Source organism: Protopterus annectens, chromosome 12.part0, assembly GCF_019279795.1.
Source record: "Protopterus annectens isolate FY-2018-M chromosome 12.part0, PAN1.0, whole genome shotgun sequence".
NCBI lineage: Eukaryota > Metazoa > Chordata > Ceratodontiformes > Protopteridae > Protopterus > Protopterus annectens.
This window is the reverse complement of record NC_056746.1, coordinates 442963334-443035422: the sequence shown is the minus strand read 5'-3', so window position 1 is coordinate 443035422 and position 72089 is coordinate 442963334.

Sequence of the window (72089 nt, the reverse complement as noted above, 5' to 3'; positions counted from 1 at the left end):
ACCAGTTTGTTTATTAAGAGTCACAGTGTAACTAATTTATTCTGTTTGTATAAAGAATTTTCCAGCAGCAAACTCTGGAAAAGAATTTCATTACATCTACAGACATTAACAAATTATTGACCTCTGTGAGATGACATTTTAGGGTATGATATGTTGGGCTGATGACGACTAACAATGAAAACTTCAGAAAGAGAGTGGTCATCTCTGTGTGATGCAGGCTAAAACAAATTCCTTTCAGAAATAGTACGAGATCTGCATATGTAAAAAATTGTAGAACCTTCCCTCTTAGCTAGGGTTAAACTATTCCCAGCACCATAAAGTCTGCTCTTCAAATTTTCCCTTAGAACTAGCCAGCTTTTCAGTTTTAGCACTCAAATCTGTTTATTTGAGCTCAGCACTTGTTCAGAACTCATTGTAAGCACTAAATAAGCTACAAATTACTACATCTCTCAACTTTCCTGACTTGTCTAGAGGAAAACAGTTTTTAGTACTTAATAAATAGCACCTATCCAGGCATGTCTAAGGGTCAGCTCCCGGTGATTTCTCCTGTCTACCTGATGAATCTGGGCATCTTGGGGCAATGCAGGAATTGTCTCATGTACACAGACAACCCTCTCCTACTACAACCCAACACTACAACCTGTGAGAGATGCACTTATATAGCCAAACTGGAAGCAAAGTTCTCTTCACTCAAGACAGGACTAGACAGTCAAGAGGAGAGGGTAAACACTTGCACCACACCACACTCATCACATAGTCCCTCAAAACCTACACCACCAAAACACACACATAGAAACACAAAACACAAAACACACACCTACATTCATGGATGCTCTCAATAAAAATCTGCCCAAGCAACGGGGACCTTCAAAGCAGGAACGCAAGCAACCTCAAACCCCCCCCAACACAATCCAAATGACACATAGCCCACAAACTCGGTGTGCCACTCAACCACAGCCTATAAGGCATAACAATGTACCCAACACTGTAGTCATAGGTGACTCTATAGTCAGGCACACTGGTGTTCCACTCACCAGGCTAAACAAGGAGAAAGTTACTGTTAGCTGCCTGTCGGGTGCCAGGATCTGCCACATAGCGCACACACTCAGGTCACTCCACAACAAGTACAAATATGACTCTGTCATTATCCATGTTAGTGTGAATGACCTGAGACTTACCTCCCTGGACTACATGAAATGAGACATGAAGGAGCTGTCCGATCTTGTAGCCCAGTCAGGTATGACCCTAGCCCTGAATAGCATTCTGCCATCACCCAGAATGATACCACAGTAGAAGGACAACATGATTGACTTCAACAATTGGCTAAGCTACTGGTGTCATTCTAAGGGGATCCACTATCTGTTTGCCTGGGATGACATGTTCGACAGACCACGATACTTTGCCAGAGATGGCCTGCATCTGTCGCCCTTGGGATTCTGGATACTGGCTAAGGCTCTTGCCACCCCATATAGTGCCTTTTTTTAGGTAAGGTTCAAATGACAAATTCACCACTGTAACAGGTACAAGCAAGCAAAATCTGAGGGTAATGCTACTCAGTGCTAGAAGTCTAAACCTCAAAATGCACTCACTTGAGGCACTCCTTAAAATGGAGAACATCAACATCTGTGCAGTGACAGAGACTTGGTTCAAGGCTCCAGAGAGCACCCCTGCATTACCAGGCTATAATTCATTCTACACCTTTCGGCCACCTCACCTAGACCGAAACATTAAGGATATCCTCACCTCCAGGCAAGTTGCTCAGCATAATGCATCCGAGACTATCCAAGTGCAACTAACTCAGGGCAAGACCACAATCCAAAATGTAGCTTGCTACAGATCCCCCACCATGCCCCAGGATTCCCACTCCTCATTTCTTGACACACTGGAAAATATTAGGATACAACCTGACATCCTAATAATGGGAAATTTGAACTACCCCACCATTAACTGGGAAAACTACTCATGTACCAACTCTTTTGCTCAACAGTTTCTGGAATTCATAAATTCCAACACCGTGGATCAACTTATCAGCATCCCCACCAGGGGCAGCAATATCCTAGACCTGGTCATTACCAGCATGGGCGACCGGTGTCCCACACCAGTGGTCAAGTCCTCGTTGGTCAGATCCGACCACAAGCTAATCACCCTAAACATCCACATCCCTCCCACCCCCCATTAGGGAAACCACCATAAAAAATTTCTCCAAAGCCAACCACGCGTCTTAAGACAGAAGTGGCAAACTTCACGACACCCATGCAGATGGACAATAGAGGTATAACTGCTGAATCCTACACAAATGCACTTTATAATCACTTACACAAGTGCATGGATCATGCAATCCCTAACAGAACCAAGATGCTATCCTCCAAAAAAAGGAAGCCAATCTGGTGGCCCCCTACCATAAACAAACTCTACAACAGAAGAAAGAAACTGTTGCAAAAAAGAGTAAAATCCCATGATTGGAGGAACTCCCTGGTCAGCCTCAGTAAAAAGCTGAGATCCCTCATAAAATCCTCCAAAGCTAGTTATGAAAACAAAATCGCTACTGATTCTAAAGACAACCACAAAGCATTCTATAGCTATGTCAAGAATCTCAATGGCAACACTCATATTTGCTCTGAGTTACAGCACAATGGCAGTAAATATACAGAAACAACTAATATTGCCAACATCCTGGGAGATAGGTTCACTGCTAACTTTACCCTCTTCTCACCCCCAATAGGGCCCATCTCTATACCAGAAGAATGGAAAGTCCCTCTAATCACAGCTGCACAGGTAAAAACCACACTCTCCAAAGCCAAGAACACAGCATCCATGGGACCTGATAACATCCCAGGCTGCATTCTACATGAAGTACAGAATGAAATGGCACCCCACCTAAGTACCATGTTCAGTTATAGCCTTACCTCAGGCTTTGTGCCCACTGAATGGCGCACAATGATGGTTATCCCACTCCACAAAGGGGGAGCCACCACGGATGCTGGAAGCTACTGCCCCATTAGCCTGACGAGCCTGGTCTGCAAGGCTATGGAACGTATCATCATGGAACTTATAAACAATGACATTGGTAATCTCCAAACACTGGACCCCACCAGTTCAGGTTTCTAAAAGGCAGATCATGTCTCCTAAACCTGATAGACTTTTTTTTAAGCCGTCACCAAAGCTGTAAATGAGGGTAAGGTGGTTCACACAGACTATCTAGATCTCATCAAGGCTTTCAACACCATCACCCACTCTAGAGTTATAGATAAACTCACTAAACTAGGTATAAATCCCTATGTCACAAGATGGGTTGCCAACTGGCTCACTGACAGAACCCACACTGTGAAAGTAGCAGACTCCAAATCTGACTTCAGACCAGTGACAAGTGGAGTACCACAGGGTTTAGTCCTGGGTCCTCTCCTGTTTGGTATCTACTTCTCAGAAGTACAGGCAAACAGAGAAGGTCTTTGGCTAATGAAGTTCACAGATGACTGCAAACTTTGAGCCATAATCCAAACTCCTAATGATCTGGACATCCTACAAAAGGGCCTCACTGAGACAGATGCCAAAGCCACGGCCTCAAGCTCAATGCCAAAAAGTGCATTGTCATCCCTTTTGGTAAAAACTCTGTACCCATGAACTACCACACAGGTGGTAGTCTACTTAACACTGAAAGTGTGATAAGAGACCTTGGGACACAGGTGGACAGTAGTGTCTCCTTTGATAATCACATTGTCACAGTAGTCAGGAAATCCTTTTATGTGTCATACCTCATCACAAAAGATTTCTCATCCAGGAAAAAAGAGGTCATTGTTCCCCTCTACTCATCACTCATTAGACTCATTATAGAGTACAATGCCCCTTTTGGTATGTACCTCACAAGACATCTACAACAATTAGAAAGGCCACAGAAATACCTCACAAAGAGGATTACTGGCCTCAAACAGATGGCTTACACTGACCGTCTCAAAAAACTCCAGCTTTACTCCATTGCATATCACCTACTCAGAGGTGATCTCTACCTAGCATACAAAGCTATGTCAAACCCAGAGCTGTTGGACATGCTCCACTTAAAGAAATCCCAGTCCCTCCAAGCTACATGCTTTAGGGTCCTAAACCTAGTCACAACAATAAACAGAACATGCTGGAGGGATAGATTACTGTCCCAGAGACTTCCCATACTCTGGAACAAATTACCTATCTATATCAAACAAAGCTCCTCATTAGCACTCTTCAAGAAAAATCTTGATGATTAGATGGGAGATAGGAAATTCACCCCAGGTATCACTTCTGTGGCTCTGCTTGACAGGGGCACAGGAAAATAATTTTCTTGGGTGGTGAAAGCCAGGGTACCTTTTTGGCAGGGCTTATATAGACCACAGGGGCAATAGCCTAGTACCTACCTATGAACCTATGAACCTATGAATCTGTGGCAGAAAAAATAGAAATTAATAAACTGAAATGCAATCAAGGATTTATGGGCATTAAACTACACTTAGGTGATACTACAGGAGAAAATAATACAAGATGAGGTTAGCCTCATTGGATGGAGGTAGCATTCTTTAAGGCGTAACTTTTATAGCCTATAGTGCTGATGTTTTTATTCTTTTATCCATTAGTTTTATGTGCTATGATAACTACTAAAGACCTGTTACTTAGTCTGACTTATGTACTTGCTACTTCTCTTTCCATGTGGAGGTTACAATTTCTTTAAACAATAGAGGCTATGCAATTTCCATATGTTCTCAAAGCAATATCAGTATGCTTCAGAGTTTCTTTTGTAAACTTGGTTACATAGCAATATGGAAGAGAAAGGAGGTCAGACATCTGTGTATACAGCCTATAAAAATAAGAAAAGTTTGAAAGTTTTCAAGCTGCTATTAAGCAATTATAATATCTTACAAACTGTAAAACAGTTTCTTGCATTCAGAAAAAAAAGCAAAAATGGGCTCAGGAACAAATGTGTATTGCATATGAATTCCTGGGTTTATTTATTTATTTATTTTCTTGGACGTGTTTTATGTATTCATGCACTGCTGTCACTAGTTTTATTTTTTATTTATTTTTTTATGATCTTTGTGCTGATAAGTGATAAAAATCATTTAATGGCAGTAAGTAATTTGTCACACATTGTTTTCAAGGCAAAAATGAACTATTAGCATGCCACATTAACATACCTTTTATAAACTCACTGTGCCATCATTAAGTGATGTTAAAAGAGAACATGTATGTAAACATGTTTATTAGTGTCTCAATACAATACTGTTTTGCTATTTAAAACAAGTTTGACATTTTACAAGCTTATAATAACTACTGCAGCTAGAAGTCTACAATTTCCTAAAATAATACAATTTGAAAACACACAATATTCTCTACTTTCTCAATAAATGTCCAACATTATTAACCTCATCCTAAAATAGGAACATAATAGAAAACTTGGATGTCTAAGTATGACTATAAAAGCCTAAAACTCACTTTGGTGACTCCTATTCAGTCTGTACACTTAAACTATAGAATCCCATTCCATCTGTGCTCAGAGCAAAATTCAACTCAAAACTATTCCAAAGGGCACTAAAAGAACTCTAGCCAAATGATGGGGCTGGTCCTTTTCTTGACAATAAGCATAACTGTTTGAAGTCCTAAATAATCAAGAACTACAAACCTTGAAATATTATTATTGAGACTTCATCTTGCTAGATACATTCTCATATCTATCTCTCACTTCACTCTGTATACTACACCCTTCTCCACTCTTTATACATTCTCACATCTATCTCTCACTTCAGTTTGTATACTATACCCTTCTCCACAGGTCTATATTACGATGTCGACAGGGCTGTTAATCAAACACCCTTACATCGACACATACCTACTGAAATTCCAAAACCTCAAACAGCCACATAAGCGATTTTCTTTTCCAGGGGAAAAATCAATGGGCCAACAATAAACAAAACAAACCATCATACCCTATGAATTGGGGGCTTCACCCCCACACCCTCGATGTGGGGGGCTGTGCCTCCCACACCCCCCTCCCTAAATATACCAACTCTGAGATCGCACTACAGTGGAGGAAAGGGCAAATTCCCGACAACAGCCAAGGGATTTTTTCCCCTGGGAAAAAATTTGCTTATGTGGCCATTTGGAGGTTTGGTATTTCAATGGAAATGAGTCGATGAAAGAGCGTTTGATGAACATCCCTTTCAAAAAAGTAATATTGACCCCTTCTCCACTCCTCATACATTCTCACACCTATCTCTCACTTTACTCTATATATTACACCCTTCTCCACTCCTCAAACCTTCTAACATCTGTCTCTCACTTCACTCTGTATTCTACACCTTCTCCACTCCTCAGTCTTACCTCATTTTACTTATCTCATCCTTCTACTTTATCAATACCTCCATTCACTCACACATACCACATATCACCTTCTATATTCCATTCCCTAACTATTGGGGCATTATTATTTCATCATTCCTCAATTCATTCCTAACCAAACTCTCCATGTACCACTTTCACTATATACTCCCTCTCCCACTCATTCCTTCACTCTGAAACCCTGCAATTGTCAGATAACTGTTGATACATTTTGATATCAGCTAATAACTTTCTATATACTTTAGATGCATTCTGTATTACTATCAGAAAACCTTGCATCATGCAAATATTAATGATTTTTTTTTTATAAAATTACATTAACTCAAGTTTTATGATAGCAAATTGCTGCATCTGTGACCATCAACAATGATTTAAAATTAGAGAGTATTGTATCATATTTAGTGTTGGAAGGTTAATATTGTTCAACTACCTTTTAACATATCCTGTGCTTATTTGTAAATTTTTATATCTTCACTATTATATCTTTGTCAATTGTCTCAATCACTTGTATGCATTTGGAGAGTTTTTCTCCATAGGGCTATTAGCTCAGACAGACTCTCCCACTTAATGAAGTGAAATTCTCATTAAATGCATAACCAAATAAACAACAAAATAAATGCATAAAATAAGTAATTACAGTCAAAATCTGTTATAGCCAGTTGTTATTATCTTTCAGCTTTTCCCAGTTATGGGTCACCACAGCGGAATTCCGGTCCGCTAATAATTGGTAGTAGATTTTCACGAATGCCGAGGTGCCAGTTCGATGTTAAACCTTCAATGAAGGCATGTCCATTTACATATGTCTTTCGAACTCCCACCCAACTGCGGGGAGGACATGCAGACTCCACACAGAAGGCACTCCCCGCACTCCAGCCGAGAATTGAATGGGAGAACCTCTTGCTGTTAGGCAACAACGCTACCGCTGCACCACTGCAAGAAGGGTATATTGCCCAGAATGCCAAACTCTATTACTGCAGCTCTGCATAAATGCATTTTATTTGCAGGCTACCTTGCCTTGTGTCTGTGCTTGTGTAATAGCTATCCTCTACCCTCATTGTAAAGATAAAAAGGACAGTCTGCTAGCCGGACTGCTGCATTGTATTCCTCTAACTTGTTTAGATCTTTACCTTAGTCCCACAAACGAAACAAGAAACTGGTAAATACGAAGAGGCACACCAAGTCACAAACTGTAGAAATCACCACAGTGGTTTTCACGAATAAAAGTCCACTTTAAATTAAAGGTTGACATAAACACTTTAATAAAATTTTTATGTCAACCTTTAATTTAAAGTGGACTTTTATTCGTGAAAACCACTGTGGTGATTTCTACAGTTTGTGACTTGGTGTGCCTCTTCGTATAGATCTTTACCTTCACTACTCTTCCTATTTTTATAGTTATTATCATTTCCCTTATCATACTTGTCTTACTTAAATCCATTCAAATCTCCCTTTTCTCATTTTTGCACATGAGGTCAGGGTGTCACATCAGCAGTAACCATCGTCTAGAGCCACTGTTCACACCACTAAGTGGCTAGTTATACCACAGTTTTTCGCCCATATCACATACATATAAACACACTCACATGTACGGCTAGTTTAGAGTATTCAATCCACCTACATTAAGTCTTTGCAATGTAGGAAAAAGAGCACCCAGGCAAAACCCATGTGATCAAATGGAGGACATGCAAACAGTGCACAGAGAGCTCTACTACCCTTTCCTTAGTCTCACTTTTTCCCCACAATTTCCTTGTATCATATGTTTAATTTATCTATTTAGCTATATTATATAGATATTATATCTATCTACATATATTGCACCTTTTACTTACAAATGCATATACAATAATGCTTTCAGTCCATCTTCTTTCCCTTCTTCAAGCAACACATTCTATAACAAATCATAAGATTTGATACTGCTGATGATTATGAAAACAAGTCATAATTTCATGTTTTCTACAATGCTTGATTCTTTCAAGCACATGCATATTGCTGTTTAAGGCCAGCACTTGCTTTAAAGACTAAATCAGACAGAACACTTGGAGGGAGAAGCATCATATTACAATAAATCAATAAAAGTGACAGCATGAAGAGAGACAAGCAGATATACAGGCGTTCATTTCTTGCCTTCGTTTGTTTTTGAACATCCAGAGTTTATTGCCAATCAATAAGTTAAAACCATTGTTTATAATTAGCTCCAGAACTATGAAGCACACTTATGTATAATATTATAAACCTATTGTACCATTAGTTTGCAGATTTGTTAAAAATAACAATGCATGTAGTACACAGACTACTTAAGAACAAAAAAAGATCATTTATATTTAATGGTAAGTAGTACTTAAAATTTCATAGAATTAGTTAATTCTTGCTGTAGGTTATCTTTTATGCTTGTAGAGGTAGATTTTCTGAGCTTAATCTGAACGTTTAACTATTCTAACCTCTGGAAACATAAATTTTGGATATCCCTGTTAACTGCAAATAAAGAGCTTCACAAAACAGGTGATAGAGTGACACAAAACATTTCTGATGGTGAAAGGGAAGATGCTGTTGAAGTCAATAACCTGCCTTCTGGCTTGCAGACAGTTCTAATACACTTTGAATTATGCTCATAAACAGCACAGTTTGCCTTGACCACTGCCTAACTGAATATCATGAGAAACATATCTGATGTCACTTTACATATGATACAACCTGAAAAAGTGACAGATTTGCTTTATTAAACTACTTCCATTCAAAACATTATGTAGATTACAATAAAATTTGCATTGTAGTCTGTGAGAAATTTTGCAAACACATGGTCTGCACTGTGGGACAATCTTCTGCTCTTTGGATTCAAATAGATTCCTAGCATCCTCACCTATTTATCAAATATGCTAGCACTAAAGTGTAAAATACTCATTTTATAACACACAGAAGGGAAACATTTATTAATGAGCTATGACATCTCCATTTAGCTCACTAGGGGACAGTGACTGCTGCAAGCAGGCTACAGGGGATATATACTCGGGTAGATTAGACTGCAGAAGTACTCCCATTTTGGGGAGGGGGTTGATTTGACCACACTTTGACTTTCTGCAATTCTGGAGGACATCACGCTGCTGAAAAAAGTACAGAGGAAAGCCACTAGAAGGGTGCTTAATATTAAGGTGAATGGATATGACAAAAGACAAGACAAGTTTGAATATTTCTAGGACTGGTAGAATCTCCAGCAGGAATAGCACATGAGCTAAGTAACCACAAGAGCCTGTAGTGCCCAACAATTGACCAACACCAGCTCCAGTAAAAAATGACTTGAGAGGGAATTTAATAAAGCCTACACAGTCTTATTTACCATGTAGGAATCGTGGCATGCTGCTTATATAAATGTAAGCAGGTTTGCGATCCGGTAAACAGAGGTGGGCTGTGCCCATGCACGCACCAACATGGTAGTATCTGTGGCATGCATGAGGAGGTGAATTTCATGCAAATGAGGGAAGTAGAGCAATCCAGCAAGCAGAGAGGTAGTCATGCAGACCCGGTGTTAGTGTCTGCAGTGTACATGGAAAAAAAATTCCATGTACAGGATTTTAAACAGAAAACAAGGACTGTAAAAGTGTAGTCAGATGGACAGAAATAGCATAGTGGACACAGATATGTGCAAAACTATCCACTGTATGTCCAAAAATGTAAGGGAAATGAGTTAAAATAATTGTATTTTTTGTAATGACCTGGTTATGTTTGTGCAGCGTGCCACAGTGCACAAACAAAAAGTTATGACAAAATTTTAAAAAAGTAGTGGAAAAACAAATTTCATAGTATGTGACAGAAATGTAGTATGGGACCCTGAGTGGAGTATGCACAATGGTGGAATGGTGCTGTTACTAAAGAGGTAGGGCCTGGAACCTTGTAATTTCCAGGTTGTGTGCACGGAACCCTATGTGCATGAGTTGGACTTATTGAATAGCACAAATGGGTATCCAGACCTGCATATCCCTTCTGCATAGGCACAGAACTGTGTCAGTGTCTGAGGACTTGTAAGCTCATTGGACCTCAGCTGCACTAGTTTCCATGGCACACCACTGTGCTTAGTGGGGGTGGGGGATGTACAATGGCTGCTAAGCTTCGTTTACCCTCAGGGCATGTGTTTCAGCATGTTTACACGACATGTTGCATGCCCTGTTAAGGGAGTGTGCACAATGACTGCTAAGCTTTGTTTAACTTTGTGGTGCTTGTTTCCACATGTTTGCATGGCACGCTGCAGTGCTGATTGTATCCAAAAGCCAATGGTATATTAATTATGGATTCATTTAAACTAGAGCCATTAAATGTTCTTAATGATGTACTTAGCAGGTGGAATACACCATAGGTAGCCAATCAAACAGCCTACACCTGCAACAGAGCCCAATAAAGGTTACATACACCCTACAATCTGATTCCCCCCCAAACTTTGCACCAGTGGAGTACAGACTTGAGAATTTTAACTGAAGAAATGCTAGGGGCTGCTGCAGGTCTGCTACATCTGTATGTACTAGATGCTGAGGTCAATGCTGCTGCTGCCGTTGACAATAGGCCTAGCCTGAGAAGGAGAAGAGAATCCAGGCCCAGAGTAACCTTCCAGGAGCTACATGAGCTGGAGATTGTAGAGCACTACAGGGTGAACAGAGACATACTACAACAACTCACTGAGCTCTGCTGCCCTCAACTCAGACCTAGAGCCTACAGAGGAACCTATCCCAGTGGACACAAAGGTATGTGTAGCTCTAAGGATACTAACCACAGGTACTTTACAAAGACCAACTGAGGACATGATGGGGGTCTCACAGGCATTGGCATCCAGGGTACTCCACCAGTTCCTGAATGCCATGCTACCACATGCCAGTGAGCACATTTCTTTTCCCCTAATCCCTGAGGTGAGACCAGCAATATGCAAGACATGCCATAGATTTCACTCATGTACATGTACACATCAAGCCACCACCCAGTGAAGAGGGTATACTGTATGTTAGCTGCAAGGGGTATCACTCCATCAACTGCCAGGTCATGTGCAATACCCAGGGCATTATCATGAATGTTTGTGCTGGCAGCCCTAGCAGTTATCATGACTCCCATATCTAGCACTCATTGCAGCTGTACCAGATATTTGCTAGTGGGGACATCCTGCATGCCCATTTACTGGGGGATGCTGGCTATGGACTGGAACCATGGATGATGACACCCATCAGAAATGCACACACACACCCATGAAAGAATGCCACAATGAGGCTCATGTACAAACTAGGAACATCACAGAGCATGTGTATGGGCTGCTGAAGTCACAGTTATGGTGTCTCGATATATCTGGCAGAGCCCTGCAGTACACAGATGTTCACAGTATGTGCCATGCTACACAATGTGATCCTGCAGAAACAGCCACAGTAGGATCAGCAAAGGGAATGGACACTCAGCCCCCCATCAGTATGTAGGTCCCCACAGCCACAGGAGGACTTGGAGGAGGAACCCCTTGAGTATGTCCCTGTAGCCAGATGTAGGTGTGCCCTGTATGCCCTGGCCTTTGCCAAGCGACTACACATAGCACATGCACTGACAACCTAGGGCCCTAGGGACTGATACCACCTTACTCTGACTCGCATACTTATAGCAAAAATTATGCCAGCCAGCCCACACATCCTGTACCTAACCATGTATTTTCTGTGTACTGCATGCATCAGAGTCAGCCCAAAACTACAGGACTGTCAACTGCTGCTTTTGCAAGGTAAGTCACTCACCTCTGCACCACTTGTATGGGGTACTAGAATATGGTAACACATATATGGAACTGCTGCATGTATGCAAGGGAATATTGTGGGCTACTGGTGTACAGGTAGCTCTGGCCTGGAGTCACCTTGTAAGTACTGACAGTCCCACTGGGCATGCTCCTACACTTAGCTAACTTGAGCACAATTCTGTTGCCTCTCCATCACAAAGACCTGCTATGTGGAAATACATCTGTACATACAGACAACTACAATTCTGCTGCTTCTCCATCACAAAGACCTGCTATATGGAAATACGTCTTTCCAATAGACAACTATGTATACATTCTGTCTTTCCATATCCCCCACTCACATGAGTAGTGTATGTAGCAGTATGTGCTCCAATACACATAACATACACACACAGTAACATTTATAGGGACATTCCTGTTATACATATTTATATATATATATATATATATATATATATATATATATATATATATATATATGTGTGGGGATGTATGAATCCCCCACATACCCTATGAAAGCTGTGGTTATCTGCACTCCCACATCAATGCAGTTGCCCAGAGGAACCAAACCAAGGCCACAACAGTACATATTCCATTCACCCTCAGACCCCTGTGCCTGCTGAATGTCACCCATGTAGACAGAGACAGGTGAGCAGGTGCTGTAATGTATAATGGTTCCAACATATGCCTTCATCAGGGAAAACTGTCTCTAGCCACATGTTTGCCAATATAACTCTGACCAGCCACTTATGACCATACTGGTGACTGTACACACATAACAGGGATATTAACAGGTACCCTACTCCTAGGACACTACATACAATAACAATCCCAAGCAATGTCACTCTGCAGGCCACACATGCTGTCCAACACAAACCTACTTTGTGCACTCCACAAGTACAGTGTCTGCAATCACATGTTCAATAAATGTAATCTGTGGCACATGCAATATGTACTGCAAGCTATAGTGTGTAAAAGTAGATAGGTAGGGGTTCTAATCTCAAAGCAGCCAACTCAGTGTGTGTGTGTGTGTGTGTGTGTGTGTGTGTGTGTGTGTGTGTGTGTGTGTGTGTGTGTGTGTGTGTGTGTGTGTGTGTGTGTGTGTGTGTGTGTGTGTGTGTGTGTGTGTGTGTGTGTGTGTGTGTGTGTGTGTGTGTGTGTGTGTGTGTGTGTGTGTAGCACTAAAGACATGCCCTCATGGGCTATCCCTGTTCAATGGTTATGCACTTTGTGACCCTGTAACTAGCTGCTGCCCTCTAACTTTCCTTCCTCAACACGGCCTGCTGATGGCATCCACCTTAAGAGCTCTGTCTGACAGTCTAATATTAGATAAACTCCATGGCACATACAATATTTACTGCAAGCTAGAGTGTCTAAGAGTAGATAGATAGAAATTCTAATCTGACAGCAGCCAGCTCAGTATGTTCATGTGTATGCACATATATCCACCTGCAGCACAATGGACATGCCTTCATGGGCTATCCCCATGCAATGGCTATGCACTCTTTGGTCCTGGAACTAGCAGCTGCCCTCTAAATTGCCCTCCTCTACATGGCCTGCTGATGTCATCCACCTTAAGAGTGCTGGATGATGGTCTAATATCAGATAAACTCTGTGGTGCATGTGCTAAATACTACTAGCTAGAGTGTGTATCAGTAGATAGGTAGGGGTTCTAATCTCACTGTAGCCAACTAAGCTTGTGTTTATCCATACTACATACATATGATAACCTTGCATACACCCTGCAATCTGATTTCTCTGTTTTGCATTATTTTACTGGCTGTGGGTGATGTGGCCTACCAAATGAATGACTACAACATGGCCTGCTTATATCAACAATCATTATGTGTCCTACACAGATAGTACTAGCAGACCTGAGGCATGGTGTGTGCATCTGGTATTGTCCTCTGCACTGTGTACCACTACATAGGTAAGTTTTCCACTGTGCATGCAGCCAACATGTACTGTGTGTGCACCATGTTGTGTCCTGTATACAGTGAGTTGAAGTGCTGCTAGTCTGAATGTGGCCATGTGTGCATATCAGGCTGTGAAAGCATTGGGCATCATGTCACAGAGCAATAGGATATGCACATGTCAATAGCAAGATGGTCCTACAGCTGTCACAATTAGAGACATCACTACCCCTCATCACAGGAGCAGCATATATTGCCCAAGTCCACTGAAGATACAGCCACACTCCCAGTGTTGAGATGACATCCACCCAGCCAATCATACAGATGGCATGTGCGGACGTGCACTGAGGTGCTCTCTGTACTGTACCAATATGGAGGGTCTATGTTAAGGGTATATCAACATCTGCTACATAAATGTCACCAACAAGCATGTGCTACCAATTTCACATAGTGGTTTGATTTCCTTAGGTGATTAATCCATCTGCTATGCTTCTTAGAGATATGCAGCATATACAATCAAGCAAGGTCACACCTTATCCTGTATGCATGGCACAAATCACCTATGACTACGCTGAATGGCACAGGTGGCACTGACACACATTACAGATGAACAGTGGTGATCACATACTGATTATGTGAGAGGATCCTGTGAGATGTTATACTGTCATCTGTATGTGTAAAAACAGTTTGGAAAGTACATCAACACATGGCCATTTTAGTCAGATAGTGGCATGCTGGTGGAGGAGTATATGGAGGGTATGGGTATGTCACCTACCGGTGACTGTGACCACAGCTATGCCATATGAATCATATGAATGATGTGTGACACATGTGCTGTACACCTGTCACCCCTGCATATGTACAGCACATGTAGACACTGCCAGGCTACTAACCAGGGACATTGGTATCCCTAATGGAAAGGATAGTACCTATATATTCAGTTTGGGTTTATGGATATTACTATGTCACCAGGTATATATCTGTAATACCATCATGCAAGACACTGACATAACACAGTGACTGTATGAGTGCTCACTAGTAGCAGGCAGCAGCCAACATTGTTAGCCACAGTCAGTGAGTACCCATGTGTGTTGTGGACACATGCTGTCCAAGCAGTAGAGGACCTGCGGCTGTGCCCTGTTGAGCACTGCTGCTTACAGAACAGCTATTGGAGTTGAATGTCTCTATGTTGCATATGTCTGCCATTAGTGGGCCACATAGTGACCCCCATATTGACAGTATCATGGATGCCTAAGTGGTTGCTTTGTACATGTTGCCTGAATTAGTGGTGCAGTGAGATGGCTTGGCTCAGTCTGGGTGTTCTACGCCTTGATGTACCCCCACCCATGTCCCTGCAGACTGTCACAACAAGGTTTATGGCAATAAAAGGGCAGCAGGGCATACTGCCAAATGTGTGTATGCCTTGTACAGACTGGTATGTCAGCCGGTGTATATACTAGTGTCTGAGAGTCAAATCCTGGGAACATAACATCTGGACACAGGATATTTGTAGATTTGTCAGCTCCATCACCACACCTTGTAGATATATGCTCAGAGAGCCCAGGTGACATTTATCAAGGGTAGTAGACCTTATTACAAAATATAAATGCATGATTACATGGACTGACCTCATTGTCCCTGTTAGCCTGTTACAAACATATGCACCTAGGGAGCCATGCATGTATACTGTCGTACCTTGCTGAAGTCATATTTCTGCTGTGCTGGCATGCCATCCTGTGCCATTGTATTGCTGCCATGTGTCCACAATTTTTTTCCTCAACAACGTACCCACACACTAGTCATAGGTGACTCTACAGTCAGGCACACTGATGTCCCACTCACCAAGCTAAACAAGGAGAAAGTCAGGTGCAAGGATCCACCACATAACACACGCACTCAGGTCACTCCACAATAAGTACAAATATGACTCTGTCATTGTCCATGTTGGTGTGAATGACCTGAGACATATCTCCCTGGACTACATGAAAAGAGACATGGAGGAGTTTTCGGATCTTGTAGCCCAGGAGTGTATGACTCTAGCCCTGAGTAGAATCCTGCCATTCCCCAGAATGATACCACAGTACAAGGACAAAATGATGGACTTCAACAATTGGCGAAGCTTCTGGTGTTTTTCTAAGGGGATCCAGTATCTATCTGCCTGGGATGACATGGTCAACAGACCACAATGCTTTGCCAGAGATGGCCTTCACCTGCCGCCCCTGGGATTCCAGATACTGGTTAAGACTCTTGCCACCCCTATAATGCCTTTTTTAGGCAAGGATCACATGCTAAATTCACCACCATAACAGGTACAAGCAAGCAAACTCTGAGGGTAATGCTACTCAGTGCTAGAAGTCTAAACCTCAAAATGCACTGACTTGAGCCACTCCTTAAAATGGACATATGTGCAGTGACAGAGACCTGGTTCAAGGCTTCAGAGAGCACCCCTGAATTACCAGGCTATAATTCATACCACACCTTTTGGCTACCTAACCTGGACCAAAACACTAAAGGCGGAGGTGTGTCCATATTCATTAAGGATATCCACACCTCCAGGATAGTTACTCAACATAATGCATTTGAAATTATCCAAGTGCAACTAACACTGGGCAAGAATGGAATCCAGGTTGTAGCTTGTTACAGATCCCCCACCATGCCCCAGGATGCCCATTTCATGTTTCTTGATATACTGGGTAATATTAAGGTACAGGCCAATATCCTTGTAATGGGCAATTTCAACTACCCCACCATCAACTGGGAAAACTACTCATGTACCAACTCATTTGCTGAATGCTTTCTGGAATTCATAAATTCCAATGACTTGGATCAGCTTGTCCACATCCCCACCAGGGGTAGCAATATCCTGGACCTGGTCATTACCAATATGGGTAACCGGTGTTCCACACCAGAGGTCAACTCCTTGATGGTCATATCTGATCACAAGTTAATCACAGTAGACATCCATATCCCACCCCCACCCCCCATTAAGGAAACCACCGTCAAAAACTACTCCAAAGCCAACGTCATGCTTCTTAAGACAGAAGTGGCAAACTTCACAAAACCAATGCAGATGGAAAATAGAAGTACAACTGCTGAATCTTTCACAAATGTACTGTATAAGCACATACATGAGTGCATGGATCGTGCCATCCCCAACAGAACCAAGATGCTATCCTCCAGAAAAAGGCAGCCAATTTGGTGGTCCCCTGCCATAAACAAACTCTACAACAGAAGGAATAAGCTGTTGCAAAAAATATTAAAATCCCAAGATTGGAGGAACTCCCTGGTCAGCCTCAGCAAAAAGCTGAGATCCCTCATAAAGTCCTCCAAAGCCAGTTATGAAAATAAAATTGCCACTGGTTCCAAAGACAACCACAAAGCATTCTACACCTATGTCAAAAATCTCAATGGCAACACACAGATCTGCTCTGAGCTACAGCACAATAGCACTAAATATACAGAACCAACCAATATTGTCAACATCCTGGCAAATAGGTTCAGTGCTAACTTTACCCCCCTCTCACCCTCCAAAGGGCCCATCTTAATAATGGAAGAATGCAAAGCCCCTGTAATCATGGATGAACAAGTAAAGACTGCACACTCCAAAGCCAAGAACACAGCATCCATGAGACCAGACAACATCCCAGGCTGCATATTGCACGAACTACAGAATGAACTGGCACACCACCTAAGTACCATGTTCAATCATAGCCTCACCTCAGGCTATGTGCCTACTGAATGGTGCACAACAACGGTTATCCCACTCCACAAAGGTGGTGCCACCATAGACCATGTAAACTACCACCCCGTTAGCCTGACGAGCCTGTTCTACAAGGCCATGGAATGTATCATCTTGGAGATTATAAACAAAGACATAGGTAACCTCCAAACCTTGGATCCCACTCATTTTGGGTTTGTAAAAGGTAGATCATGCCTACTAAACCTGATTGACTTCTTTGAAGCAGTCACTAGAGCCGTATATGAGGGAAAGGTAGTGCACACAGCCTATCTTGACCTTGCCAAGGCTTTTGATACCATCCCCACTCTGGAATTATAGATAAACTCAATAAACTGGGCATAAATCCCTATATCACAAGATGGGTGGCCATCCAACTCACTGACAGAACCCACACAATGATGTAGACATTCTGCAAAAGGGCCTCACAGAGACAGATGCTTGGTGCCAAAGTGATGGCCTCAAGCTCATTGCCAAGAAGTGCATTGTTATCCACTTTGGGAAAAACTCAGTACCCATGAACTACCACATAGATGGTAGCTCACTAAACACTGAAAGTGTGATAAGATACCTCGGGACACAGGTGAACAGTAGTCTCTCCTTTGATAACCATGTCACCACAGTAGTCAGGAAATTCTTCTACATGGCACACCTCATCACAAAAGGGTTCTTCTCTAGAAAAAAGGAGGTCATTGTTCCTCTCTACTCATCCCTCATCAGACCCATTATAAAGTACAATGCCCCATTTGGCATGTATCTCACAAGACACCTACAACAATTGGAAAGACCACTGAAATACTTCACTAAGAGGATTACCAGCCTCAAACAGATGCCATACGCAGACCATCTAAAAAAACTCCAGCTCTACTCCATCGCATATCGCCTACTCAGAGGCGATCTCTGCCTAACATATATGGACATGCCACACTTAAAGAAATTCCAATATCTCTGAACCACACACTCCAGGGACCTAAACCTTGTCACCACAATAAACAGAACATGCTGGAGGGATAGATTCCTGTCCCAGAGACTTCCCATACTCTGAAACAAACTACCCATTCATGTCAAGCAAAGCTCCTCATTGGCCCTCTTTAAGAAAAATATTGACGACTGGATGGGAAATAGAAAATTCACCCCAGGGATCACTTCTGTGGCACTGCTTGACAGGGGCATAGGAAAATTACTGTTCTATTTAGTGTATCCTACAACTATAAATTATCTCTACTTGACTCCCAAGTAGACTATTCTCTATCTGTATAGCGAAGCACTTGCTCCTACAGTACTTATCACCTCAATACAGCACTCTTGTTATAGAAAGTACCCCAAAAAAGCAAACCCCATTTCTCGGTCACCCACATCCCCCAGAACCTTTTCTTAAGTTTTTCTGTCTATTCCTCCTAGCATGTCGAGGGATCAGTTGCTAATGTCCTCTCCTGCTCAGCTGGTGAACCTGGGAATATTGAGGCAATGTTACAATTGCCTCATGTACACAGACAACCCTCTCCTCCTCCCACAAAACACAAATACATGCGAGAGATGCAACTATACGGCCAAACTGGAGGCTGAGCTCTCTCAACATAGGACTGGCATGACCAGACAGGAGGAGAAGGTAACCACACACACTATAGACCCAGTCTCACATAATACCATCACAACCTCAAATCATACACATAAACACACAAAGACATACTCGAGGCTCTGATCAAAATCTACCAAAACAGCAGAGGCCACCAAAGCAGACACCCAAACAACTACCACCTCAGAACATAACACCTGCAACACATAGACCACACAGTCAGAGTGTCAAGCAGTCACAGCCCTTAAGGCCAAACACAATGCCAGACACACTAGTCATTGGTGACTCCATAGTCAGACACACTGACGTCCCACTCACCAGACTGAGTAAGGAGAAGGTCACAGTAAGCTGCCTGTCGGGTGCTAGAATCCGCCACATAACGCATGCACTCAGGTCTCTCAACAGCAGGTACAAGTACGACTCAATCATTGTCCACGCTGGTGTTAACGACCTGAGACATACCTCCTTGGACTACATGAAAAGAGACATAGAGGAGCTCTCTGATTATGTAGCCCAAGCAGGTATGACCCTGACCTTGAGCAGTATCCTACCTTCACCAAGAATGATGCCACAATACAGAGATAAGATGATCAGCTTTAACAATTGGCTTAAACTCTGGTGTCATTCAAAGGGGATCCAATGTCTGTCTGCCTGGGATGACATGCTGGACAAGCCACGCTGCTTCAAGGGACGGCTTGCACTTGTCACCCTGGGATTCCGGATTTTGGCAAAGGCTCTTGCCACCCCCATAGTGCCTTTTTTAGGCAAGGCTCAAATTCTAAACCTACCACCATAGAACAAAACAAAGAAAAAAAACTAAGGATAATGCTGCTCAATGCCAGAAGTCTCAACCTCAAGATGCACGCACTCGAGGCCCTTCTCAGTATGGAGAACATTGATGTCTGTGCTGTGACAGAAACCTGGTTCAAGGCTCCTGAGAGCACCCCAGCACTATCAGGTTTTACCTCATATCATGCGTTCCGGCCCCAAAACCAGGACAATACCAAGAAAGGAGGAGGGGTATCCATCTTCATCAAGGACACCCACACCTCAAGATTGGTGGCATTGCACGATGCATCGGAAACCATCCAGGTGCAATTAACCATAGGCAAGATTGCTCTGCAATTTGTAGCATGTTACAGGCCACCCTCGCAAACTCAGGAACCTCATATGGCCTTCCTGAAAACACTGGAGGGGATAAATGTATCTCCGAACACCATCATACTAGGTGACTTCAACTACCCTAATATAGACTGGGAACACTACTCAAGCCCAAACACTCTAGCCCAAAAGTTCCTGGAATTCATAAACTCAAATGCCATGGAACAACTAGTCACCATCCCACAAGAGGAGAAAACATACTTGATCTCATCATCACGAACATGGGAGCACAATGTTCAACACCGGAAGTATACCCCTCACTGGTGAGATCTGATCACAAACTAATCTCGCTGGAGGTCCTCATCCCCCCACCTGAAATGAAAAGACCACAGTAAAGAACTTCTCGAAGCCGACTTCACACTTCTAAAGACTAGTGTGGTCTCCTTTAAGGCCCCTGAGCGGCGGTAAACATTACTCAAACCGCTGAATCACTTACAAATGCCTTCTACCAGCACCTGCAGGGCTGCATGGATCAGGCAATCCCAAGCAAAACAAAGACTCTTTGTACCAAAGGCAAGCATCCAGTCTGGTGGACCCCAGCCATAAACAAACTCTACAACAAAAGGAGAAAGCTACTACAAGATGGAGCAAAATCCTTAAAAGGTAAGACACCGCTGATCACTATAAGTAAAAGCTAAGAGCTCTCATAAAATCATCCAAAGCTAATTTTGAGAAAAAAATAGCTAAGGACTCTAAAGACAACCATAAGGCATTCTTTAGCTATGTCAGAAACCTAGGAGGAAACTCCCAGCTATGCTCAGAATTAGTTCAAAATGATGTGAAGATTACTGATCCTACAGACATTGCCAACATACTGGCTGACAGGTTCAGTGCAAACTGCTCCCCCCCCCTAAAGGAGAGATATCTATACCAAATGATTGTAGCCCCCCAAACATCTCTAACGCCCAGTTGAGAACTGCTCTCTCCAAGGCAAAGAATACAGCATCCATGGGACCTGATGGTGTCCCCGGCTGTGTGCTCCATGAACTCAATGAGGAATTAAACCCACAGTTAGGACAGCTGTTCAATCTTAGTCTCACCTCCGGATACGCACCAGGAGTGGCGCAGCGACTGTGGTCCCACTCCACAAAGGCGGTGCCTCCACCGACCCTGGAAATTACCGTCCCATTAGCTTGACAAGCCTTATCTGCAAAGCCATGGAGAGGATCATAATGGATCTCATAAATAAAGACATAGGGAACTTGCAGACTTTGGATCCAACCCAGTTTGGCTTTGTCAAAGGCAGATCATGCCTTTTAAACTTGGTTGACTTTTTGAAACAGTCACCAAGGCCATTGATGAGGAAAGGCAGTCCATACAGCCTACCTAGACCTGGCGAAGGCTTTTGATACAATACCTCACTCGGGTATCATTGAAAAACTCATCAACTTAAATGTAAACCCATACATTACAAGATGGGTTGCAAACTGGCTGAGTGACAGAACCCACAGGGTCAGAGTTGCTGGCACCATGTCAGACTCAAAGCCTGTCACAAGTGGTGTCCCACAGGGCTCAGTCCTGGGCCCACTCTTGTTTGGCATCTACTTTTCTGAAGTACAAGCAAACACAGGAGGGTTATGGCTGACAAAGTTTGCAGATGACTGCAAACTGGGTGCCGTAGTTGAAAACACATCCAACACAGATATCCTTCAGAAGGGTCTCACAGAAACGGATAACTGGTGCCAGAGCCATGGCCTAAAGTTAAATGCCAAGAAATGCATAGTCATACCCTTCGGGAAAAATAAGGTTACCCCTAGCTACCATATAGGTGGCAATCCCTGAACACAGAAGAAGTTATTAGGGACCTGGGAACCCAGGTTGACAGTAGCCTTTCATTTGACACTCATATTGCTAAAGTAGTTAGGAAGACCTTCTACATTGCCCACCTTATCATGAAGGGATTCACATCTAGATCAAGGGAAGTCATAGTCTCCCTATACTCATCACTCATCAGACCAATGATCGAGTACAATGCCCCATTCGAATGTATCTGACCCGACACTTGCAGCAGCTGGAAAGGCCACAAAAGTTCCTCACCAAAAGGATAAAGGGTCTCAAAAATCTGTCTTATGCTGCCCGACTGAAAGAACTCCAGTTATATTCAGTTGCTTACCGCTTGCTCAGAGGTGACCTATGCCGGACATACAAGGCCATGTCAAACCCAGATTTGATGAACATGCTTCATCTCAAAAAATCTAGATCCCTCAGAGCCACAAGGGCGGGAGACTTAAACCTCAACACGGTTATTAATAGGATGTGCTGGAGGGATAGATTCATCACCCAAAGACTCCCTATGCTGTGGAACAAAATCCCGGTTTATGTGAGGCAGAGCACCTCACTGGCCTTGTTCAAGAGGAATCTTGACCAATGGATGGGAGATCGCAGATACACCCCAGGGGTTACCTCAGTGTCACTGCTCGACAGAGGCACAGCAAAATAATGGGCATAGTTTCTCCAAACTAAATGGGTGGCGTAAGCCACAAAACTATGGGCTAGGCTTATAAATGCCCTCGTGCAGATAGCCTAGTATGAACCTATGAACCTATGAACCTATGAACTACCATGTGCTATCCCAAACCCTAACCTTGCTATGGCCCCTATTTCCACCCCTGCACTTTACTTTAGAAATATGCTTTCTGTAACACTACCACTTAACATGTCGCCCAGAATCAAACTACATACACCACAAATTCACTTTATAATCTTGAAATATTAAAATACCGAATTTTAGTATCTCGAGATTATAAAGCCGAAAGCCCAAAAAAAGACACCCAAATCTGTGAAATTCAAAATCGCGATCATTCACATACACACATCACGACACAAACAAGCACACATACACCAACCTAGTCACACTACAACAAACAAAACAACACACCCAAACACAACATAACAAACAAACACACCTAACCTACCTATAAGCAGGGGGGGCAAGCCTCCCTGCACCCCCATGTATGGGGGCTGCACCCCCCCCCCACACTCCCGCTACTGATATATGCTAACTCCGAGGTCACACTAAACACACAAATACATAAAACTCACCACTACACACACTCACACACAGTAAAATCCCTACCCAATACCCTTACAAGAACACCACTTACCTGAATTCCCAGCTAAATCCACAAACCACACTGCATGTCACGAATGCGACAACACAAAGGCGGATTTGACATTTCTGCATTTGATATTATGCAGTTTTGCATAACGGCACTTTCGACTTTATAGTCTCGAAATTCTAAAATTAGATATTTTAGTATTTCAACAGGGGTGGCTCATGCTACCGAACTGCAGAACTGCAGCCCCTTCCCCCCACACCTGTAGAAGGAAAGAAGAAAAGAAATAAAAAAAAAAATCGCTAGTCCTGGAACTCCATGCACGCGTGCCTGGAGTTCCTGGTACTCACAAAGACTGTTGTGTTAGGCAGTCTAGATAGTGAAGAAAGGCATCTCTGCCCTGCAGCCCAGAAGTCTATGCAGTGGCAGCCGCACAGAACAGAAGAACAGAAGGTCACCGGACTGCATCACCCACAGGCTGGAGTCTGCAGCCTACTCTCATGGAGTTAGGAAACCAGCTGTTATCTTGCACAGGCGGGCTAAGGAGAAGAAAACCAGCCATTGATTCAGGACTGCTGCTGCAACCGGATTAAGGTGTGTGAATCCAGGGCTGCTGCAAATTATTTAATTCAGGTAAGGTTGATTCAGGACTGTGGGTGGGTAGGCTATAAAGAGGTGTGTGTGTGTGTGTGTGTGTGTGTGTGTGTGTGTGTGTGTGTGTGTGTGTGTGTGCGTGTGTGTGTGTGTATAATGCCCCAGTTGCTATATACTGATGGCTAGAGAACACATGGTGATGGGTAGCGAATACTCAGGCTTGGTCCCTGTACCTTGAGTGCAGGTGGCAAGGGCCTGAATTCCCTACCCATCACCATTTGTAAAAAGTTTGCAGATTTTTGCCTCATATTTGTTCTGTTCCTCATAAAATCTGTGGTTTCTGTATGTTTGTTTTAACTTGCAAAGTCAGTAGTGCAGTGGTGCACTTGTGGCATTGTTGCTAACAGCTACAAGTTCTCTGGTTTGATTCTTAGCTGTGGAGTCTGCATATCCCCCCATCTTATAAAGACATGTGTCTGGAGTGTTTGTCCCTGCTCTGCTGAAAACTGGCTTTTGTTCCAAGTCAGACTTTCCTGGTTAACAAATGTAAAAAAAAAAAAAATCTAAGCTTGTTTCCTGCCTTTCCTGCAACTAGTCTAGTCCACCAGGACAGTTTGTAAGCTCCTGAGCCCCCCAAGCCTTTCTGTGTTGGAGGGAAGCCGTCTAGCTTAATAGTGGGAGCAGTAAGCACTAGATAGCCTATCTACTACAGGAGGAGAGGTTTCTGGCCTGGAAATTATAGTTTTTTTGGCCGTTTGGGAAGCTTTGCCATCTCTTTCAACCTTCTGATTTAAAAGCTTGTGTTTGTGCTTGTTTCCTGCCTTTCCTACTACTAGTCTAGTCCAGGTACAGATTTGCTGTATCTAGGATGCTTTGTAAGCTTCTGAGCCCCCCCAATCCTTTCTGTGTTGGAGGGAAGCCTTCCAGCTTATCAGTGGGAGTGGGAAGCATTAGGTAGCCTATCTACTACATGATGAATGGTCCTTGGCCCAGAAATTGTAGCTATTGGCCATTTTGGGCAGTTTTCTTCCATCTCTTTCAAATTTCTGGTTTGAAAGCCGCACTTGTGCTTGTTTCCCATCTTTCCTGTAACTAGCCTAGCCCAGATGCAGAGTTGCTGTATCCAGGATCGTTGGTAAGCTTCTGAGCCCCCCAGCCTTTCTGTGTTGGAGGGAAGCCTTCTAACTTATCAGTGGGAGTGGTAAGCACTAGGTAGCCTATCTACCACAAGAGGAGTGGCTCCTGGCCCACAACTTGTACCTTATTGGCCGTTTGAACAGTTTTTCTCCCATCTCTTTTAACTTTCTGGTTTAAAAGCTGCATTTACACTTGTTTCCTGCCTTCCCTCTAGCTAGTCTAGTCCAGATACAGACTTGCTGTATCTGGGACTGTTGGTAAGCGTCTGAGCCCCCCAATCCTTTCTGTGTGGGAGGGAAGCCTTCTAGCTTATTAGTGGGAGTTGTAAGCACTAGGTAGCCTATCTTCAATGGGAAGAGTGGGTTTTGGCCCATAAATTGTAGTTTATTGGCCGTTTAGACAGTTTTCCATCTCTTTCAACTTGCTGTCTTAAAAGCCTGAGTTTGTGCTTGTTCCCCACCTTTCCTGTAACTAGTCTAGTCCAGGTACAGATTTGCTGTATCCAGGACTCTTTTTAAGCTTCTGAGCCCCCCCAAGCCTTTCTGTGTTGGAGGGAAGCCTTCTAGCTTATCAGTGGGAGTGGTAAGCATTAGGTAGCTTATCTACCACAAGATGAGTGGTTCCTGGCCCAGAAACTGTAGCTACTGGCCATTGGGCATTTTTTTCCCAATTCTTGAAACTTTCTGGTTTAAAAGCTGCACTCACACTTGTTTCCCACGTTTCCTGTGACTAGCCTAGTCCAGATACAGAGTTGCTGTATCCAGGACTGTTAGTAAGCTTCTGAGCCCCACAAGCCTTTCCGTGTTGGAGGGAAGCCTTCTAGCTTATCAGTGGGAGTGGTAAGCACTAGGTAGCCTATCTACCACAAGAGGATTGGTTCTGGCCCAGAAATTGTAGTTTATTGTCTGTTTGTGCAGTTTTTCCATCTCTCTCAACTTTCTGGTTTTAAAGCCCGTGTTTGCGCTTGATCCCCACTCTTCCCATAACTAGTCTAATTTAGGTACAGATTTGCTGTATCCAGGACTGTTTGTAAGCTTCTGAGCCCCCCAAGCCTTTGTGTTGGAATGAAGCCTTCTAGCTTATCAGTGGGAGTGGTCAGTACTAGGTAGCCTGTCTACCACAAGAGGAGTGATTCTTGGCCCAGGAATTGTAGTTTATTGATCATTTGGGAAGCTGTCCATCTCTTCCAACTTTCTGGTTTAAAAGACCACATCTGCGCTTGTTTCCCATCATTTCTGTAACTAACCGACTGGAAAGCACTAGAAAGCCTTAAACTGATACAAGCCTTCTAGCTTAAAAGAGAGTCTTTGGAGTGATTAAGTATCAGTTTTCTGTATTTCCTTGCTGTACTTAACTTTTTTCCACATAAACACTGATTTTCCAGTGTTTATTGTGATTTAAAAGTTTGTTTTTTCACATATTGTACTTATTTGACTGCCTGCACTTTTAAAAAGTCGTTTTTTTGTTTAAATAATTTAACTGTTGTAGGCTACACACTAAAGTACGATAGCCTTTTCTGATCTCTTGTAGTCATTTAAAGCTGTTTTAAGTGTACTTTTTATTGTTTTTGCCTTATCTTTTCAAAAAAAAACAAAAAAAAAAAAAAACAAACATTTCTTGTTTCCCACCCTTCTAAGCTAGTATAATCCAGTTTTCAGGCTAGTGCTGAATTCAGGGCTGTGTTACAACTTTCTGAGTTGCCCATATCTTACATGGATAGTGGAAAGTTTCTCTGTTCACCTGTGATAGAGGGGAACTTTGAGCAGCCATCTGTCCCTGGAGGAGTGGTTCCAGCCCAGAATTTAGTAGTTTATAAACCACGTTTGCATGGTTTTGCGTGCCGGGCAGCACCGGTTAGCTATGGTTAAATTATTCCCGGCTCCACTAAGTCTCCTCTTCAGTTTTTCCCTTGAAACTAGTCTCTCAACTTAAGCACTCAAAAAGCATCCTACAGTCCAGCACTTGCTCAGACCTAATAGCAAGCTCTAATATACCCTGACACTTGATTGCACAGCAGGGCAAGGCGCTTTATCTACCCCTCACCAACCAAGTGACTAAGCAGCTCATCCTACTATTCAGGCATGACCAAAGGGCAACTTTAGTTCTACTCTCCGGTCCAGCTGGTGAAATTGGGTATTATGAGGCAATGTTACAATTGCATCATGTACACAGACAGCCCTCTCCTCCTACCATAAAACACTAACATATGTGAGAGATGCAATTCTACAACCCAATTAGAGGCTAAGGTCTCTCCACCCAAGACTGGAACAAACAGTCATGAGGAGAAGGTTAAGACTTGCACCACACCTCCAGCCTCACATAGACCTACTAAACCAGCACTGGCAAAAAATACACATAAATACATGAAATCATACTCGGAGGCTCTAAATAAAAACCTGCAAAAGCATCAGAGAGCTCCAAAGCAAACACCCACAAAACCTCCACCTCCTGTCACAAACCAGACAACACATAAAACACAAAATCAGTGTGCCACACAATCACAGCTCTTAAGGCAAAATAACATACCTAACACATTAGTAATAGGTGACTCTATAGTCAGGCACACTGACATCCCACTCACTAGGCTGGACAAGGAGAAGGTTACTGTTAGCTGCCTGTCGGGAGCCAGAATCTGCCACATAACACAAGCACTCAGGTCACTCCAAAACAAGTACAAATATGACTCTGTCATTGTTCATATTGGTGTAAATGACCTGAGACATACCTCCCTGGACTACATGAAGAGAGACATGGAAGATGATCATGTAGCCCAGGTGGGTATGATCCTGACCCTAAGTAGCACTGCATCCTGCCCTCACCAAGAATGATACTTCAGTATAAAGAAAAAATGATCAATTTCAACAATTGGCTAAGCTTCTGGTGTCATTTAAAGGGGATCAAGTGTCTGTCAGCCTGGGATGACATGCTTGACAAGCTGCGTTGCTTCGCAAGAGACAGTTTGCACCTGTCATCCCTAGGTTTTGGAATACTGGCCAGGGCACTTGCTGCTCCCATAGTGCCTTTTTTAGGCAAGGCTCAAAAGTCAAACCCACCCCCATAAACAGCACAAGTAAAAAAATGAGGGTTATGCTACTTGACGCCAGGAGTTTAAATCTCAAACTGCATGCGCTCAAAGCCTCCTCAGTATGGAGAACGTCAGCATCTGTGCAGTAACTGAAACCTGGTTCAAGGCTCCAGAGAGCACTCCAGCACTACCGGGCAACAACTTATACCACACATTTCAGCCACAGAACACGGACCGAAACACAAAAGGAGAGGGTGTATCCATATTCATCAAGGATACCTACACCTCCAGGTTAGTGGCGCAGCATGATACCTCTGAGGTCATCCATGTGCAACTAGCATCGGGCAAATCTGCACTGCAAATTGTGGCCTGCTACAGATCACCCTCCATGACCCAGGACCACCACTCTGCCTTTCTGGAGACACTGGAAAACATGAAGGTCCTACCGAACACCCTGATATTGGGCAATTTCAATTACCCTACCATTAACTGGGAAAACTACTTAAGTACAAACTCCCAGGCTCAGCGCTTCCTGGAATTTATCAACTCAAATGCCCTGGATCAGCTGGTAAACTCCCCTACCAGAGGTGAAAACATATTGGACCTGGTCATCACCAACATGGGTGACAGGTGTTCCGAACCGGAGGTTTACCTGTCACTGGTTAGATCAGACCATAAACTAATCACTCTGGATGTCTACACCCCACCACCACCCCCAGCCAAGGAAACCACAGTGAAAAACTTTTCTAAAGCAAACTTTACCTTACTTAAGACAGAGGTGGTAAGTTTCCCAGCCCCCACGCTAAAGGATAATGCTGCCCAAGATGCAGAATCCTTTACAAATGCACTCTATGAGCACCTACAAGGATGCATGGATCATGCCATCCCTAGCAAAACCAAGATTCACCCCCCTAAGAGAAGGAAACCAGTCTGGTGGACCCCTGCCATAAATAGGTTATACAATAAAAGGAGGAAACTAGTTCAGAAAAAAAGCAAATTGCAAGAAAGAAACACATCCTTGATCAGTATCAGTAAGAAACTAAGGTCCCTCATAAAATCATCATAGGCTAACTTCAAAAGAAAAATAGCCAAGGATTCAAAAGATAACCACAAAGCCTTCTTTAGCTATGTCAACAATCTAAGTGGCAACTCACAGATATGCTCTGAGCTAGTGCAAAATAGCACAAAATATACTGAACCTATTGATATTGCCAACATCCTGGCAGATAGATTCAGTGCAAACATCACCCCCCTCTGACCTCCAAAAGGGCCCACAACTATACAGGAAAAGTGTAGTTTCCCAGAAATCACAGATGCACAGGTGAAAATAGCCCTTTCAAAAGCCAAAAACACAGCGTCAATGGGACCAGATGGTGTCCCAGGATGTGTCTTGCACGAACTATAGAATGAACTAACCCCCCACCTAAACACGCTGTTCAACCTCAGCCTCTCCACAGGCTATGGGCCCATAGAATGGTGCACAGCAGCAGTTATTCCACTCCACAAAGGAGGGGCCACAACTGACCTTGGTAACTATAGCCCCATAAGCCTGACTAGCCTGGTCTGCAAGGCTATGGAGCGCATCATCATGGAACTCATTAACAAAGACATTGGGAACCTCCAAACACTTGACCCAACCCAGTTCAGCTTTGTTAAGGGCAGATAATGGCTACTAAACCTGGTTGACTTCTTTGAGACAGTCACCAAGGCCATAGATGAGGGAAAGGTGGTTCACACAGCCTAGCTTGACCTCGTCAAGGCATTCAATATCATTCCTCACTCAAGTATTATTGAAAAACTCACCATCCTGAACATAAACCCCTGCATCACAAGATGGGTTGCCAACTGGCTTACAGACAGAACTCATGTGGTAAGAATAGCATGCTCCAGGTCTGACTGTAAACCAGTCACAAGTGGTGTTCCGCAAGGCTTGGTCCTGGGACCTCTACTGTTTGGCATATACTTTTCAGAAGTACAGGCAAACACAGGAGAACTATGGCTAACCAAGTTCACCAATGACAGCAAACTGGGAGCCGTAATTGACTCTCCGGCTGGCACGGACATTCTCCAAAAAGGCCTTACTGAGATGGACACCTGGTGTCAAAGTCATGGCCTCGAGCTAAATGCCAAAAAATGCGTAGTCATCCCATTTGGGAAAAACAAAACACCCACGAATTACCACATAGGTGGCAGCCCCCTTAATACAGAAGAGGTAATAAGAGATCTGGGGACCCAGGTAGATAGTAATCTCTCCTTTGACAATCATACTGCCAAAGTAGTTAGGAAATCCTTCTATGTGGCCCATCTAATATCTAAAGGGTTCACATCTAGAAATAAAGAGGTATAGTGCCCCTCTACTCGTCACTCATCAGACCCATCATAGAGTACAATGCCCCATTTGGGATGTACCTCACAAGACACTTCCAACAGCTGGAAAGACCATAAAAGTACCTCACCAAGAGGATTAATGGCCTCAAACATATGCCCTATGCAGACCAACTGAAAAAACTTTGTCTGTACTCAGTGGCATATGGTTTACTCAGAGGTGATCTCTGCCTGACTTACAAAGCCATGTCCAACTCAGAATTGATGGACATGCTCCACTTAAAGAAATCCAAGTCACTGCAAGCCACACGCTCTAGTGAGCTAAACCTCACCACAACAATAAACAGAACATGCTGGAGGAATAGATTCCTGTCACAGAGACTCCCCATGCTTTGGAACAAAATTCCTATCTACATTAGGCAGAGCCCCTCACTAACACTCTTCAAGAGAAACCTTGACGAGTGGATGGGTAACAGAAAATACACCCCTGGGATCACTTCATTGGCTCTGCTTGACAGAGGCTCAGTTAATTAATCAATGGGGTGATGAAAGCTGGCTAGGCTTATGAATGCCCTCATCCAGATAGCCTAGTACCTACCTATGAACCTAAAAATAACAGGCATTTGAATTTCAGACTTCATATTCTTCACAAAGTACATGGTAACACAAAACCTTTTATTCCAGCAATTTTCTAAGTTTATAACATGGATATTTGAAATTTGTCCATATTTTTGAGTCTGTATTCCCCCCATTATTGGCTTTGTCCAGGTTTTTTGTGCTATGGTTGAGAGCTATGGTGAGAACTGAATTCACTGAATATGTTTGGGGGCTGTATTCCCCCATTACTGGCTTTGTCCATGTGTTTTTTGCTATGAGGATGAGAGCTATGATGAGAACTGAATTCACTAAATGGTCGCCATTTACATTTCAGTCTTCTGCTCTTTCACAAAACAGCTGATTTGGCATAGTGGTATGTTGCTCTGACTGTTTTGCACAGGGTCCCCTGGGTTCAAGACTTGGCAGTGAAATGTATGGGGGTAAAAACAGTATTTAGTTCTAGCAACTTTCCAACATCATACAAGCAATGTTTAAAATGTGTCCCTGGTTTCTGGGCCTTTGTCCCCCCCAATAAATTTTGGCTTTTTCCAGATTTCTTGTGATGCAAAGTTCAGAGATACAGCTGAGTGTCAAGTAGATTTTACAAGGAGCTGAGATCTGCAGGGGAACAAAAGTTTAGTGCTGCTTATGGTAAGCCTGCTTGCATTGTTAATAGCACAACAGGTAGTGTAGTTACTTTTGATGCAGAAGGGTGTGGGGGTTCTACTCCCACAGTAGGTAGATGCATTGCTGATACTGTACTGCCTTGTAAAGGGGTGGATGCTGCAGTCCTTTTTGGTGAAGATACCTAGCAACTATGAACCTGTTATCAGTTTGCCATCCATTCCCTATTGCAATATTACTAGCTTAACATTTTTTAATGCAACATAGGCAATTTATTCCTCAAGGGCAACAGGCACTTTATTTGTAGATGAAACAATGACATATAAAGTTGTTTGCTAGCAGCAACCTCTTCATTAGTTACAGATTTCTTTAATGTGGAATTATTTAGATGGCTTTTACTTCCTCAGAGATAGTGCATATTTACTGATACTGATGGGCTGTAGAAGTCTGAGTACACTTTTATGATGGAAATGTTCTGAATTGGGCAGTTTTGTCATTATTGGTGCATGCATTTTGATTCATTGTTTACTGGAAAAATGTTCAAAACAATACATTTAAAATGCCATCTAACAACTGTACTGTATTGTACAAGGAATATAATTTAATACAATCAGGAAGGTGAATCAAAGAACATGTGTATGTTTCGTGTTCAAGGGGCCTATGATTTGAAAACAACCCAAAGTTAAACTTTATCTGCCATTGGCAAAATGTAATTTGTTTGAATGTGGGTTTCAATGCTGTTTCAATGAATATGAGTTTCAAGGGCAGAGAAGTTTTAATGCTACATTTATTTTCATTGTGAGACTGCATTGCTTTGTTTAGCAGATATCTATTAGGGTTTGTGCTGTAAAACGCAAAATAAAACTTTCAAATAAAATCCAACTAATCGCAGAAGTAAAGCAGTATGCACATTACAGTGTTTATGGTAAATGGGGTGAAATAACCAAGAAATGGGACATTGGAATGGCTGCAGGGGGGAGGCTCCAATCATCCATGAGTTTGTGAGGGTGGAATGGCAGCAAATTCAGACAGCCCCAGCTGAACTATACATCTCAGCTGTCCAGATTTTTGCAGAATTAATAGATTTTTGCTTCTTATTTTTGGTTTGTTCCTCATAAAATGTGTGGTTTTCTGGAAAATCATTTAGGATTGAAGTCAATAAATAATGACAGACATTGAGTTTCAGACATCATAACCTTCAGAAAAATGCATGCTAAAGCAGACCTGTTATTCTATTAACTGTCTTAAGATTATACAAGAGCAATTTTTAGTACTGTTTGTATGTTCCCCCAATATATTTGGCCTTGTCTAGATTTCCTGCATTAAGAAGTTGAGAGGTATGTGCAAATAAATTGCTTTATAGAATTGGAATATCCAAACCTCTCAACCGTCCCTATTTTTGGCTCAAAATGTTGCTCTCCCCCTAATAATCCCTCCACAAAATGGCAATTTTGGAAGAAAATGTGGAGGGTTTACAGTTATAAATAACTGTAATGATCAGAGTTGTAGTTTGCTTTTATTTCAAAAATGCATGTAGATGCTCTTATTTTGTCAGCAGCTCAAGTTAACAGTACTAATATTAAAAAGGTGTATCTTCTTTGACAGGTTCCCAGCTGTATAGTGTGGCAATTTTATATTTTTGCATCTCATTTTTGGTCTGTTTTTCATAAAATTGTGGTTTTCTGGCAAATTAGTGGCAGATCATTAAAGACTGAAGTTAGAAAATAATGGCAGACATTTGAGTTTCAGATTTCATACCCTTCAGAAAATTCACACTAATGCAAGACCTACTACTATTCTATTATCTTTCTAAGTTTATAAGAGCAATATTTAAAAATTGTCCTTATTTTTGGGCCTGTGTCCCACTTCTATGTATGGCTTTGTCCAGATTCTTGCTCTGAGGTTGAGAGGTATGAGTGTCAGAGCCATCACCATCAGCCAGAGACATTTCAAATTATGATATACTTGTTGCACCCAACTCCCCATTGTAGTGTCTCTGGATGTGTCCAAGCAAGGCAAGGAGCAGTTATGCAGTTAAGTGTGCAGAGTATTCCCCCATCCAAGGCAGACCACAAGTACGACCGTGGCTTTTCATCTGTCCTTGATTTTGCAGAATGTTCTGGTTTTCTGTCATATTTTTATACTGTTGATTTATGCTTCTTATTATTCAGAAATTGCATGCTGTCGCAGTGCCCTGTTGCTCTGTGTTTAAGTAGCAATGCTTTAATGACCATCAGGTAAGTTTTTCAGAGATTGTAAGATGCAAGTAAGCTTTAATAAGCATACTGTTAAAGAATTACCAACATTGAAAGCCTTTTCGTTGTTGCCATGCAGAGAATATTTATATAAATAGATAACATATAAGCCTTAGGTATTGAAATGCATATGACAGTATTTGTAATAAAGGATAGGATTACAGTATTTTCAGAAGCTCATTACATTTGTTGGAGACTTGCAGTCATTTTTGCAGGCTTTACTCGTAAACTAAACAGAATCCCAGTCTATCATGTGTGGTCCATAACTTGTGCAATAATCCTTTGAGCAATTTATCTTGAGCTTGTTTCTTGTTTGCTGTTTATTTTTTATTTTGATCATGTCTTCCCCGTGAAACAAGTAGATAGTTGTCAGGCAGCAGGTCTTTTTTGAATAAGAAACATTTTTACAAGTGGGGGTATCACAGAGATTGCTACTTTTAGCATGTTGGTAATTTTATAAAGCTGAATATAAATTATAATTAGAACTGCAGTGTAAGGAGAAGTGGCTTGAGTTGAGGAATGCTTATTTTTTTTATACTTGATTTTGCCTGGCATTCCAGTAATGTATTTAAAAAGTAACTTATTTTTTCATGCCTCACAACCTTTGTGTTTCCATCTAGATATTAAGTAAGGCGTCATGTAGCCAATGCATTGAAATATTTTTCTTCTACACTTCATTTTGTCTTGATTGGACTCTCATAATGACGGTTTGGTACCCAGGGCAGCATATTTAATTAAAGTTCCAGTTGTATTGGTTTTGAGCATAGTTCTACCCCTTTCTAGTTGGCCACACCCCTTCCCATTGGCCAGACCCATTCAGCTGTCTCCTGCAGCCCTCCTTTAATTTGAAGTCACCAGCTGCCACTGTATTTCAAGATTATAAAGTGAAACCACCGTCACACATGCACAATGCTAAATATATCCCTTAACTTTACCTTACTGTAATGTGTGTGCACACACATCCCTACTCTTAATACTGAAACTTTTATATATGTACTTTACCAACACAGATCCCCTTTATAAGCTTGAAGTTTCAAAACTTTAAACTTCAAAAGGCTGAGACCATAATATCGAAGTTTTGAAATTCTGAACATTTTGAATTGAGATTGCCGTACAGCATGGAATGGGATATTTACCATTTTCCTATCTGTAGTGCAATCTCAGAGTTGGTATATTTATTTAGAAAAGGATGTGAGAGTGCAGGGAGGGCTTGTCCCCTGCAAAAACCTAAAAACAAAAAAACAAAAAAAAATATATATATATATATATATATATATATATATATATATATATATATATATATTTTTTTTTTTAAATTAGGTTGTCAAAGTTTCAAAACTTTGATGAAGTTCGAAGTTTTGAAACTTCGAGCTTCCTAAGTAGATCCACCAACACATATTCCATTTAACTTCAGTTAGTTTCTCCAAACACATTTGAAAAAAAAGCACATTCAACTAACTGTGAGTTTAATGACATTCAGAAACCCTAAACTCACTTGATGAAGTAAGTATTTGACCAAAGAAAAGTATACATGGGTGTATGACCAAACATCAAAAAATTACATCGTTGAGTGGCAAGTTTTTGAACATAACTGACTGACTACCAGCAAACTGAAAAACAAAATAAAAAAAAGTTTAAAGATGTTTTTTTCAGGGGACAAAGTTCCATTGCACCTTGACACCCACTGCTAAATATGTATACCAATTCTGTGACAGCAATACAGTAGGAAAAGGGTAAATTACTCGATCCCCTGTACTGCAATCGTGCATTGAAAAAAGCTGGGATCAGATGATTTTTTGATCAGCTCTCCAGGCATCTTCAAAGAACATTCTGCTTCAAGCACTGCAGATGTATCTGCAGCAGAGATGATGTCACATTCAAACTGCAGTTCCATCCCAGAGTAACAAATGTACTTTTTATATACAGTTCCACACACATTTATTTTGAATATTGCATGTTCACTAAAAAGGCAAGCACAATGCAACTTACTTTTTAATTCAACATTGTTACTAACCATGTTAGTATGCTTCTTCTGCATGTCCTTTCTAAAAGAGCTGTTACATTTTTCAAGCTTATTACAGATTTTCACAAGAACTTAGAAAAAGATTTTGCTGCAGAGACAATAAGAAGGATTATGTAGGCAACCCTCATGCCAATCCAGTTTTGTTTGCTTCTACATTAGAAAGCACAGGAATTACCCAATGGGAACAGAGTCACTGTAGGAATGAATGCATAAATACATGAATGAATAAATATATAAATATTTTCACTTGTGCATGGGGAAGGGGGAAGAGATTGTAATAAACATTCAAATCATATGTATGGTAAAATAGTAAAATATAAATAGTGCTAACCGTATGATAGCAAATTGTGAGTGAATGTTATGTCTTTCGGCTTTTCCCAGTTAGGGGTCGCCACAGCGGAACTCCGGTCTGCTAATGATTGGCAGTAGATTTTTATGTGCCCAGTTGCCGGCCCTGACACACAACCTTCAACGAAGGTACGTTCCTTCACGCATGTCTCCACACAGAAGATGCTCTAGCTGAGAATCGAACAGGACAATGTCTTACTGTGAGGTGACAATGCTACCGCAGCACCACCACCGCAGTAGCAAATTGTGAGTGAATATAAAGAGAAAATGTATTACATCACAAAAAATACTTGCATGAGAACACTATTTAAAAGGTCCAAAAATGCACAACTGCCTTTTGTTTACTGAATATGTAACACATACATTTTCTGTAGAAGTAACTTGTTGAGATATCATCGAGAGTCAGTTTTGTCAGTTTGAGAGGAATCAAGATAGATGACAACTTTTGGAAGTAGTTTGGAGTGTTGGGTTTGTTCACACAAGGACTAGAGGTGTGCATAGGCTAATTATAATTCAGTATTTCTTTGGTCCATTTAAAAAAATTATAACAATTACTAAAAAATTCTGATCAATAAATGTTTGCAGCCCTTCTTTACATGACAAGGTCTGCCCCATTCTGTTTTTCTATATCTCACTACACTTGCTAATTAGGTGATTTTTAAAATTGCATTGTCTCTCTTTGCTACTTTTAATTTCTTCCATGATTCCATGATTAGTTGCTTCCTTAGTTACATTAGTTCAGATAAAATTGTGTGTTGTATATGGAAGAAAGGAGTGTAGTAACTTAATATGCATTAGTATATAGTTATTAATTGTATGGACTTCAATTAGAATAAGCTAGTCAATTACTCTTATAAATGACAGAAGTGAAATTAGTTTTCAACCCAATACATGTAAGTGCTTATCTGTCTTTCAAACTTAAAATTCAAATAATGACTGATGCAAATATTTTGATACCTAATTAAACAATGAACAGTCAAACAAAAAATGACTGATCTAAGAAGATCAAACCACAAAACAATTAAAAAGCGCAATAAAAAAATTTGCATGGGTGTAAACCACCAGCACCCCTTGATAATGAAATATATCAACTCCATGATAGTACATTAATGGAGAAAGGCCTAGTTCCCAGTCCTCACTTTTTCTCAGTCTTGGTCACATAGCAGCTAGCATCAAGACTTGTCCTTTGGATGAGACATTGTACCAAGGCCTCATCTACTTGAGTTGGTGGTAGCTCAAGTGGATATAAAAGATCCCAAAGCACCTCTCAAAAAGAGTAGGGGAAATTCCTGATGCATAATATTAAAGGCACAGATACTGGGTAAACGTTCGGTATTCACCTCAAAGTGAAAAAATAACAACAAAATAATGAACAAACCACAACTGAAGGAAGAAAACAAACAACATTTAATGAGAAGTTAGCGCTTTCACGATCCAAACTGATCACTTATTCAGACTTAAATAATACTACTGAACAGCCAAATTTAAATTAAAAGACAGCCTATCACAGTGGAGAATATATTAACTAAATTGGAAAGTGCATTTATCTAAAAGCTGGAAAAGAAACTGCTTCATTACCTGAACTGCTTTTGGCATTGTTAGCTACTGAACTGTTTCCCAAAGGTCTTTTACTTTCCTTTGACTTCTGGAATACAGGGGGAGTTGTTGAATTTCCTGTCACTTGAATCACATGTGTAGAGATTTGCATCTCTTGGTTAGGCATAAGGGGCATCACTGCTTGTGAGTTTACTTCATCTAAATTTGGAGGTCCAATTTGGTTTCCAAGCAATGTCAAGAAGCCCCTCTCAATTTAGATGCCAAAAGCAGTTCAGGTAATGAAGCAGTTTATTTTCCTTTAGTTGCCCAACAAATTGCAGAGACTCCAATTCTACCTTTTGTACTGAAAAATGCATTGCCAATCAGAGAAAGATTGAAGAGCACAGGGAGGAGATAACTCACAGCAAGAATCAAAAAAACCTGGTAATTAATCTTTCTTCTTTTCAATTAACAGAAGCACAGTCTTCATTGTTGAATAAAGGACTTTCTTTCATTCCTGCGCAAAAAACAGTAATGATAGATTTGTTGACAGAACTAAAACTGTTTGGCAGGAACTTAACCTTAAAAACCATGTTTAAGGACAATGAAGCTGGGAATGATTATTGTTTTAAAAGACCCAGCACATTTGTACCTAAGATGCATCCCATGGTAGAGGCATATGTTAATGTATGTGAGAAGCAAATTAGGGACGCTTTTTTAGATAACAGACCAGCAATGTTTTATAATTTAAATAGATGAATCTGAAGCTCTTACACAACTAAAAGCAATGCAGTCCATTGAGATTAGACCAGCTGATGAAGGGAGAGGGGTTGTCATTATGGACAAAATGTTTTATGTGCAGCAGATGCTTGAAATTCTGAATTACAGAGAAACATACTTACAAATCTCTAAAACTATGGTTAGAGGTGTTATTGATAAAATTTCTGTCCTAATTTTTGATTTATTAGTGTCCTGTCAAATTACAGAAGAACTTTTTAAATATTTTTCTGTTGAGAATCCAGTAGTTCCTATTATTTATGGACTACCAACAGTACACAAAGATCTGTTGTGCCCCCCAGTGAGACCTATAGTCTCAAGTAGAGACTGGAAAACTGAGGCTATATCCATTTTTGTAGAGAAGAGCTTGCACCCTGTTTTGGAAACTTGTAGTACTATATTAAGAGACACTAAGACATTTATTGGCTTACTTAATGCTAAGATGAGAGAGCTGAACAATGACTTTCTTTTTGTTATGATGGACATAGTATCTCTCTTTACAGTAATACCTAATGAATCGGGCGTTGAGAATGTACGTGAATTGCTATGTACTAAAAAAGTTTTTATTTCTCTAAAATTAAACTGTTATGTAACCTACTTGAGATTATTTTGGAGAATATTGTGTTCATATTTAATGAGATGTTTTACTTGCAAAAGGTTGGCATGGCTATGAGCACAGCTTGTGCCAATAGCTACACCAACCTAACATTGGTACAATGGGAACACAATACTTTACTCCAAGGCAAAGATTTTAGTGATGCAATTTTATGGTGCATATGTTTTGTAGATGATATCTTCATTTTATGGGGAAGTACAGTAAAAAGATTAGAACAATTTAGTGAGTATCTTCATATGTCTACCAACTTCCCGAGATTCATTTATAAGTACTCTAATGAGAGAATAGAGGTTTTAGATGTTAAAGTTAGTAAGATACAACCTGAGGGATTAACTACAGACCTGCACAGAAAACCTAGCAGAAAGAATTGCATCCTACACAAATCAAGTATGCACCGTAGACATGTGAGTAAGAACGTTCTGAAGGGGCTGTTCTTGAGAATGAGCAGGATACATAATACAGATGATGGATTAAATGCAGCGGTCTGTATATTGAGGAAAGATTTCATGGATAGGGGCTATAATCAAACTGAGATAGATGAAAGTGTCAGTCATATGTATGAGGTATGTAACAGTAGTGGCAAACCTTATTTTTCCCATTCAACAGAAGGGAGCTCTAGTAATTCTAGGGCTAATAATGACAGAATTATATTTCCAGCATCATACTCTAGTGATATTACGTTATTTTGTAACATTTTTGAAAATAAAACTGGACTATATTAACATCCATAACTGAACTAGACAAGGTAATTGATACAGTACCACATTTCTCATTTATTAATAGAAAGTCACTTGAGGCAGCTCTGTTATAAGTCCCTAGGAATGACCAGCAAAAAATGCTGTAACAGAGAAGGCACCTTCCCCTGCAGAAATTGTACAGCCTGTAAGTACAAATAAAAAAACGGGCATTGTCAACAAGTTGCTAAATAGACAATGCCTTGACAATGTTTGAAATTCCTGGGGTGGATCCTAGACCTAATTGGGGGATGACTAAATGTGGACGTTGTCATTATTGTAAACATATTCAAGTGGAGACACATGTCTTCATTCGAAGCAAGAAATATACCATCAAAGGTCGTTTTAATTGTGAAAGTCAAGGCATTGTCTATTTAGCAACTTGTCGACAATGCCCAGTTTTTTATTTGGGCAAGACAGAACACCCTTTTAAACAATGAATATACGAACATTTATATTGTATATCTAGAAATATTGTTACCAATGCCTTGGCTAGACACATTATTGACTTTCAGTCCCATAGTTTTCAGTTTACAGTTGTTGACTATGTAGCAAAGAATATCGGGGGGGGGGGCATGGAACCTTAAATTAGAAGAACGAGAACTTATCTAGCAACTCCAGACTGATGCACATACCCATCCAGGCCTTAATGAAAAATGTTCCATCAAATGCTTATTAAAACTGAGGGCATTGGCTAGATGACATGTTTAGTACAAAGTATGTAAGCAATGTCTTCTAGATAGCTAGTTTTTAACAGGAGATGTGATGTTTAATTTAATTTTATTTCATTTTTTTATTTTTTTTATATTTTTTACATTTTATTCTATATGTTTAATGAACTGATTTATGTATTATATTTTGGAGATGTGGTTGCACAATGTTTCCTTTTAGGAGAAGTTCAAATTATGTCCAGTAGGCTCATATGTTTTCATATTCAAATTTTTAACATTTATATATACTCTGTTCTTAATTGAATAATGAGTTGATTAATTGGGTTATTAATTTAATTGTGATGCTATTTAAACAGGGATGTTTGGGTAAAAATTGTCTGAAGAAGTATAAGCACTTGCTGTACGGAAGCGCTTACAATAAACATGTGTGTGGCTGTGCTAATTTGCCTTATTTTTTATTTTTTTAAGTTTAAAGTTGGTCTGTTATGGTATCACTTAAAACCTATTTTGAAAGCCAGACCATTGAAACATTAAAATTATGTGTCAATTTTTTTGTATTAATATATACTATTTACACATTTTACTAATAGTTGTACATTTTTTTAATATTTTTAGCATTTAAGTAATTAAAGCTTTTAGATAAACACACTTTCCAATTTAGTTAGTATATCCTCCACTGTGATAGGCTGTCTTTTAATTTAAATTTGGCTGTTCAGAAGTATTAAGTCTGAAGAAGCGATCAGTTTGGATCATGAAAGCGCTAAATTTTCATTAAAATTTGTTTGTTTTCTTCCTTCAGTCATGGTTTGTTCGCTATTTTGTTGTTATTTTTCTTTTTGAAATTCCTGATGCTCTGGGCAAATTTCCCTAGTAGTATAAATACCAGTGTAGGTCTCTCCTAACAAGATGCACTAGCCTAGTGGGACTAATACAGTCAACAAAAGGTAAATAAATAAAAATAAAAATAAAAAAGCCAATTCTATCTCTTAAGACAGAAAACACTTATTTATTGCCTTACCGTGATGGTCCAACTAGGCATTCAAGCCTATTTTCAGCAGAAGTCTGTGCAGAAAAGCTCAATTAAAGTTACAGAAACTGCAAAAATGTACAAAGAAAAAAGAATTTCAGTTTCTTAATAGCAGAAATTGGGTTTTGGTATTTTGCAATGGGTAATGCAATAAAGACAGACATTACTCCAGTTTGATTTCTGTAGGAGTGTTATGCAATAATAAACAGGTTGCATTTACATGTACAGCAATGTACAAATTTCATTAACATAGGAGTAATGAAAAGCACAATATAGTTATAAATGTAGATATACTTTATACTATTTGCAGGATAAAATAGGAAAGCTGGAGAGTTAGGGGGTTGTGATAGTCTAGACTTAGAAAGTTAGTCAGAGTGTGAATAAAAACAAAGCCAGAAGGAGTTTATTTTATTTATTTATTTATTTTATTTTACATTTGTTAACCAGGGGTGTCTGACTGAGCCAAAAAGGCCCTTTTTCAGCAGAGGCCCGGGAGAAAAGCTCCACAAAGAAAAATTACAGACACATTTAGTTATTTAGACATGATCAATATACCCACAAATTACAAGAGACATGTTTTTACAGTGGTATGCGGCACAAACAGTTACAGTGAAGAGAACAATCAAAAAAATATTAATTTTAAAAATAAAGGTAAGTAATAGATTTGTGGTGTACAGCTGAACTTTGGAACGTAGGTAGAATACATACATAGTACACAGGTACAGTACATACATTGTAGATTAGCCAGTGTTTGTGAGTAAGATTGAAAAACTATTATCAGTTGCTCTAGAATTAGTATGTATATGTTATCCGCTTTCATTAGCCTGGGGAGCAATCATGGCACTGCCAACTTTGCTTGAGATGTTGCCTGATGAGGTCTTTAAGGAGGCTTTGGATGATGTGTTTTGAATGCTAGTAGGGGCAGAGTTCCATTTTTTAGCCTCTGAACTACTATATAGTGCATCTCCAAAGCTATTGTAGCTGTTGGTGACTTCTAGTAGTAGTTTGCTTGATGATCTAAGAGGCCTTTTGGCTGAGTGATGTTGTACTAGGTTTTTGAGGGCAGGACACTTATTGGAGAGGTAATAGATAGAATGACAGAGGCAGAGCTGATTGTAGGTTAGGAGGTTGGGCAGTTCAAGCCAGGGGAGCTGTCTCAAAGCAGTACAGTGATGAGTTCTATAGGAGCAATTTGCAGCAAAGTGGGCAATTCTGTTACAGCAAGCTTCCATTTTGCTTAGTTCAGTTATGTTGAGATTAGTCAGAATGGGAGATGCATAGAGTAGGGTGGATAGAAGTTGGGAGCGAGCAATGGCTGATCTTGTGTTGTTGGTAAGAAATGGTTTGATATGGTAGAGTGACCCCAGTTTGGCATGTACTTTTTTAATAGTTAAGTTCAGATGATTTTAGGTGCTGTTTTAAGTTGTGCTTAAATTTAGATGCACAGCTGTCCTGTTTTAGTGGGATAAGCAGGGCGCTCCCTTGTCTGGTGACACAGAATGAATATAGTGAGTCTCCAGCTGTACTAAAGGATTTGGAAGTTATCAGTAGGATATGTTTACCTGAGCAAAGGAAATGTGGTGGGAAGAAGTGCTCCCAAATGTTTTGTAGAGAAGGACATATGTGTGGTTTGTGTATTATTTTGTGGGCGATTTGAAGTTGAGTGAATGTGAGGTAATTAAGTAGTTCTAGCCAGCTGAGCCTCTTTAGTGTTTAGCCTTGGTGCATACGGTAGGATGCATTAGCTGCTAACTTAACTATGTTGTTAAAGCATGCCGCTAATTTATTTATAGGGTGGCTTGAATGTTGGTTAATATGGGTGATGCATAGAGAAGCGAAGGGAAAAGGATGGATGTTGCTAAGGATTTTCTTGATGATTTTTTGAGGTAGTTTGTTTCAGTAGAGGATGTCTAGTTTATGTTGATGTCCTGGGTGATATGCAGGTCTGATTTTAGATTATTGTCTATTATGACTCATAGTAGTTTGGTATTTGTTACAGTTTCTATGGTGATGGTGTTTGTTGAGGTAATATTAAAGGGTGTGCTAGCTGTTGAAAGAGATTTGGGTGTGAAAAGCTTTAATTTTGCTTTTTTAATATTTAAGATTAACTGATGAGCCTTTAGCCATGGGGCTATGCAAGTGAATCTTGAGTCATTTGCTGAAGCAGTGGCAGGGTTGGAGCTGAGCAGATGGTGGTGGCACTTTCAGCATATTGTACTAAGGTAGCAGGTTAGTTGCCATCCTGCAGGTTGTTTGAAAAAAAATATTGAAAAGTATTTCGCCGAGAATTGCCTTTTGCTGTACACAGACAGAAACAGGGAAGAAGGGGGATATGTCCTGATTCCATTTGGGTCTATATCATTATGTTGAAAACACTAAACAGCAAATCTATATCCATTGAACTTAATAAATCAAAAGCTACATTCAGCGAATGATCACTTCCACAAAGTTTTTCCCAAGGAAACTAAATGGTGGACCAACCTAACAACCATCACAAGAACCACATAATTTAAAACTGCTGTGCTCCCCACACCCCCCACAACTAAGTATACCAACTCTAAGATTGCACTACATTCGGGAAAAGAGCACATTCCCAGTGATGGCCAACCAGTTAGTTTCCCTGGGAAAAAATCATGGAAGTGATCATTTGCTGAATATAGTTTTCGATTCATTAAGTTTGATGAATAGGTTTCGCTGTTTAGGGTTTTTGATGTAATGATATAGACCCATTCCATTTCATGTCTTGTTAGCTGCTGGAAAGATAGCTGCAGAACCAAGAAAGAGTTGAATGAGAATGTGCTGGGGAAGATAGTTCATGGATTAGGAGTTGGTGAGATATTGTGTCAAATGCTTTTCACAGATCCAGGAACAGGGAAAATATTAGGTTCCCATTGTTTCTATTGGTATTTATTGTCTCTGAGAAATTAAGCAGAGTGGTTGTGCTGCGGTGTCATCAAAAGACATGTTATGTGGGAGAGAGTATTTTTTTATGAGATGGGTTAGGAGTTGGGAGTATATGCATCTTTCTAAGATTTTTGACAAAGGGGAGATTGCAATGGGGTGGTAGCTGGAAAGGTCTGTGCCTAGTTCACATTTGTAAAGTGGTAGATGTAATTTTTTTTCCAAATAGTGGGTAGATACTTTTCTGTGATAAATGTATTTATGAATATTGAGATGGGGCATGTCAGGGTGTCAGCAACTAACTTAAGGTATTTGGGTGGCAATTTGTCAGCAGCTGGTGCAGTACCTTTAAGATAATTTTTGATAGCTGAGGTAGATATTTGGTTGGAAGAAAAGAGAGTGGTCTTGTGAGTATTGTTGGTGGGGATAGAGAGATAGGAGAGTGGATTAGATTCTTGTAGAAAGAGGACAGATTGAATGAAATGTTTGTTGAATTTGGTGGCAATGGGGTCTGTGTTGTTGTTAGTAGTATGAGATGGAGTGGTGGTTTGATTGCAGTATAGTAGAGGTTTTATGATTCACCAGAATTGCTTGGGATTGTGTTGATGCTTGCCTTGAAGTGAGTGAAAAAATGCATTGTTTCTAGTCTGATCTGTTTACATTGAATTCTAAGCTGTCTAAAAATTTGCCACTTTTGTGATATTCTATATTTATTACATGACTTCCAGGCTTTGTCTCTATTACCATGAGCTATTTAATTTCCTTATTGAGCCATAGAGCATTATTGCTTTAGGTTGTTTTTGTTCTTATGGGAGTTAACTTATTTAGTGCATTAAATAATGTGTTATTGAAATGGTTTAACAGCATTTTCTAGTTGTAGTGTTTTTTAGAGTATTACAGTTGTGTTGTGCAAGGTAGTGTATAAAGGTGTCTTTGTTAAAAGATGAGTCTGTGTACTTGTTTTAATACTGTATGTTTGGAGGTGTGATCAGTTTGATTGCAATAAATGTGGGGAGATGGTCATTGATGTTGTATGGAAATGCCCAAAGATATTTATGTTTGAAGATGAAGTGGTAAGGATCCAGTCAAGTAGTGAGTGCTTGTTACTGAGTTTGTCAGTTCTAGTGGGTGAGGTGATTACTTGAATGAAATTAAACAGGTTGATAGAGAGTATAGGGGAGTCAGTATAAATAGTCTGTATACACATCCTGAAGTATAATAGTGCCTTTATTTACATTACTGGGAAACCACTGAAAGATGTCTTTGAGAAAGGGAATATTGTTGCCTGGGAGAATATATATGGCAGCAATGCAAACAGTTTGTGCTTGTTCAGGTGTAGGAGGGTAACAAATATTTCTGTGCTGGGATAGATGGGGTGACTCAGTTGGTATCTAGTGATGTTTAGTGTGTTTTTAAAAAGGATTGCAACCCATCCAGCTTTTTTTTTGTATTCCATCATTTCTTATTATATTGTATCCTGGGGGAGGATTTCATCATCTTTAGTGTTTGGTTTTAGCCATGTTTCAGAGATAATTAGAATGACTGGATTGTATACAGCAATGCATGCAAGGAAATTTAGAATTGAGTTGTAGATTTTTTTGATGTTTATGTGCATTAATAGGTTGAGGTTAGTGTGATAATGTAAGGTATTGCCAGCTATGCCAGGAGAAGCAGAGCAGTGGAAGGGTAACATATTCCAGTATAACTAGCTGGAGTTTTGTAAAGAATTATATGTAATTTGTTTATCAAACTGATTTGTACTGGTGCTTCTGTTGAAAATGTATTTGTAAAGTTGATTGTGTTAAAAAAGTACCAACAATGGGTCCTGCTGGACAGAAAAGAAATACACATGTATGTCAGACTGTATTGTAACTGTTCAAATGAATCTATTGTAACAGAAGATACTGAAAGAGAAGAGGTTAATCTCAGTCCAGCTAACTTTGAAAAAAATAATCTGAAATTAAATTACCTGGTTTAGGCCATAAAGATTGTATCTTACAGTTATGCTTACAGCCAGTAACAAAATATTTGTGAAAACCAGGACTAGGAATCCTACTGTATTGTCCTAAGGGGTGAACTAATTCCTACCCTGAAAGGGTGAGAAGGTCACTGAAAAAACAATCAGTAAAATCAAAATGAAAACTCCAGCAAAGTTAGAACTTCCACTGAGTGATCTCCCACACCTTTTGTGTAAGAGGCACATGGGGTATATGCAAATGAACCTTATGAACATCAGGTGTTTTAGCTTATTAGCAATTCTAAATGCCCATGACTTGTTTTGTCATTTACTGAACAATTTCAGGCCAATAAAGCCAAAACCCACTAGCTGTGAATATTCATATTTCGGCCTTCTTATGACCTCATCAGCACAGCACAAGCATAGTATTTAACTAAGCATTAGAAACACAGGGCTGTTATACCCAGATGATGTCCATTATCCTTAGGGTCACTGCAAAAATATCCCAAACAACTAACTAAAACAATGAGTGAAAAGGTCACTGAAAAACCAATCATTGAAAAACAAAATGAAAACTCCAGCAAAGCTAAAACTTTTACTGAGTGACCCCCCAAACCTCTTGTGCAAGAGGCACATGGGGTATATGCAAATGAACCTTATGAACATCAGGTGTTTCAGCTAATTGGCAATTCTGAATGCCCATGACTTGTTTTGTCATATTTCTAGACAATTTTAGGCCAATAAAGCCAAACCCCACTAGCTTGTGGATATGCATATTTCGGCCTTCTTATGACCTCATCAGCACAACACAAGCAGAGTGTTTGATTAAGCATTATTAACACAGGGCTGTTATACCCATCTGGTGTTCATTATCCTTAGCGTCACTGCAAAAATATCCAAAACATCAAACTAAAACAATGAGTGAGAAGGTCACTGAAAAACCAATCAGTAAAAAACAAAATGAAAACTCCAGCAAAGCTAGAATGTCCACTGAATGACCTCCCATACCTCTTGTGTAAGATGCACATGGGATATATGCAATTGAATCTTATGAACATCAGGTGGCTCAGTTCATTGGTAATTCTGAATGCCCATGACTTGTTTCATCATTTTACTGGGCAATTTCAGACCAATAAAGTCAAACCCCAATAGCTATGGATATGCATAGTTTGGCCTTCTTATGACCTCATCAGCAGAGCACAAGCATAGTATTTGACTAAGCATTAGAAGCACAGGGCTGTTATACCCAGCTGATGTCCATTATCCTTAGGGTCACTGCAAAAATATCCCAAACAACTAACTAAAAGAATGAGTGAAAAGGTCACTGAAAAAACAATCAGTGAAAAACAAAATGAAAACTCCAGCAAAGCTAGAACATTTACTGAGTGACCTCCCAAACCTGTTTTGTAAGAGACACATGGGGTATATGCAAATGAACCTTATGAACATCAGGTGTTTCAGTTCATTGGCAATTCTGAATGCCCATGACTTGTTTTGTCATTTTACTAGACAATTTCAGGCCAATAAAGCCAAACCCCACTAGCTGTGGATATGCATATTTCGACCTTCTTATGACCTCGTCAGCACAACACAAGCAGAGTGTTTGACTAAGCATTAGAAATACAGGGCTGTTATACCCAGCTGATGTCCATCATCCTTAGGGTCACTGCAAAAATATCCCAAACAACAAACGAAAACAATGAGTGAGAAGATCACTAAAAAACAATCAGTAAAAAACAAAATGAAAACTGCAGCAAAGCTAGAACTTCCACTGAGTAACCTCCCAAACCTCTTGTGCAAGAGGCACATGGGCTATATGCAAATGACCTTTATGAACATCAGGTGCTTCAGCTCATTAGCAATTCTGAATGCCCATGACTTGTTTCCTCATTTTACTAGACAGTGTCAGGCTAATAAAGCCAAACTCCACTAGCTGTTGATATGCAATTTCAGCCTTGTTATGACCTCACAAGCAGAATGCTCGACTAAGTATTAGAAACACAGGGCTGTTATACCCAGCTGATGTCCATTATCCTTAGGGTAACTGCAAAAATATCCCAAACAACAAACTAAAACAATGAGTGAGAAGCTCACTGAAAAAACAATCAGTAAAAAACAAAATGAAAACTACAGCAAAGCTAGAACTTCCACTGAGTGACCTCCCAAACGTGTTGTGTAAGAGGCACATGGGATATATGCAAATGAACCTTCAGAACATCAGGTGTTTCAGCTCATTGGTGATTCAGAATGGTCATGACTTGTTTTTTCATTTTACTGGACAATTTCAGGCCACTAAAGCCAAACCCACTAGCTGCGTTTATGCATATTTCAGCCTTGTTGCTGGAGTTTTCATTTTGTTTTTTACTGATTGGTTTTTCAGTGACTTTCTCACTCATTTTTTTAGTTTGTTGTTTGGGATATTATTGCAGTACACTAAGGATAATGGACATCAGATGGGTATAACAGCCCTCTGTTTCTAATGCTTAGTCAAACACTCTGCTTGTGCTGCGCTGACAAGGTCATAACAAGGCCATAATATGCATATCCACAGCTAGTGGAGTTTGGCTTTATTGGCCTGAAATTGTCCAGTAAAACAATGAAACAAGTCATGGGCATTCAGAATTTCCAAAGAGCTGAAACACCTGATGTTAATAAGGTTCATTAGCATATATCCCATGTTCCTCTTACACAAGAGGTTTGGGAGGTCACTCAGTGGAAGTTCTAGCTTTGCTGGAGTTTTCATTTTGTTTTTTACACTAAAAGGGTGGAAGATTTTGAAATGTTTTATAGATTTCAGATGCTATAACACATCTTAGCAAAACTCTATATGCATATATAGTAACACATATGTTCTAGACTCTGATTCAGTTTCTATTAAAGCTGGTAGTCTGGGAACTAGAGTCTGATGATCAGATATATGCAATGTCATGCTGTAATCGAACAGTGAAATGATATTTTAATACTAGATGAGACAGAAATATCAGGGCAGTCTATTTTTGGACCACTCCCTCACTTCATCTTGCCTTGCTTTATTAAGTAAGTAGGAAACAATAATTCTTTAGATCAGTCAGGAAAATATAGTGAGATTAGTTAAGTACTGTCTTCCCTGTATCTGTGTGAATCTGTTCATCTGTATTATTTTCATATTTCCTGTGATTGAATCTCTGGTGTTTATTGCAAATAAATATTTAGTACTTTCATGTTTTTCATTATTTAGTATTACATTTATTTAAACTTTTCATTGTGGCTGGTCTTTTAGAGAACATTTTAACCTTTGAGAGTACTTATATTTATTTGGTGACACTGTGGCCACTGAAAGTCTTGATGCATTGGCCAAATCCTAGCATTTATATTAGTATTAATTCTTCTCAGTATAATTGGGTACCCTTGTAATAGCTTTAGAGCAGCCGGCTTTAGAGTGTTCTGGTGGCATTACCTACCTTATAGTCTGAGCAGAGGGAGCATAACTGGTAAATCTGTGCCAGCCTTTCCCAGGTGCATGTGTGTGTGTGTGTGTGTGTGTGTGTGAAAATTAAATCTCAAAGAGTGTGTATGTCAGCTACTTGGAGCAGGGACACAGAGCACTGATTTCACAGAGATGGTGGTGGAGGCTTGGAACATTTGGCTGAGGACTCAACTCTATAGTTGTGTCAGTGGGGAGTCTTACTGGAGACCTGTAGAGAGAGGGGGAGTATCCATCTTCTGGACTGAGTGTTTTTCCTGTGTGTTCTTAACTCATTCCCTCCAGTAGAGCTCTTTTGAGTGCATACCTTTAACTCCTAGTGGGCATGGCTTCAGCATTTAAAAATTGAAGTTATCACCTTACATTTTTAACAAATACACATTGATAGAGGTCATATATCAATACAATTGTGTTTGCCATCCTGTATGCTTTAAGATAAAATTTTCTGATATCTTGTATGTAACACGGTTTTGGAATTATTAATGGAAATATGAAAAGGCAATATTTGATGCCTAGAGGAGCAGTAGGATGCAACTGCAGAAACGCCTGGAGATGTCACTCGGGTGTAATGAGTTAAGGGAAACTGTGCTTCGTGCAGTGAGCTGCATCTGAAAATACTGTGTGTATCCATTTTTGTTCCAAGTGAACTTCCTTCAATGGTGCCCATGGTGAGAACTGAGACTCTGATCGCTGGTGCAGAGGAGGGATGTCACAGTTAGGATGAGTGGATTGTGTGGTGATAATGGTGGGAACTGATGGGTTAGATGGGGTTATGTTGGTTTGAAGGGATGATCCTGGGTTTCTGTGGATGTCTGGATGGAAGCGTAGTAAGAGATTTTGCACCTTTTTTTATCTTTTAGGTCTAATACTGATATATCTTTGATTTAGCCATAAATGAAGTGGGCCTGTGTTCCTAATACATAAAGACTGTGTACTATTTTGTAATTGGTGGGTATTTGTTTGTTGACTATGAGTATAGAGTTGGGTACAATAGAGTGATGGGGGGACTGGGGCTGTAGTAGGATGTGGCAATGGTGAGTATTCTTAGTGTAATTGTGAACATAAACTGGAGCACTAGCATATTATACATAAGTCAGCGGAAGATAGTTATCTGGGTTGAAGTTATATGCCATTTTTCTTTAGTTTTCTTGGAGTAGACTGGAAGAAGTGTGTTAGGTGGGCATGTGATATGAGCTTGTAAGGAAAGGAGGCAAGTTGGATGTCAGAGTGAATTTGGTTAGTTGTTTTGTTTTAGTGGGTAGGGACAGGGTTTAGGTGAAGTGGGCCTAAGTGGGCATGGGGGATAGGGTAGGGGAGTGGAGTGAGCCCAAGTGTGGCAAGTATGAATGCAGTGGGCTGAGAAGGTGGCACTGCTGCTGTGGGTTATAAAAATATATATGTTTAAGCCTAAATGTTATACAGCAGCAGGCAATACTATTGTATTAAATTATTGAGATGAAAGAATAGATATAAGTGTGTTATGAGCATGCAAATGACCAAGGTGTGAGAATGGTAGGAAAAAGAAAGTTTGGAAAAATGGGAAAAGAACTTTTCCTTAACTATTTTTAAAGCTAACCACTTAATGCTCAAAGTAGAAGTTGTCTGCTCATTAGTTATCAGTGAAAACTTCAGCACATAGAAAAGGAAAGATGCAAACCAACATTGAACTGCCATATATTGGCAAAGAAGGTGAGTTATAAAAGGAGTAGCTGAAAAGAGCAATTAAGAAAGTGCAGGTGCAGTCTGCCAGCAAGAGTAACACGTAGCTCATTTATCAGAGGGAAGGGGAGGGGACAGATTAAGGTGCAGTGGAGGCTATTTTTATTCTAGTTAAAACAGCCAAAAATCAGGCCACTATCTACTTGTCAAGCAGAGAAGAGACATTAAACTTGGTACCATTTAACACAGCATGACTAGGATAACAGAATGAACAAGTAAATTCCCCTTACACTGAGAAAAAGCAAGTCTGGAAGCTTTTGCAGAGCTGAATACTGTATTTATTCTGCAGTTATCTTAGGGGTAGGGGGTAAAGTCAAAGACTATACTGAGTAAACAAAATGTTTGCAATATTTTGCAGGTTGGATGCTGTAAATATTCTGCTGACATTTTTAGGGTGGGGGGTGCGGTTGATGACTGTCTGGTCAGTGCAAGTGCTTGAGGGTGCACAGTTGCTGGGAGCTAACTCTCCAAACAAGCTGAACCAGCAATAAAGGACCATTCAATAGTTTGAATTTTCAGTCATCTGAAATGCAACCATATGTTTGTGAGTGCATATAGGATTTACTTAAACATATATATTGTGACTGTGTCTACAGGTCCATAAATGAATGGATGTTTGAATGGAACAAATTATTGTGAATGCCTTCCATCTTTAATTAAAACATTCTTTTTTTATGCGCGTAACAGGTTAAAAGTGCAGTTTGCTAAATTTTGACAATATATGGCAAGGAGAAAGAAAAGACTTGTTAGTGTGGTGCTACCACTCTACTTGGATTACATGGATTACTCCCCTATACCATGAGACTGCATTTAGTAAGACATGTAGTGAGTTGTGTTGAGTGCTTCACCATGATTTGTGATGTCAGCCAGCTAGTAGGATCTGTTTGTGAGCTTGATATGTGTGGGCATGTGGTTTTATGTATGTTTATGTGTGTGTGTGGCTTAACTTGTGTTTGGTTTGTTAATTTCAGTGGGATGTGGTTAAGTATGTTGGATTTGAAATGCCACATTGGATCCTTAACGATCTGCAAAAGAATCATAACTAGCCATTGTCTCTCTTAATCATTACATCAGACAGTATATTTACTGATGCTAAGCTTTAATGCATATTTGCAAAATATCAGTATTTTTCATGACTGTAAATCAAAAAGTGTGAAAAGGTAAATAACCAATAACTAATAAACCAAACAATCCACCTCGTGGTATAAAAGAAGATAGTGTCCTTACAATCACCAAGTCTATTACAATTGTTTTGGTAAGAATGTATTAAATCCAAGAATTCAAAGCAATACTGGTAAGTGCTTTTGTCCGTAAAAGAACAGGATTTTATCAAAACCAAAGTACTTGCCAAACAACTCGCTTAAATAGCTATGATAATTCATTAATTAACCAATCTAGACCAGGCACGGCTCATGCTATGGGACGTTAGGACTGCAGCCCCCCAGCTGTGAGCTGAAAAAAACAAAACAAAAGAAAAAAACAAAAGAAAAGGAAAAATGAAATTAAAATAAAATGAATAGCGAGTCTCGGAACTCTGTGCATGCGTGCTCAGCATTCCCAGAACTATGCATGCAGGAAGCCGGACTGCCATTTAACCAGTCCGGATTAGAAGAAGGCATCAGACTTACAGAATTGTCCAGAAGTCTATGCGGTTACAACCGCATAGACTGGAAGCGTATCGGACTGCAACATCTGCAGGCTGGAGTCTGCTCTCACAGGAAAGACAGATGGGACATGGAAGCAGACTGCAACATCTGCAGGCAAACTCAGGGGGCTGGGACTTTATAGCAATCAGAGGAAAGACAGACATAGGACATTGAAGGGAGCTGCTGCAGGAATTTCAACTGGGACAGAATCCAAACCAGGTGTGTGTGTGTGTGTGTGTGTGTGTGTGTGTGTGTGTGTGTGTGTGTGTGTGTGTGTGTGTGTGTGTGAAATGCCCCAGTTAAATATAACTGGTGTCTAGAGAGAAACTCAGGAAATGCTCAAAACCCAAGGATATACCTGGTAGCTAGAGAATAACTCAGGCTCAAACCCTGTACTTTGGGTGCAGGTAGCAAAAGCCTGAATTCCCTACCCACCACCACTTGTGAAAACTATTCAGATTTTTGCCTCATATTTTTGTTCTGTTCAATTCCTCATAAAATTTGTGGTAATCTGGATTTTGAATTCACTAAATAATGACAGGCATTTGAATTTCAGACTTCATATTCTTCAGAAAGTACACAGTAACATAACACCTTTTATTCTAGCAAATTTCTAATTTTATAAGATCAATATTTGAAATTTGTCCCTATTTATTGGGGCTGTATTCCCCATTATTGGCATTGTCCAGGTTTTTTTTGTGCTAAGAGGTTGAGAGTTATGGTGAGAACTGAATTCCCTGAATATGATTGGGGGCTGTATTCCCCCATTATTGGCTTTGTCCAGGTGTTTTATGCTAGGTGGTTGAGAGCTATGATGAGAACTGAATTCACTAAATGATAGCCATTTAAGTTTCAGTCTTCCTGTATTTGGAGAAACAGCTGATTTGGAATAGAGGTATGTTGCTCTGACTGTAGTGCACAGAGTCCTGGGTTCAAGAATTGGCATTGAAATGCATGGTGGTAGTACAACATCTTATTCTAGCAACTTTCCAAGATTATACAAGCAATGTTTAAAATGTGTCCCTGTTGTTTGGGCTTTTGCCCCCTCCCAATACATTTTGCCTTTTTGCAGATTTCTTGTGCTGCACAGTTGAGAAATATGGTTGAATGTCGAGTGGATTTTACAAGGAGCTGAGAAATTCAGAGGAAAATAAGTTTAGTGCTGTTTATGCTGAGTATGCTTGCATTGTTAATAGCACGACAGGTAGTGTACTTGCTCTTGATGCAGAAGGCATTGGGTTCTACTCCCACAATATGTAGCTGCATTGCTGATACTGTACTGTGTTTTACTTTTAAAGGGGGTGGATGCTGCAGTCCTTAGAATGGCCTCATTGGCAGAGATACCTAGTAACTATGAACCTGTTATCAGTTTACCATCCATTCCCTATTGCAATATTACTAGCTTATCATTTTTTAATGTAACATAGGCAATGTATTCCTCAAGGGCACCAGGCACTTTATTTGTAGATGAAACAATGAAATATGAAGTTGTTTGCTACCATCAACTTCTTCATTAGTTTCAGATCTCTTTAAAGTGGAATTATTTAGATGAATTTTATGTCTTCAGAAATTGTACATATTTACTTATACTGGTGGATTGTAAACGTTTGAGTAGACTTTTATGATGGAAATGTTCTGAATTGGTCAGTTTTGTCATTATTGGTGCATGCATTGTGTTTCATTGTTTACTGGAAAAATGTTCAAAACAATAAATTTAAAACATTAACAACTGTATTGTATTATACAAGGAATATAATGTAATACAATCAGGAAGGTGTATCAAAGAACACATGTATGTTTCATGTGCAAGGGGCCTATGATTTGAAAACTGCCCAAAGTTAATCTTTATCTGCCACTGGCCAGATGTATTTTCTTTGAATGTGAGTTTCAATGCTGTTTCAATGAATGTGAGTTTCAAGGGCAGAGAAGTTTTAATGCTAAGTCTATTTTCATTGTGAGACTGCATTGCTTTGGTTAGCAGATGTCTACTAGTGTTTGTGCTGTAATATGTAAAATACAACTTTTAAATGAAATTCAAATCATACTAGAAATAAAGCAGTATGTACATTACAGTGTTTATGGTAAATGGGGTGAAATAGCCAAGGAATGGGACATTGGAATGGCTGCAGGAGGGAGGCCCCATTCGACCATGATTTTGTGAGGGATGGAAGGGCAGCAAACTCAAAGACAGCCCTGGTTGAACTATACCTCTCAACTGTCCAGATTTTCCCATAATGAATAGATTTTTGCTTCTTATTTTTCATTTGTTCCTTATAAAAGTTGTGGTTTTCTGGCAAATTATTTAGGACTGGAGTCACTAAATAATGACAGACATTGAGTTACAGACTTCATACCCTTCAGAAAAATGCATGCTAAAGCAAGACCTGTTATTCTATCAACAGTCTATGTTTATACAAGGGTAATTTTTAGTACTGTTTGCATGTTCCCCCAATATTTGTGGCATTATCCAGATTTCCTGCATTAAGAGGTTGAGAGGCATGTGCAAATAAATCGCTTTATAGAATTAGGCATATCCAAACCTCTCAACTGTCTCCGATTTTGGCTCAAAATTTTGCTCTCCCCTTAATAATTCCTCTGCAAAATGTCAATTTGGGAAAAAAACATGGAGGGTTTACAATTAATAAATAATTGTAATGATCAGAGTTATAGATTATTTTATTTCAGAATTGCATGTGGATTCTCTTATTTTGTCAGCTGCTCAACTTAACAGTACTAATATTTAAAAAGTGTCCCTTCTTTGACAAGTTCCCTGCTGTATTGTGTGGCTATTTTATATTTTTGCATCACATTTTTTGGGCCATTTTTCATAAAATTGTGGTTTTCTGACAAATTAGTGGCAAATTATTAAAGTTTGAAGTTAGAAAATAATGACAGACATTTGAGTTTCAGATTTCATACCCTTCAGAAATTTCATACTAATGCAAGACCTACTATTCTATTATATTTCTAAGTTTCTAAGGGCAATATTTAAAAGTTGTCCTTGTTTTTGGGCCTTTGTCCTACGTCTGTTTATGGCTTTGTCCAAATTTCTTGCTCTGAGGTTGAGAGTTATGACAAATGTGTCAGGGCCATCACTGTTTGCCAGAGACATTTCAGATTGTGACATACTTGTTGCACCCCACTCCCCCATGTAGTGACTCTGGATGTGTGTGTCCAAGCAAGGCAAGGAGCAGTTATGCAGTGTAAGTGTGCATCCTCTCATCCAAGGTAGACACACGTACTACAGTGGCTTTTCATCTGTTCTTGATTTTGCAGAATGTTCTGGTTTTCTGTCATATTTTTATAATGTTGATTTATGCTTCTTATTCAGAAAATGCATGTTGCTGCAGTGCCTGTTGCTCTGTGTTTAAGTAGCAATGCTTTAATGACCATCACGTAAGCTTGTCTGAGATTGTAAGATGCAAGCTTTAATATGCATACTGTTAAAGAATTACCAACATGGAAGCCTTTTTGTTCTTGCTGTGCAGAGAATATTTACATAACTAGATAATGTATAAGCCTTAGGTTTTGAAAGGCATATGACAGTTTTTGTAATAAAGGACAAGATTACAGTATTTTCAGAAGCTCATTACATTTGTTGGAGATTTGTAGTCATCTTTGCAGGCTTTACAAGTAAACTAGACAGAATGCCAATCTATCATGTGTGGTCCTTAACCTGTGCAGTAATCCTTTAAGCAATTTATATTGAGCTTATTTCTTGTTTGCTGTTCATTTTTTACTTTGATCATGTTTTCCCCATGAAACAAGTAGATTGTTGTCAGGCAGCGGGTCTTTTATGGATAAGAAACATTTTTACAAGTGGGAGTATCACAGAGATTGCTACTTTCAGCATGTTACTTGGTACTTTTATAAAGCAGAATATAAATTATAATTAGAACTGCAGTGCAAGGAGAAGTGGTTTGAGATGAGTGCTGCTTGTTTTTTAATATTTGATTTTGACTGGCATTCCAGTAATGTATTTAAAAAGTAATTTCTTTTTTAATACCTCACAACCTTTTTGTTTCCATCTAGATATTAAGTATCTGTCATGTAGCCAAGTCATTGAAATATTTTTTTCTTTTACACTTCATTTTGTCTTGATTGGACTCTCATAATGATGGTTTGGCACCCAGGCAGCGTATTTAATTAAAGTCCTTTTTTTGTAATTTTGAGCATAGCTCCACCCCTTTCTAGTTGGCCACAATCCTTCCCATTGGCTCCACCCATTCAGCTGTTTCCTGCAGCCCCCTCTTTGATTTAAAGTGACCAGCTGCCACTGATCCAGACATTAGTTTTAATAAACAGCTTATCCTTAAAAACATAAGTAATCAGTTATGCATTTATAAACAACTCCTAAAACATACTAAAATAAAAATAAATGTGTTAAATATAAACATTTTATACACATTAGTGTAATCTATAAAATTGTAGCTCTATCCTTTAAAATAGGAATCAATGCAAGGTGTTCATTCATACCAGGGGGGTTGTTGGCATTTAGTCGCATTTGCCATCTTAATTCAATTTTACATAAATTGTTAGACCAATTCCCACCCCTAAGGTCTTTAACAATAATCTCTAGAATACCAAACTTAAAATGAGTGTATTCAGGACATGACTTTGTGTGCTTGTATAAGGCATTATTCATACTCTTAGTGTCTATGGTATACAGGTGCTTGTATATTTGCTTACGGAGTGTCCTCTTGGTTTTGCCAATGTAGAACCCTATGCAACCTTGACGAACACTAACATAAACTAACCCTTTACTACCACAATTGCCCCTACTAATCCAACATTTTGTAGGGTTCCCCAATGAAAATGCACATCTCATTCATAAAGTGTGGACAATAGTTACAAGCTCTACATCTTTTTGCCCCCTTACCTTTATCCCTCACAAAAATGAGGTGTTCTAACAAATGCTTCATGTTATGTCCCACTTTGTAGGTGAATAACTGGTAAAACCTTAAAAATTAATACACTAGTTTTAAGTTTGTTGATCTCATGCAAATTCTTTCAGATTTTTGGGTTTCTAGGTTTTCAGTGACAGTGATACATTTGTGACTTAGTAAAGAATTTTAGGTCATTAAAAATCAATAGTGAGGTAAGGCATGGCAAAGATGCCAGACTGCTAGCAGCACTGAACATTAGCTCTGCTTATAAAATTTTTATTCTGACAGGAAATTTAATCTAATTTTTGGAAATACTAATCCAAAAGTATATCAGAGGATTTGTGAATATAGGTCCTTTATTTTTTTCAAAAATTATCACTAAAACATAAGTTTTAATTATTTTTCCTGTCAAGAAGTTTTTCCTCAAGAAATCCAAGTATGAGTAACTCGAAGAACTCTCATCAGGACAGTGTGGTAAAGAAGGAGCTGCAATCATTAATAACCACTATTCAAGAACTGCCAATCAAAATGGACAAACTAGAGAATAAAATAGATACTATTAAACAAGACTGTAGTAAGCAGCTGGACATTCTTAGTGAAATGGCTAAATAGCATTCTGAACAAATTGCTTCTATCGAGGAATCTGTAACAGATATGGATGGCAGACTGATGGAATGTGAACATCAAAATTAGTTTCTTTTGAAATAGAATACAAAACTAACAGAAAAGCCGGAAGGCCTAGAAAGTAGGTCACAGAGAAACAACATTAGAATCTCTGGAATATCAGAAAAGGAAGAGGGGACTGATATGATATGCTTTCTTAATAACTGGCTTCCAACAGCACTAAATCTTCCTGAAGCCCTTTTTTCTTTGGTATAGAGAGGGCTCACTGGTCTCTATCAAAACCTGCCTCAACAACAGTTTCTCCTAACCACAAATCCAACATTGTTAGATTTTTGTCCTCCCAAGATAAGGATTTGGTTCTAAAGTCCACATGGAATAATTCTCCCATCAAGATAAAGGACAAACACATTCGTTTTGACAATGACTATACTTCTTCTGTCATATCTAGAAGGAAATAATGTGTTCCCTTGATAAAATCTCTTAAAAAAGTTAACATCAAAGCATAAATTCTCTTTCCCTCCAGGATAAAAATATTTTTACCAGAAGGTGAGAAGATCTTTAGCTCTTTGTCAGAGGCTTTGAACTTTATTTACAAAAAAAAAATACTAACTGATATAGAGGACACGGAATGGTCTGCACAGAGTCTGAAAAGACATGCAACTAAGAACACTTGGACTGTCAAAGAAAGCGCAAATAAAAAATTAAAAGACAAATAGGATTGTTATAAATAATACTAAATACTTTCTTGCAGAACTCTTTACTTAATTCCAAAGACATGCATCTGGAGCATTTCTCCCCGGGCCTCCGCTGAAAACAGGCTCTGTGGAACCTAGTCGGACTTTCCTGGTCAACAAATGATAAATAAATAAATAAATAAATGAATTAATGTTTTATTGGAATATATACACAAAGCAAAGGTAAAGAATCTTTATTTTATATAATATTTTATTGGAATACATTTACAAAGCAAAGGTCTTTATTTTGCATAGGCATATATGTATATCTATGCATGTATTTATGTGTGTGTGTGTGTGTGTATATATATATATATATATATATATATATATATATATATATATATATATGTGTGTGTGTGTGTGTGTGTGTGTGTGTGTGTGTGTTTGATGTACATATTTTATATATATATATATATATATATATATATTTTTTTTTTTTTCATACCATGTATTTACTATAACTGGGGAGCAGTTAACTTCATTACATATTCATTTGGATTGCAAAAGTCATGCTATCTTACTATTAATTTATGATTTCCAAAGTAAAGCATTCATGTGTGTTAGTGGTCGGGTAACACTTTAGAGTTTTCTGTTTACTCTATTATGATTACACTGTATGGAATCCCCACAGCAAAAGTGCCCTTAGGAGATGTTTTAGTTAATATAGTTTTGTTCGCTCTTGACATTTTTGAAAGATGTTCATATTATGATTAATATATATGTCTTTATTTAAAATCTGCATTTCTTAGTGTAATATATTAACATTAAGTGCTTTACATTAACTAAATGCTCTAATTTTAATTCTTAACCTAATTTAGTTTAAGGGATGTAAATTATTGATTTATGGGGAAAATCTTACTTTCCCAACATTTTTAGAGAAGAGCAGATCATGTTTTTTTCACTGTGGATGCTGCTTGTACACTTTTTATGCTTCTTTAGAATGGAGTAAACTTAGTTGTTTGAAATACCTACCAAAAATGCCTTTTGGCCTTTTGTAAGCCTCTGTGACTGTTTCTTCACATGCATGAGCATCTACAGGGCACTAGAAAAGCTGGAAGCAAGAATACAGTGAGTGATGACATCACATGACCTTTGAACTCATGTATGACTTGAAAACCAGGAAGTAAAGCTGAAAATGAAACTAGAAGAAAAAGTAACTGGTTCTTTGTTTTTTTTTTTCATCTTTTATGCAACTAAAGGTATGCAATCACTTTAAATATGTATTTTTAAGAGGGTCTATATTAGAACATTGAAGTTTCAAAACTTCGAATGTTCTAATATCGAACCCTATTCAGCGAAAGCTGAAAATATCGAAGCAACAGAAAACCAAATTTGTTCCTAGGGAAAGAATTTGGTTGTCTGTTTCTGTTGATTCGGTATTTTTAGCACTGTGGTGGAAAGTTATTTATTTATTTATTTATTGACATTTGTTAACCGGGTTTGTCCAACTGAGCTTGTGGCCCATTTTCAGTGGAGACCCAAGGAGAAAAGCTCCAGTAATACATTTGAAAACAAGTACAATTTTAAACAATATTGATATAATAGCAGTTATAGCAAAATGATTCACATATGTTGGGATACATGCATAAAGTTAAAGTTGCATTAAAAAGAAGCTAAGTAACAATTTTACATTGATATAGTTCAATAGGTTAACAAATAACATTTTTTGTTTGTAGAAAATTGTGCAAATGCATAGTAGACACATTGGAGAGAGATGTGTAATGAGGTACTAAGTATGGTCTTTTTGAAGGTACATAAAGGGAAGGAAGACTAGGTAGGGTCATGGCAAGGGCAGATTCTGGAATTGAGAAAATAAGCTTTTAGTACATTTTTAAAGTGTGAAGTGTGGGAGATTGAACGTAAGTCAAGGGGAAGTTTGTTCCAAGCATGGGCAAGGGAGTGTTTGTAGAGTAGTTTGCCTACTGATCTTTTTGGGTGGTAGATATCAAGTAATTGTTGGTTAGAAGTATGGAGGGTCTGGGATGAGATGTAGATGGAGACTAAGGAAAATAGAGATGGACAGAAGGAGGGTTTATAAAGAATAGAGTGTAGCATATGAAATTGATAAGATAGCAGAAACTGGGGAAGTTCAAGCCATTGAAGAGAGTTTAAAGAAATGCAGTGGTGTGAGTTGTATGGGGAGTTAGTAATGAATCTGGCTATTTTATGGTAAGTTTGTTGCAGTTTGTTTAGAGTGGAGGCCTGGATATTGGTAAGAACTGGGGTGGCATATAAGAGGGAGGGGAAGAGGAGTGCCTGGCCCAGGGTAAGTCTAGATTCAGGGGTTAGTAATTTTTTGTTCCGATATAGCAGACCTAGTTTCTGTTTTTTTTTTTTTATACATTGGAGTATGTGTAGGTTGAACTTGAGTTCGTCATCGATAATGACCCCTAGGAGTTTTGTGTGGGTGTCAGGTTGGATATTTGTATTGTTAGAAGATGTAATACAAAAGGAGGTTTTGTGATGAGAAAGAGAACGGGGAAGGAAAAGTAGGAGTTTGGTCTTTTTGGGATTTAGGATCAAAAGGTTGTGAGAGAGCCATTGCTCAGTGGATAGTAGGGCCTGTTTGGTCAGGGGGTGTAGTTCAGGAATGTTATTTGAGATGGATATAAGTGTGGAGTAGTCAGCATACTGAATAAGGGAGGATTCTTTGCATGAGGTGTAAAGATCATTGGTGAAGATGTTAAACAAAAGGGGTCCCAAGATGGAGCCTTCGGGAACACCAGTGGAGATGGGAAGGAAAGGTGAAGAGGATGAGAGCCATTTCACAGATTGTTCCCTGCCAGATAGGTAACTATTAAACCAGGCAAGCGCGGGGGAGGATAGGTGGAGATTTGTGAGTTTAGATAGTAGTAGAGGATGAGAGACAGTATCGAAGGCTTTGGAGAGATCTAGGAAGAGAGAGGAAATGAGTTTATTGTTGTCTAGGGTCTCTGCAATGATATGAGTGAAGGAGAGGAGGGCAGTGGTGGTGCTGTGGTGAGGACAAAATCCATGTGGGGGTAAGTAAGTGGTGTGTGAGGAGGTGATTGAGAATCTGTGAGTAAATACATTTTTCTAATATCTTGGAGAGGGGGGACAGAATGGCAATGGGTCGGTAGTTTGAGGGGTCAGTGGAGTTTCCACCTTTATGAAGAGGGATAGTGAAGAAAGATTTCCAAAGGGTGGGGACAGTTGATTCCAGAATAGATCGATTAATTAGTATAGATACAGGATAGGCAATTGAGTCAGCAGCAAGTTTGAGGAATGTAGAAGATAGCTTGTCAGTGGAAGGAGAGCGAGGTTTTAGCTTGAGTAGTAGAGATTTGATGTAAGTAATGGGAACTGGCTCAAAATAAAACAAAGTTGTGTTAGTGGGACTTGGAGAGGTGGGTGTCAAAGTAGAGTTTGGCTTAGAGGTTACCAGATTTTGGATGGAAGAGATAAAGTGTTTATTCAGGAGGGTAGCTGTTTCCTGAGAGGAAGAGTTAGGGTATGGGGAGGGATTAGAGGGCTTTCCAGGATAGAGGATGTTGTTGAGAGTTGACCAACATTTTTGAGGATTGGATTTGTTGTTAAGCTGAGCAGAACTATAGTATAACTTTTTGTCATTAGTTGTATGTTTTTTTGCAAGGTTCCTCAGTTGCCTGTATTTTTGAAGAAAATGTGGTTGTTTAGTTTTAGTCCAGGTTTTCCAAGCATGATCTCTTTGCTTCATAAGGGACCTAGTCTCTTTGGAGAGCCAGGGAACATGGTTTGATTTTACTCTGATCTTCCTAGAGGGAGCTAAGGAGTTTAGAGTATTCATGAAGATGCTATTGAAAGTGCTTACAGCATAGTTTAGGGGGAGGTGTTTTAGAATGGACCAATCTATTTTGTGGAGAATGGAATTAAATTGGGATGAATTGAAAGTCGATAGTTTTCGACAGTCTTTAATAAGGTTAGGGATATGGGAGTAGTGTCTTAAGATGGTGGTAGGGAGATGATCACTGAAGGAGTCAGGTGAGGTGGTGGGATTGTGGTATTGGTGGGGGGAATTGGTAAGGATCTAGTCTAAGATGGAGCTGGAAGATGAATTTTTATGAAAGTGAGTGGGAGATGTTATAAGTTGGTGGAGGCCGTGTAGGTGGATGCTGAGTTGGGGGGAGTCAGTTGTGAGTTTGGACCAATCAATGTTGACATCACCAAGGATAAGTGTCTCATATGGTATGTTGTGGGAGAACCAGGATAAGATGTTTTCAAGAATGGGCAGATTGTTACCAGGAGGAAGGTAGATAGAGGCAATTGCAAGTTTTTGTGCGGATTCAGATGGCAGTTAAGGATGATGATTTCAGCTGGGAAGAAGTCAGGAATTGGGGAAGGGTATGGTGAGAGGTTAAGAATGTTTGAGTAGAGGATGGCCATGCCACCACCTTTTTTTACAGGTCTATCAGATCAGAAGATATTGTAACCTGGTGGGAGTATTTCACTATTTGAGATGTGTGGCTTGAGCCAGGTTTCAGATAGGGAGAGGATGTGAGGGGTATTGAGAGCTATCCATGAGTGCAGCTCAGTGACTTTATTTGCTAGACTCTGAATATTCAATGAGTAAATAGTTAAGTATTTGGATGGAGATGATTGTAGTGACTGAGGTTGGTGACTGTTAAAGGAGTAAGATGGGGGCAGTGTAGATGTAGTTTTGGGGAGAAAAGAGGTGCCAGGGTTGGGATGGACATCTCCAGAACAAAGTAGGTTTTTAGTGTTCGGGTTGGGTTCAGGTAAATGTGCGATTGAGTGCGGGTTAGGTTTGTTAGGGTTAGGGTGCGGGTTAGGTATGTGTGCAATTGTGTGGACGTAAGGGTTAGGGTGGGTTAGGTGAGTTAGGGTTAGGGTGTGGGTCAGGTAAGTGTGCGATTGTGTGGACGTGAGGGTTAGGGCAGGGAAGGTGAGCTAGGATTATGGTGTGGGTGAGGTGAGTGTGCGATAGTGAAGGACATTAGAGTTAGGGTTTGGGTTAAGGTAAGTGGATAGTTAGTGGTGTGTGCATAGTTTAGTGTAGGGTTAGGTGTAAGATTTTAGGTATATGTGTGTGGATTGCTGTTTGTTTGGTGTGCTTGTGTTGTGTGTATGTGTTTTGGAACAGCAATTTTTTTTCCCTAGGAAAAAATTTGCTGTTCTGTATGATTGATGTTTTCAGCTTTCACTGAATAAGGTTTGATATTAGAATATTCGAAGTTTTGAAACTTCAGTGTTCTAATACATACCATTTTTAAGAAGCTAGGACTTTAATGGAGCAATTATTTTACTAGTCTAGTGAGGAAAATTGCACTTTAATGCTACTGTATGTCTGTTGCTTTGAAACACCAAAGTCTGACAGGATACCATTCTTTGCCTTGATAGCATGCCCTAAATGATAATATATTAATATATGACTACATAAACAACCAATTTCTTTAATATTGTGAATGCAAAAATATATATAGGATTGAATCTCCTTTTCCTTCTACTGCTTTCATGCTTAAGCATCTGAAATCTATATTAGGTATTCTCACTGATGCAGATTTAAAGCAATATAATTAGACTCAGTGATAGTTATGATATTATGATTCAAATCTTTGTATGACCACATACACTGTATGAATGGATTGTTATGTTCTAGGTCACTCTATTCTGTTCAGTTCATATTAATCGACCAACATAAGGTCCCCCCCTTTTTTCCCCTTTCTTCTTTCCATTCATGACTACCAGTCTATTTGAACATATAAAGGTATAAAAAGGGAAGGGGGGGAGGTGAAATAAGTAAACTGGTATAACTACTGCATTGCTATAGTTATAAACACAAAAGACTGTAATACAGGTATAAAATATATAGGTATTAGAAGCTTATGCCGATAAAGAAACTAGGTTAATTGGTGAAACTGACTCCTTATGTTCCAATACTTAATAGTGGTTTACACAACATTACATATGAATTCACTGTGATTGCCTGATGGACTTTTTATGCTCATATCTGTTTGAGTTACCTTAGAAATGCTTTACTGTTTGTATATACTATATTTAAAGCAGAAGCTATTTATGTTTGTTTTGGGTGTGTGACATGGTGTTAAAGGGTGGTTTGGTTAATTTATTAATTAAATCTGGAACTTTAGGTTCCATCTATATATGTTTTCTTAGTTATTGGTTTCAGAATTTGTTTCTAAAACTTTTGACTCATCCATGATACATAACTTCATGAATTACTTCAAGTCGTTATACTTGGAAGGTATTATTGATGTTCTAAATATAACTTTAACAAATGATGATATATATAAATGCTTAGCATTAAATATTAACGGCTTAAATAACAATGTCAAAAGAGCTGGTTTAATTAAATTCATTAAAATGCAAAGAGCTCAGATAATCTTCTTTCAGGAAACCCACTTACTGGAGAAGGATTTGCAAAAATTATAATTTAATGGTTTTACAGTTCTCACGGATTCCTGCTTTAAAGCCAGAAGGAGAGGTACTCTTATACTATGGAATAATACTTATACACTTCCAAAAATTTTAAACACCTTTTCAGATAAAGATGGAATGTTAAGCTTAGTAGTGTTAGAAGTTAATAAGAAATGCTTCACACTGGTAAACTCATATTGGATTCCTGGTCTAGGAACTAAATATGTGAAGAAATACTTGGATCTCATTACTTTACATGCAAAGGGAGAAATTAGTCTGGCGGGAGATTTCAATTGCTTGTTATCAGATGAAGACAACTCTAAAAGTAGTAAGGTTAAACTAATGACATAAGCTAAAAAGCTAAACAGCTTTATAGCCTCAATGAAGTTTAGACACACACATAATTTAAAAAGTTCAAAATTCACTTCAACACACTCACTATTCTTACCGATTTGGCACACAAACTAATATCAATAAAACTTTTGTGTGTAACATTCTTTACTCTAAAATAAGTGATGTTGCAATACAGTCATGTCCACTCTCTGAACACAATGCCTTTTTGTTCAGCTTGACTGTGAAAAAAGATGATATAATAATTTTTCAAAGAATCCCAGCCTATGTTACTAAATTAAAAGGTTTTAAGGAGTGGTTATTAAAAGAAATAAATAAATGTATGGAAAACAACAATAATGGCAAAGTAACAGATATCATACTATGGGATGCATAAACAGTTCACATCTTTAGTGGAGTGAAAGCTTGGTATTTTTGAAGGAGAAAGGAATGGGACAAGGAACTTTCTGATTTACAAGCCAAAATAGGTAAGGTGAAACTAAATTTAAAATCAAATGATAAAGCAGTATGTATGGAAATTTTTAAGCTAAACCACAAATATTTAGAAATAATGAATCATAAGGTTGCTATAAGATTAGAAAAGATTAAACTACAGTCCTATTCAGTAAATCCCAAACATTTACATACATTAGCTATCAGATCCAAATAAATTAATAAGCAAAATCACATTAATGAAATTAAATACAAGAATAATAACACAGTAAAAAGAACAACTGATTTAGGAGGTATATTAGAAGCCTTTAGAAATTATTGGTCAATCAATGACATGCAAACACCACTAGATTCAGACAATGCAATAGATAAAATTCTACAACAAAATATCAAGACTAAACTATTAAAATAACAAAATAGTATCCTAAATAAACAACCTTACCAGAAGTGAAAGAACAAGTTAAAAATTTGAAGGATAATAAAGCCCCAGGGTTCATAGGTTCATAGATTAGTATTAAGCTAACTGCCCTTGTGAGCCATTTTAAGCCTAGCCAATTATCCCTTGTGAGATTCAAACCCTGCACCTTGTGTTTGCAAGGCAAGCACCTTAACCATTAGGCTACCCTCCTAACCCCAGAAATATGTACAATTCTTCCAGAGCACACAATAAAGTTATTAAACACATTCTCCATGTTTAAATGAAACTTAATTCCCCCCTTGTGGAAGTACTCAATTTCTCCCATTCTGAAACAAGGTAAGGACCCCGACTATGTGCATCCTATAGACCCATATCACTGTTAAACATCGATTATAACATTTCATGTCTATCTTGGCCAAAAGACTAAAGAATATACCCAGTCTAATACACTTTGATCAAACTGGCTTTATCTTACATAGAAAAGTGCACAACAATATTATTAAGCTACTATCTCTAATAGACATTGCAAACAAAACCAAGAAACAATTAACTATTATTAGTCTGGATATTGATACGGCGTTCACTTCCCTTAGATGGTTATACTTACAAAAAAATCTTTAAAAAATTTAGCTTTATTTCAGATTTTACTAAACTGATATTAAATATTTATAGTGATTCTAAAGCATTTGTTAAGATTGGTTCATGTCTATCATTCCCCAGTTAAAATTCATAAGGGAACTAGACAAGGTTGCCCTCTATCCCCATTATTTTTCACTTTATCAGTGGAACCTTTTGCTTCATTTTTAGTAATAACCCAAATATCAAAGGATTTCAAGTTAATGAGGGATACTGTCCAAAAGTTCAACTTTTTGCTGACGATATTTTACTAGCATCCAGTGACATAGGAGATTCTTTACAACATATCATAAATGCCATAACTCTATTTGGAAAAATCTCAGGGCTCAATTTTAATCAAAATAAAACCAAAACACTTTTAATCAATAAGAAAATAAATAGTAATTTGCAAAAATACAATTCATTCAACTGGGAAAATTATAAAATAGATTATCTAGGAATAAGTATTAAGAATAAGTGGAATGAGACTATTAAATTTAACTTCGCTGAACTGGTAGCTGTAATCAGTGACTTGACTAAAAAGTGGAACAAAATGTTTTTCACCATGGAAGACAGACTTACATTAATAAAAATGATTATTTTGCCCAAGATTTTATTTTACATACAATCATTGATTTTACATCCTCCTAAGAAATTCTTTAAACAAATAGATTCCCTATTACTAGCTTTTCTTTGGTTTCCAAAGAAACCAAGAATAGCCTATAAATGGCATGTTAGAGCCTGGGATGGTAATGGGATTGGCTTTCCCAACATAAACTTATATTCCTAATCTGTTATTATTAACATAATACTACACTGGATTTCATCTATATATACCTCTGGCTGGAAACAACTACACAAAATACATATAATCTCCTCTGAGAACTCAAAAACCCAGTTTTAAGGAAACCTTTGAAATTAACAAAATATGTTGGATACTCTGTGAATATTGCCTATATAATAAGACATTTAGCCACTTCTCACATGGTATAAACCAAATTCAAAAATATAATTGACAATTATAGTTTAAAGAACACCTTTTTCATTACATTTCTCATAGCTTATACACCAGATTGCCTAGATACCTTCAATATCAATAAGATGTGAAATCTTAAAGAGAATAATCTAAAGTTTTGGCACCAGTTTATAGACAATAAGAACATCCAACCAATGAACTTTCTCTCAGCCAGATATAATGTCTGTCAAGATAATTGGCTCTATATTCAATCTTTAAGACAGTTTGTTGAAAATAAAGTGTCAATAAATCTGGAAACAGATATTATACAATGATTGATACAACTATTCATATGGTGAAGTTCGATGAACATTGAACATAAATTAAGCATATCACCTGTATATAAAATCCTACGAGAAGACTTGATTGCTTTTGACACAGCTTTTTGGAATTACTCCATAAAGATTAATGGTGAACCTTTATCTAACGATAATAAGAAACAGTTATTAAATTCAATAAATAACACTTCATCATCTTTATGTTGGAGACTATATACCTGGAGATTTATTCATAGAAGCTTTTACACTTCACACAGAAATGACCTTATAACCAAGAGTAATCAAAGCAAATGCTGGAGGTATGGTGATATTCTTGAAGCCAGCTGGGTTCATATGTTAATCAAATGTAGAACTCTCACACAATATTGGAGTGATTTTAGACATTTCACAAAAGCCCTGTGGTCTGATAACTGTCAAATTACTAGCTCTTTGATATATTTAATGTTCCTACCCCAAGTGTAATTCCTAGACATCAGTTACATGTTCTTTGGTTAATTCTAGCTATTGCTCAAAAAACAATTACATTGAACTGGAAAAATAAGCAAGATCTTATGATTACTGAGTTTATTTCAATAGCAAAATCTGTATGTAAAAAAGAAATGCAAACTATCAGAGATCATCAAATTTAACACACAAAAGACTAGCTTGACAAAAATTGAAAAGATTGTTAGATAAATATTGATTACCTTTCTTGAATAAAAAAAATGTTTATCATGGATGTTTGTATATAGTATAAATAGTTATTATGCTTTATATTGTTTATCTCTAATACTTTATGTCCATGTTTATTAACAAAATGTAATAAAAATGTTTTTGGGGAAAAAATCAATAGTGATAATGAAGGAGTTCTTTCAATTATACTCATGGCTAACCATTATAAAGGTTGTTCGGTTGGTTGTTTATTATTCTGACTTCTGAGTAAAATGGTGGGGAGAATTGTTAACATCGTTGTGAAATACAAATCAATATATCCATTACTTTTGAAATGCATTTAAGGTGTGAGTTCATAGAGTGCATTGGGTGCATTTATATTTGCATGGGTTTTAAAGGCGTGGAGAAACAGGCTTTTATTTAGTGTTGCAAAATATGATTATGCTTGCATTGTAATGATTATACTCCATACTCTACAAACATGTAGCTTTTTATTAGAATTCCAAGACAAAAGAGAAGCAAATGTAATGCTGTGACAACTGCAAAATACTGGCAGCAGTCACTAGAAAAATGTATACCTAAATTAGTGCCTGATTGATGATTATTTATAAGCACATCTTGAATTTGCCATGATAGTGGGGTTCCAGTCATTCAAAGGAAAATGTTTATTTTCTTCAGTCATACTAGTCTATAAGCACAGGAATAATATTCATATTCCAATATGTTTGCAAGCTTTATTTTAATATCTAGAAAAGTACAGAGTGATAGATTGTAACTGCAACCCTTGGCTTTAGTCCTTTGACTCAGTTTTAACAAATGTGTACAAAAAAGAAAAAAATGAGTAGTGCGTTTATTGCTTAAAGTTAGAGAGTGGACATTGAGGTTTGATGCTAATAGCCAGTGTTTTAACAGATTGTGACTCCACTATAGATCAACAGGATGATAACTTTGCACTTTGTTTGCTGTTTGTTCATTTATTTATTTGAAGGTAGAATAGGGGGTGAATAAATGCAATCCTGGCTGCAAATTATTATTCTGAGTACAATGAAACAGTTACAGAATTGGTTACATACGAATTATCAAACAGCCTTTTATTTCAAACATATCAGCACGCTTCCTTCTATATGTGTCACATGAGTTAATCCCAGAAATTCAGTAGATACTACCCTGTAAAAGAAGAGCACAAACTGTCTCATTTATACATACCTTATCAATTTGCTTTTAAATGATCCCTTCAAAGTATTGTGGATGTACATGATGGTCTGGAGTTTCCCTTTACCTCACTATCAAAACAGAAATGTGTAGCATGATAGCAACTATTACCACTGTGTTTGTATTTCAGTGCAGTATAACAGAATGATAGCCAGCACTGAAACCCCCCAAAATTTTAGTATGTAAAATGGTTTTATATTTTGATATAAAAATATGGTATATTTTAACAGAAACCTGAGATGAATATGTGGACAGTCCCAAATATCATGGTAGGTATATTATTATTAGCTTATCATTCAAGGCATGCTACATTAGTACATAGGTTGAAAGGCTGATAAATCTTATGAGATTAATATGGTCTCAGTGAGATCATATAAATTATCAGTTGTGTAGGTGAGGGTTTATACTCTCTGTCTGATAGCAGTGTGTCCCAGCTGAGACAAGTACATTTTGCATGATGTTCCTGTTTTACATTCTATTCAGAACTGGCAGCAGTTTCAGGAAAAAAAGGGAAACTGACCTCTTCTTTCAGGCCATTCAGTGGTCATCCTTTGAATTTTCATCATGCACTCTGGCAGATATTAGTAATCGACATGCAATATGACATGATGTGGCTTAACATGCCACTCTGTGCCTTTTTTAGATGCAGTTAGCACAGCAGATTAAGACTGTTCGCTACTAACAAGCTGCTTCCTATAGTCAAGGCCTACACATGCCTACGGTGTGAGTCTGAGCAAGTCACTTAACCAGACAGTACTGTGGAGCAAATAGTCTACTGGCCCACATGCCTAGTAACTACCGATGATCAGAAATATTCTGTTTTGACTCAGGTTCCCCACTTAATTGAATGCAAAAGAATAACATTTTGGATGCATCTTATATAATATAGATTGCTCTCCGCATCTTGGAGCGTCGATTTTATGGCAACACTGTGGGTTAAGAGGTCAGTGTCTAATC